Source organism: Notothenia rossii, assembly GCF_949606895.1.
Source record: "Notothenia rossii genome assembly, chromosome: 8".
NCBI lineage: Eukaryota > Metazoa > Chordata > Actinopteri > Perciformes > Nototheniidae > Notothenia > Notothenia rossii.
Window position 1 is genome coordinate 45621008 of NC_136906.1, and position 70667 is coordinate 45691674.

The following is a 70667-nucleotide window of genomic DNA, read 5'->3' on the forward strand; positions in this document are numbered from 1 at the left end:
ACTCAAGCAAGTGCTTACTGTGCATAAATAAACTGATGTAGTTGAAGCAGCCTTCATCGTCTCCCTCCTCGAGCTCAGACGGTTCCTGGCCTGGCACTGGACCCACTTCCTTGGCAATGTGGAGGAGTTCTTTCGCTGACAAGGAGAGTAGGCTTCTTCTGATGTCCCACACCAGACTTTTCCTTTGGCTCTCCGACATGACAGCAGCTCTTCCAATTCACTCACGATGGATCGCTCAGTTCAGCAACGGTTCCACGTCTGCTCCAGCTTACAGCTCTCTGCTCGCATCAGCTCTGGTATTGGTCCTAGAAGTCATTAATGGATCGGCTCCCGACCAGTAGGTGGCGCCGATCCCGGACGAGCCCCCAAGAACTGTTACGGGTCCCCAATATGAGGACCACAGTAACAGTGATGATACCTGTATGGTGCAGGTGAAACAGAAGTAATGAGGACACGTTGTGTTCGGTTTCCTTCCAGATTACTTCTGCGGTTGTTTTATTACACAAAATCATATAAAAATATTACTTATCTTATACATTTCAGTTTCGACTTACATTCCTTGATAACCATTCACATACCTTCACTCTGTCTGTATGTTATTCTTTTATGTGATAAACACATATTTCGAATTGAATTTCACATTCAATAACACTTGTTGTACCTTAAATACATTTGTATACAGTATTAACCTGTATTTAATACTACTCTTCTTTTTACTTTCACTTAAAAGTAGTATTTCATGACCCCTCTAACCTGTCATGTTGACTATTTACCTTCTGCCATTAATGGCAGGTCACTAAAATGCATTACTGAAACATATTTAAGTGTAACAAACAACCTTACTCTTTTATCAACAGTAACTAACTTATAACCCTTACAAAGTACATATTTATTACAAACTCACAATCACTATACATGCATGTAAATACTCAGTGTGTGGGAGCCTTCAGATATACTGACAAACTTGTTTCCTTACTGCGTCAGATCACGTTGTCCCCAAAATGGCGCCGTACCGGGGAAGCTAGGCTAATACACACACACTATATAACAGTTTTACACATGTAAACAGCGCTACAAAGTCTTCAACTGTTAGCGGGCCATTACATATTATCTTTGCAAACCTTATGGGGGATTCATTGTGATTTATGCACAGTTTACCAACCTGTATGGTGCAGGTGAAACAGAAGTAATGAGGACACGTTGTGTTCGGTTTCCTTCCAGATTACTTCTGAGGAAACCCCGGGAACGTCCGTCGCTTTAATCGGTACCCCGGAACCATTGAATCAAACACAAACGTTCCGCCTCACTACTCACTGCATCTATCAACCCCGTTAATGACATGAAAATAACAGATGTACAAAATAAATGCATGTTCTAACTCTAAATAATAATAATAATTATATTAATGTGGTCACACATCCCAGGGGTGCCACATAAGCAGGACGATTTTAAAACTCACTTAATTGGGTTCATTTAGAAATGGCTTCAGTTTATCATCATAACAGATTAAAAAGTTCAGATTCATTTTACAATAAATCAAGGAATGATGCACTTCTACAAACAAAAACAACATCATTAAAACATTTAAACCAGGGGTGGGGAACCTCCGGCCTCCGGGCCGTATACGGCCCGCGAGACCATTTGGTACGGCCCTCGAGGTAATTTATAAACACACGCAAAAAAGAAAAAAATTGAAGAAATATAGACCGCAAAAAAAGCGAGTGCCTGTTTTTCCTGGCCAAGATTAGGGTCCTTGAACACAACACCAGCCTAACGTGTCTGACAGGGGTGCAGTTTTGACAGAGAGCACCAGAAAGCCAGAACGCCGCTCCGGCACTTGAGAAATTGCAGTACCCATAAGGAGCCTACACATGCCGCAGTTGTTGCGTGGCTGTGTCTTTAGTTGAAAGCCCAGTGGGCGATCTGTTCATCTGTCATACTGATCATACAGTCAATAACTTTGTTGTTATTAGCATCTGGTTAGCTAGCTATGCTAACGAATATAAGAAGCTTTTTCTCCAACCAGTGAGGTAAAGGCACATCTTTATCATCATCTTTATTTATTTTATCTTTATTTATCTGTTGTTATTTTGTTTTACTTGCTTGTAAGCGCTTTGAGCACCAGGAAAAGCGCTTTATAAATGTAATGTATTATTATTATTATTATTATTATTATTGATATGATCATTATAGTTATAAAAAAATAAGAGAATAAAGTAAACAGGTATAAAATACTATATGACAGTAAAACAAAGTTGTTATTAATAAAGAAGAATACAGTTTAAAAGGGGAGTGATTTGTAAAATATCCATAAAGAAAAAAATAATCTGCTTACAGTTCTGTTTCATAAGGGTGTTGAGAGATGTATCCATAGATCTCTTCATGTTGCTCTCAAAGTGCACCAGATTGATGCTTTTAACTTCAACATTTAAAAACAAATCTTCCCGGGGAGCATGCCCCCCGGACCCCCCTAGAGGAGATGAGGACCCCCCCATTTAAATCATCGTGCATGCATGCGCGAGTCATGGTGAGATATCTGGATTAAGAGGTTGCTTTTTATTTGCACAGCATGAAACAAAGGCCAAATTAATGGACTGTTTTTTTTGTTTTTTTAAGCAGAGGTCAATAATTTGTACGGCCCTCGGAGGATGTTGAAAAAATTGAAATGGCCCTCGAGAGGAAAAAGGTTCCCCACCCCTAATTTAAACAAACTACTTAAAGTAGATGAACTACATTATTCAAAAGTTTCCAGTAACTTCTGATAATAACACAGGGGAAATAAACGAGGTATCTCTTTTCCTCTCTCTCTCTCCTGACAGCCCGTCAGTATCAGGGTTAGTCAAAAATGAATCCCTTGGCGGTTCTAGTGTTCATTTATCCCGTTTGTCTTCTCTTTGCTTAATCGATTAGAAACCAAGTCTAACATACGCTTGTAGTGACGAATGAAGTGGGATGTTGTGGTGGTCCTGTCACTGATCTTTATGCTGCAGACCCTGCATACTGCTGTTCTCTTCTTATTAGCGTCATCGACAAAATAATCATGGAATCCAAACTTAACTATTTTTGGAGTAAAGCTAGCCGCTGCCATGTTAACTGGCACTCCTGCCGTCTAGTGGGTTGCCAGGTTTGCGCGCATGGCGTTATAATCACGTTTTTCCAAAAAACTAAACGTAATATCCCACTACAAAAACAAACGCAAATATTTAATTTTAAACAGTCAAGTCCTTTCAAGCCATCTGTCTCAAGCTTAAGTCAAGTCTCAAGTCATGAATACCAAGTCAAAGTCAAGTATTTTATCAATGTTAGTCAAGCAAGTCTCAAGTCAAAAAATATGCGACTCGAGTCCCCACCTCTGGACTTTTCCCTACGTTCCTGTCCTCCCCATCAAAACTTGGGGGGGGTGATTGGGTCCATTTATTCCAAAGTCACAGCACATACAATCCGCACAATAAGCAAATAATGTAATAATAAGAATCTTGTAATGTTATATACAAATAGACTCCACAGTATTCATCTAAAGTTCGGTTCAGCTTCAACAACCCTCTTCAACCAGCGATACATCCAGATATCTTTTAACACAGTTCCTGTCACGTTACATGTAAGTTTCGTTTTTTGTTGTTATAGCACCTCCTAAAGGCAACAAGCGTGATTGCAGCCTTTTCATGCTATTTTTGGATGTAGATGTTTTCATTGGTCAGTAGATGTCACATTGCATGGTCACATGACTATGTTTTTCCAGCAGAACAGCTAGGCCCTTTCTCATTTCATCAAATCTCCCTCCCCGACTCCTCGACTCCTCGGTCCTCCGGTAGTGACCCGGAAATGAATTTCAGCGCACCATGTTGAAGGACATCTAATTTCTCTAAATGCACTTCGAGGACCGAGGATCGAGCGTCGAGGAGGCTCTCTGGAGGAGCTATAACCGAGGATACACTGATGGGTCCTCCACGGTCCTTCACGTCTCCTTCGTGCACACCTGCCAACCCTACAGATTTGGGCGGTAGTCTATCGCTTTTGACATGTTTCTACCTTCCCAAACTCTAGCAAATAAAAATGACTCTACATAGACACTGGACTCGACTTTTGGCGGACACCGTTTGCAACGTGTCTGTGATCCCATCATACAAACAGTCCTCTGTGTTTCTGAAAGAGAACGCACGTGCAGACCGGGGGTAACGCTGCATTTCACCCCCGGGGCTGATGGGTAATCACTCCCAAATGAGTTTAAGGGAACAGAGACGAGGCATTTGAGTACTGCAGGATTTCTCCGTTAGCATCAGTGTCTCGAAAACACATGTTGGCGACTGAAAGATATCCAGTGTTTGGTCTTTTCCTGAAGCATCCTTCACCTACAGTGTCTCAACTGAAAGAAGACCACAAACACACAAAAAATATAATACCATTTTGAGATTTGGGGATACTTTTTCTGACATTTTCAATACCAAACATGTCGTTAATGTCTCTGTTTAGTGAACTACAGAAATCTGAAAGCCTGTACATTATTTATATCACACTTTATCAGTAGAAAAATGCAGGAAATGAATTTTTTAATGCAGTATTTTCTGATTTATGGCACAACACCAAGATATTTCGCTCTGTGCAAATCTTTGACTCTAATATGTCAACAATTTGAAACAAGAATATGAACCTGGCTTTATCCAATGTTAACAAAAGAGTTCTACATCCTGACACATCCTTTATCTACTGTCTCAACTGAAAGAGGACTAGAAACACATTAAAAATATAATAAAATGTCGAGACTTTGGGATATTTATCTCCCATTCTTTTACTTTTCGGGCATTTTACAGACCAGACATGTCATTGATGTCACTGTTTACCAAACGACCACTTTTTCTGAAAAATGCATAAAATGATGCAAGATACAGTATGTTAAATACATGTTTTATACATGTAATTACTGGGGTTCCATTTATTCTGATTACCTAATTTGGTCGTGCACATTTGCCGCGCGCAAACCTACCTCTTTTGCATTTGGAAAGGTTGGCATGTAGGTTCGTGGATGCATTTCCGGGAACAGAGATGTTTCGAAGAGTCGTGACGCACGGCCGGACTTATCTCAGCCAATGACAGCTCTGCATGCATCCCCTGGATATTATTTTATTAACTGCTTTCATCGCGACGCGATGTTTACAGTGAGAAAAGCTGTGCAGAAAGCAGAGCAGTGTGTATAATATCACTCAGTATAACAGGCCTACTCTCTTTATTTGCTTTAGTTTAGTAGATATCTACAAACAAAGAGTCGATAGTTTTTCTAAAACCATTTAGTGCTTCACATAATAAAATACACAACGGCTGTAGCCTGTTTTAGGACCTTCAGGTGCGTGTGTGTGGTACAGTGTGTAGGTGTGTGTGGTCAACCCAGTCTCACGGCATTTCGTGCTCACCAACACGATTTTTAATCTATTGATTCGTGTTCACCAACACGATTTTCCCCTTTTTTTCGTGTTGCACGGCACGATTTTAAAAGCAATGTATTTCTATTGGTAGTCTTTCCCCTTTTTTTTTGTGTTGCACAGCACGATTTTAAAAGCAATGTATTTCTGTTGGTAGTCTCACGGCATTACGTGTTATAGGAAGACCGGAAGCTGTGTGGTTCATAAAAACATGTTCTTACTCAATATCAAGCCACGATTATTGCTTTTATTTAAAATCGTATCATTTCGGACTTTTGTTGCTGTCTGTGAGGAAAATAAATGGGGCTCATTTTTCCTTTTAATTTGTTATTCTTTATAAAATAGCACACTGTTATTTAGTCAACAATAACACACAATTATCCTTGTTTTTATTTATTTGTTTAATTCTCTAATCTCTGGCTTTTTTGCCGTCCTTCAGGAACTGAATTTCAAAATAAAAATAACCAGAAACAGACGTAGCCCTATAAGGGACATTTTGAGCATCATCGAGTTTAGGATGGCACACTACACTACCCATAATCCCCAGCTATCGTTTAGGACTACAGTACCCGTGATTAAACTTCAAGTCGGGATTGGATGTTGTGGATGTTGGAGTGGCAGTGCGCCAAGGTTACGGAATCGAAACTGGATCGAACGCCGCCCCCCCCCCAACAATTAGAAGTTGCCAGTATTAAAACCAATTATTAACCAATTAAAATGAACCGATTAAACATCTCTCTGACACAGTTTAAACGCATTTCAAGTGGAAGAATTGTTCGTGTCTCCTCTTCGTGTCTCGGGAAGCTGGAATATGTATTATTTTCAAAAAATAAAAATAAAAAAATATATTTTTTAACCATAACGGGTACTTTACACAACATTGAGTCAAACTTATCCTTGTTTTAATCCTTGTTTTATTTATGTTAAATTGTTGTTGTCGGTTAATTTTCCATTTTATTTATTTTGGTTTAAGATATTATTATTTTTTATTTATTATTATCATGTTAGATGTTTAAACTTTTCTGCATTTTATAATGCAATATATACTTTTTTTGTTTTTGTCCGTAGGCTACTTAGGTTATTAAAGTTATCGTGTCAAAATATAGGAAATGTATTAATATTTTATTGTATAATCGGTACAGGAAATTACATCATTCAGAGCACCACCTATTGGCCAAAGACGCTGCCACCGGCATTGCGATCCATCCTCTGACAAAGTAAGTTGGGTCACTAAAGTCTGATACATGTTTTGCTTAGATTTAATAATTGGGGCTTTCTTTTAAGCCTTTACTCGCATGGTTCATCATACATACTGAACTGTTCTAAGTCTGAGAAATGCTTTCGCCATAATCAGCAAAGCAACATTAATGTGAAATTATTCTTGCGGGCGGCTAGCTAGCTAGCTCACGTTCAACATAAGCTTAAACTAGTTTAGCTACATTTATATCAGCTCATAAGTGGTGTGTGAAAAATATTTGTCTTAATTACGGCTACATACGTCGGTGTTAAAGTGTGAGTTATATGTTATCTTAATCGCTTTTGTTTTACACATGACAGTACTAACGCTGGCCGACATTTTAATATATGTTTGGAGGGAGGGGCATAGTCCACGTCCATGTGCTTGTAACGCGTATGAAACAGCAAACACGTAAATGAACTCAGTCTGTCTAAAGTAGTTAAACCGTCACAATGTGCATTTAAAAAAAGCTAGTTTCACTACATAATTCACTTTTTCTGTTCTCTCCTGCAGCTCCCGTACCCACACCACAAACCCATACACTGATCTACACCATCATAAAACCAACGGCACTTTTAAGAGCCAAACTCAACCTATCTCCCTATCTCCCTATCTAGCTCTCTTATATCTATCATCTATTTCTTTATTCACCGTTCTATCTATGCTGTGTACTTCTCTACTTTCCTGTGTTTGTCAGTCTGTCTGTTTGTTTGTAATCCCGTGTTAATCATGCCAGGTGGGTCTACAAAAAAGACATGTCCCTTCTGTCAGAACATTTTATTTTGTGCACAGAAGATCTGTGGACATTGCCTTAAGGAGCAGCCAAAAAAGTCGCGCCTTGAGAAGAAGCTCAAGAGGTTTGATGAGAAGCGAGGGGGTTGGGTGTCAGGGCGGAAGAAGAACCACAACATTGCTTCCATCAAGGATGAAGCCATTGTCTTGGTATGTACACTTTTTACTGTATGTTAAGGCCCGGACACACCAAGCTGACACCAAAGAACTGACACAGACAGACCCTGACTGTTTGCCACTATATTGGGCCAGGATCAAGTTGAATGTTGTTTTTATATACATTTATTTCTTAATGATGTTTGTATCTTATTAACCAATATACACTTTGATATCAACTTCAAACATAGATATTATTGCAAAGGTATTATTTCATATTCTCTTTTCTTTCAATTTTAAAACTACTCTTATCTTAACTTTCACAGCCAAGGGACACTATTTTAATTTAACTACACATTTAAATAAACAGAGCACTTCCTTCACTTCCATGTTGTGTTCCATTCTTGCTTAGTACACACTTTTAGACCTTAAAGGTAGGGTATGTAAGTTTGAGAAACCGGCTCGAGATCGCTAGAATTTGAAAATACACAACCGGAGAAAATCTGCCACTTCCTTATAGAGCCCCTCCCCCAACACACACGAACGCGCACATGACCAATGAGGGCAAGAGATAAGTTTGTGCACAGATGGAAGGCTGACAGGCAGGTAGGCCATCCAGTTACTTTAGCCGGGTCGGCTCAGATGATTGGTCGTGCTTTTTACAGTATTACGGCTTCCAGAGATGACATTTTTGTATGGATTTTTTGTCAAAGCACTGAAGATATTCATTGCTATCGGGATGTTAAGAGCATTCCATGGAATATAACAAAAAGTGTATCTCGAGCCGGTTTTTCAAACTTACCTACCCCACCTTTAATAAGACTACATAATTGTATGTTACTACTCTATATTACTCTTACGACTGCAGCCACAACATACGGGAACGTTTTACATCGTAGCACGCAATTTCAATTTCAACAGTGTCAAGCTATGCTTGGATTGTGTTACATTTTTAATTATGCAATAGTCATTGTAAGTGTTAACTGTTAATTGTTGAGTGGTCATACATTTGTATCTTATTGTACTTTAACTTTAAGATTATCAGGGTTTGAACTGGGACTCAGGATACTGATTTATTTGTATTTTGTGTTTGTCTATAAAATATGTTCTGCTTCTACTGTGTAACCCTTCCTGGTAAATACATGATTCTGCAAAAGCTTAACTCAGCATCTAGGTTTATGAATGGCATACAACTAGATGCTGTCATCAGTAATGTTATAGTTGTAGTTATATAGTTGTTGTTGATGTTTCCTTTCCATTTCTTTAAACAGTAAATATATTATTTTGTCATTACAGCTTGAGAAACTCCATGCCATTGGCTTTAAACCAGTGCTGCTTCTTGGCAAGGAGACCAGGAAGAAGGACGTCAAATGTGAAATCCTAACCCCTCGCTGCACACTGACCGCCTATGCCCGGGATTACCTTGACAAGATAGGCACTTTTTATGATTACCTTTGTGAAGGTGAGATGCTTGCACTATATCTTCACAGTTCACAGTATCGTGTACACAAAATGTTTGTATCAATGGAGAGCTTAACATTTCCTTATAACCAACACAGTTATATGGAATGAGTTTGGATCAACTCATTTAATAAAGTCAGTTAAGTTAACAACAACTTACAGTGACTGTTTTCAATCCATCCAAATCTTGTGGGACAACAACTTGATCCAGTATTTATCCTTTGATACAGCCAGAAAGCAGTCATTCGAGCCATTTATTTGGGTTTGGCAAACTATATTTTTGTGAGACAACTAACACACATCCTTTCTACCTGTTAATTGTCACTATTTTTAGCTGCAAAGTATTACAAAAGTTGAAAGTAATAGCAAAATATTTAGGGATATGGACAACGTTTGACTGTTTATTATTTCAGCAAACTACATACAATAAATACATTTTTAAACACTGAGTATGTAGCCTAATGAGACATGGCTTACTCTGCAGAGGGGACTTGTGGACATTTAACTGTTATTTATCAGGAAATAGTTAGGCAAGTTTACGTGAATTTGAAAAACCATTTTGGGGTATTGTGCTACCACTTGCGCATTCATTGTATACAAATTGAAAGTTGTAAAGTTGTTAATGTCAAGGTAGTTAGGTTTGTTGACTGAAATGTATGTTTAGGCTTGAGCCATCCCTTAAGCAATTTCCTTTTAGCAAACCGTTCCTAAACGGTTTCCTTTATCAACGCCCAAAAGGGAGAAATATTTTGAGGTTAATGGTAAGAGCACAATACATGAAGACGATCCCAGTTGACCACATATTCAGTTTGGCAGTTCTGTATTAAGGTCATGTTTCTCGGGTTGTAAACAAAAGTAGTTATCCAGTGCATCCAGAGGTCCCTTTACATTACATTTATGCTTTTATCCAAAGCGACTTGCTACTTATTTGATTGCACTTATGCAAAACACGTTTGCGTCAGTCTCATAAATTCTGAACAAAATGTGTGGATGTAAATAATGTAAGGGAACATACATGCACACGTCTATATGTTGTCGACCGACAAATTGACATGTCACATCACATGGAATGTAGACACAAATCGGAAGAATAATTTCGCAAAAACAAAACCATAAATGGTTGACTGGATAAATACCATTATGAGGAAGAGACAGTCACGCTGAACCTCACACCCTATGACCCATCTGAACCAGAAAACAACTGGCAGGAGGCATGGACCACAGAGAGCCAGGTGCCAGAGACAAGCACCGTGCAGGTGGAGGTGCTGAAGACCCCCCCCCCCCCCCCCCCCCCCCCCCGTGAAGCAGTGCATCATCATAGAGGTGGGGCAGGAGGAGCAGCCCCAGCGGGATGATGTGAGACAGGCTACCACCACGGAGGGGCCAGGTAATAAAATAGATAGATAGAATGGGAGGGATGAAACCCTCTTTAATGGTCACACATGCAGAGCACACAGCACACACAGTGACATTTGTTCTCTGAGATTTGCAGCTTTTATATTTATAAAAGTCAAGAGTGTTTTCTGATATTTTCCTAAAAAGTTATTGTAGGTAACTTGTTGACAAGTCATGCTTCTACAATATCTCAAAACACCTAATTGCACTTCTTGCATTTTTGGGAATAATGATTGTTCCAATAGGTAAATAATAATGACAACAATAGCTTAATCTAAATAACATTTTCACCTACAACTTCATAAATATGAAAGGAAAATGGGATACTTGGGTATGTGTATATCCTTAGGTACTCGGATATAAATAAATATTAAACGTTTAGAAAAATACAGTCTTTCATTCCTGAACAGACATGTGGTTACTATATGGTTATACCTTTTTCACACAAAAATGCAAAGCAACAGCAGGCTTACTTTACATTTGATAAATCACAAAATAAAACTCCTATGTGATTTGGTTTACACACAGAAAGGGTCTTACATTGTAGCGTTGGGCAGTAGGTCGATTACATCAAAATGATTTGGCTCATGTCCATATATTGTACGAGAGGTTGATATCATTAATATTGTGGTCTACCTAAGCAATCCCTGACCATAGGGGTAAACTTCGAAGCAACTCATGCAACAACGTCATGCAGCATATTTAAACTTTATACTCAAGAACTGCATTTAGATACGACACTGTCCCATAATGAACATACGGGGAATAAACTTAGGTTTTTGAATCAAAGTTAAATTCATTTAACATAGCACAACATGTTAATATTTATCAAACGATTCCTTACACATAAAGTATGGAGTCAATTATATAGGCAAGACAACAAAACACCTAGACTTCATAGATCAACCTCAATTAAATCGCAATAACAAAAAAATATCTGTACCTAACACCTATTGCATCATGTGATGCTGCATTTGTGGGATGTATTTTGAAACTTGAGTTTAAGCTTAACTATGTGTACTGTATGTATATAGTAATATTTCTTCTTCAACCCACAGCTGTCAGGACAGGGTCCGTGAGGGACACAGTACTTGGTCCTAGACGCAAAAAAAAAAAGTCAGGTATATTAATAGTATTAAGTATTTTGACTGATTATAAACATTTGCATGAGTCGAATTGATTGGTATTCTAATAAATCTATCGACATGTACTTTAGCAAAGTGCATGTAAATGCAGTGATTGATGCTTCTTCAGTGAGTTAACAATTAGACCCTCCAGAAAAACGCGATTCTGCGATCGCAGAATTTACCGCATAATCAGCAAAATGGCGCAGATCTTTAAAAGGCCGCATATTTATCAAAAGGCCGCATAATCCCCGCATTTTTCCACACAAAGTTGAGGAAAAAAAAAGTTAACTCGTCTTGACGTGACGTCATCAGCTCGCGCATCACATAATGTAAACAACACTGTATAGAGTGAACGTGTGGAGCTCACACGATAGAGAAAACACCAAGATGAACAAATCTAATCCATCTCATTTACCTACGAACATTTCTACTAAAGACCGGGTAAAAAGTGGGGGGAAACTATTCTGCACCCCGTGCAACTGTGTGTTGGAGCATAAGAGAAAATCGACGGTGACGACCCACTTTGATTCATTCAAACATTCGAAAATGCTTTCTGCTGCTGCGGACAAGAAAGCCAAACAACGCACGTTCACCGAGGCATCAACCTGCAAAACCCTTTCGAGGGCTACAAGAAACGAACTGAGTAGCCTACAAGTTTGAAGCTGCTCAGATAACGAACGAGTAAATGAAAACAGAATGAGGCGGAGAAGTGTGTGTGGGGGGGGGGGGCGGTGTGAGATTAAAATAACCCAATTGCTTTTACAATAAATAAACATTGAATTTGTTTAATTGAAAAGTAAAAGGGTTTAACGTTAGTGGCAGGTTGTGTGTGAGAGAGAATAAATAAGAAAATATTTTAAAAAATTGTTATTATTTTTTCCCGCATATTTAGCATATTTCGCAACTTTCCGCATATTTCGCAACTTCCCGCAATTTCACCGCATAAAATCACATAAAAAACCCGCATTTTTAATCGCATAATCAAGGATTTTAGCCCGCATAATCAAGGAATTTAGCCTGCATAATCAAGGATTTTTGCCCGCGTTTTTCTGGAGGGTCTAAACAATGCTATATTGTGACTAATAACTATAACTGATACATTATCCAAAAATCCAAAGGGCTTTAATTGTCTAATTAGACTAAAATACATACAGTCATAGTTGATAAGGTGGTGATGAGAATGCTAGGCAGTAAAGGAAGCAGCAGTGCAGTATTTTCTTTGGTCATCTCAGGCTCAGCAGTGGTATGGCCATTCAAACAAGCATCCCATGTTAGGACTGAGAGCAGCTTGGTTCCATTTCAATGATGTATACAGTAACTTTTGACCAGTGATAACAGTGTGGTCTCTTTTCATCGTGCAAGTCTGGTTGCTACTTAAGTGTTCATAGTTGTATTTATTTTATTGCTAATATGACTAATACTGTATGTGGAACCTGCTTTGATGTTCACAGATTGCTCCTACCACACTCGCCTATAAACATTCCCCATCAGGAGTGTAATAAAAGAAAGAATGAGAAAGGTTAGACGGGAATAAAAGTAATGCATAGGGTGTGCTTTATGATTTACAAACTTCCAACACAATTGTTTGCTAAATAGCTAATATGCGTTTGGTCTTTCCGAAATTAGAGATTTGTTTTCTTCTCTTGATAGGGAAAAGCAGAAATGTTGGTGGAGTGGGAGCCCTGTCCAGTATGGTATATATCTTCCAGTTACTTGGCTTCATGTCATCTGATGTAGTCCCATGTTGGAGAACAAACACATTATATTTAACAAATGCAAAACATCCAAATCTACCACCAGTCCTCTTATATATTTCACTGCTGTTATTCTGAAGCAGCTGAAGTAGTGTAGGAACAAATGATTGTTTAACTTCATTGTTGTTAATGTTTTTGTTTGTTTTTATTGTTTGTTAGAACATTTGTTTTCATTTCTATGTTCACTTTTTCTAAATGGTAAATGAAACATTTACTTATATAAATTGAGTTTTAAGATGTTTGCTTCACACATGGTTTATGCTTTTCGGAAAGACGAAACCAGTCACTGTAACTAACATTATTCCATTCTGTTTTCAGTGGCAAGGATTGGGCTCATTCCTGGCAGCCGAAGAATTCTCCGGGATAATGCATACAAACAAAATCTGTTATTTGAACACCAGTTTTGTTTTTGCCGTTTGTTCTCTTGTTTATATGCTCCATTTGAGTCATATTTAATATGTTTCTATTAGAAATAAGATGAAAACCTCCACCAAAATGCATTTGACTTTTTAGGAAATTACAGTTGAAATACTACATGATTTCATTGTCAGTGATAGGAACACCATAACCTATTTTAAGCATATTCATGTGTGAAATCTGGTACTTTGCCATCCACTGCCTTATCTCATTTGTTTAACTTCCGAAGTATAACGCTTTGGAGGTAGGCTTGCATATAAAGCGTCTTTGGGTTTCAGAAAAGCGCTCTAAAAATAAAATGTATTATTATTATATCATTTAATTATAAGCCTAATTAAAATGATCCTGATCTGGATCACTGGTTTTGCTACTACATTTGAAAGCTTTTAGGGACAAATGCTTGAGATATTAAAATGGTAGTGATTGCTTTGAATTTTCTTTTTCACTTATTGAAAACCACAACTCGAGTATCAGGATGGTCTTTATCTGGAAAGTTATCCACATCTCATCACCACGTTGTCACGGCGACCCTTTGTCACGTCACAGATACGGTACCCGAACTCAGATCGCCACCCAAACGATACTGCCGTTGCTAAGGAGGCAAAAGTGCAAATTTGTATTTTATATTTTTTTAAACACAGGGTTTGGTTTCGGATCGCGCCGATTGACGGATTTCTGAAAGGGAATAGAGCCTATACGGCCGTCAACGCAAGACAAGTCGAACGACTCCACGCACACACGCCGGAAGAACTACAAATATGTCAGCTCTGTGTACTTCGTAACGATTGTTGGGCACGTATCTAATGGGAATTGTAGTTTGTAGCACTGCTCTCATATCATTTCAATGGGTTAACTTTCTATTCTTCTGTGTTTTTGTATGTTCTGAGCTGAAAGCAATTCTAGAACCCTGAAGGCAAGAGAGACTGAAAAGAGTCAAGGGAAGCTTATAAAAGTTAACAGCATTTAATTACACAAAAGATGCGGTGGTGTACAAAATGAAATGTGCGAGTAGAGGCGCTCTCCACATCCGACCGGTCAGTTCAGGTCAGGGGGTCGAAGAGATCAATTCTTGGCTTGCTCTTCCTGTTGTCATCTGAGGTCTTCTCCTATTGGCCGGCGTTGTCGGGGGGCGGGTCCAATGCAATTCCTGCCTTTTTCTGTAGCTAAATTGCATCATTCTGGCGTCTGTGGTTATTTAAACCTTCCCTGCTACACATTATTTAGCGTCAATAAATGAGTGCTAATCCCAGTGTGCTCAGTGTACAACATCACATGTCATTTCACCTTGGTTCAAGGTTTGAAATCGTATGATTCCGCCAGATGCTAAATGCTAACCGGAAGTGACGAATTTTCAGAATAAAAGTGTTAAGCTAATAGTGAGAACTTCCGGTTTTTCAGAATAAAACTGATTTAAATCAAATAGTGTATTTAATTCAAATTACGCCATATCAACATTGATTTTAATTTCTAACAATCCCTCCTTACATACCATTTAAGGTATGTAAATAATATTGAAATCAATGCGTTCTTCATCCGAACATTACATGGTACATAACTCATAAAAGTCAAAAATACAAATAAGAATACATATTCATCATAAATATAAAGTTTTTCATTTGTACATAACTTCTATCTTAAACCTTTAATGTCACTTCGCAAAATAGCAGCAATTAGCTTGGTATGGAAAATGTCTAACGCCCTCCTTTCACATCATAAATCATCTTCATACTGTATCTGGTGTAAAGGCACTTGTTCCTTTACAAAGTATAAGAAGGATTAAACCATCTAAAAATAGCTAAATATTACTCTTTATTTAAACAAGTCTAGCGCCATTCTATCGGTCTGTTTTTATCTAACTGTTTGTGTCATCCTTTTACTGTGTCTCTGGTGCAATTTACGAATCTCTGCTGGCTCCAGTAGATATAGTTCTCTCCATCCACATTCTTGTTGGTTCTGGGACAGAGGAATAATAATTCAGAACCTGCTGATATTTGAATCTTACTACTTGGCATATGTTACAAACAAAAAACATCTTCTTGATGAACTAAATAAAATCCTTGTAATCTTTCTCAAATCTAATATAACAATTAACTATTCCTGTTTGTGGTAAAAACACACTAACGTTATGTAATACAATTTCATTATGATTCAAAAACAACAAAAGTCATGATGATGTCAGAGTGAATGATTTCCTGAGTGTGTCTGTCCTGTAAGGTACGTCATTCTCTGCTTGGATCGTGTGCAGAAATCCCATCGATTGCACCTGGCAATACTGCTTCTACCCATCTATTATCAAGCTGAAAAATGAATACAGAAATCAAACATACTGTCATTAAATGTCTTTCTATTATGAATTTAAATGAAATGTATATCCCCATAATGATAATAATAACCTAAACAATAAAGTCTATGGCCTTTACTTCTTTTACCAGGCTAGTTACAAGATGTTGTCAAAATTAAATTCTGTCTCATTACATTACTATGTTTCTGCTTAACTGTAATATGTTCTTTCTACATTTCAAACCTCAGGTACTTTAATATCTGTTGAAATATTACAAAATTGTTTCATTATCACAGGTCAACTTTTTCGGTATTCCATTCTGGAATTAGATCTCTCACAGTAGCCCCTTGGCCACTGATTCTGCATCTGTGTTACCGGTTATAACTCAATCAATATTAGAAACATGTCAACATTCACCAAACAGTATATTATCCCTAGATATGGAGCAGGTTAATCCTAAAACTATCTTCAATGCTCAGTTTGAACGGAAAGTTTCTTTCAATCCTTAAAGAAAACATTTAAATTGTGAATTTTACATTTACATGTTGACATTATAAACTAGGGATGTAACGATACCAAAAACTCACGGTACGATAATATCGCGACAACAAGTCCACGGTACGGTATTTATCGCGATATTGAATAATAAAGGGAAGAAAAAAAAATTCATACATTTTTTTTTTCAATAAAACATTTTTTTACTCGGAAAATGTTTCTCTACTACATAATAAATCAGATTTTTACAGCCTTTTTGTAGGATAGCAGTATTTTAAAGTGTCAAAAACAAAGTGACAGTAACAGACTGGAACAAGAAAGTGTTTTTGTACCTACTGGTACTACCAAACAAAGTAAGCATTTTCTTTATGCCACTGCATCTCACAAATAAACAAGGACATTTAATAATCAGACCCTGCAATAAAATAAATCAAGTTTCACTTTAGTTTTTCAAGTAACTCAACTCAAACTCACTAGTCACTCACTCAGCATCATCAGACAGGTTTTTAGGAATATGAGAATGTCCACATTTCCAGGTATTTATAAGCTGGGATGTTTGAGCATTTACAATATCCCCTGCTCTGGAAATAACTCTCTCGCTTGGTACTGATGTTGCTGGGACATCAGTGGTCGCGTTAACCGAATATTTTATTTAACAATGAAGGAAAAATCTGAAAGCAGTCTGTCATTTTGACAGATTAGAACAAACTCGGAACAGCGCCAACGTTTCCCCGCAGCGAGGCTCTGGTGTTATGCCGTGTTATGCATGCCCTCCAACAGGAAATGATATAGTTCCCAAACCGTACTTTGCCGTACAGATCAATACATGTCTGGGAGGTTTTGCTTCACGCTGTGCGCGTCCCGCGAGGTGCATGCATGCACACACGACATAACACCGCCCCCCCCCCCGTTGACAGTTCACGAGCATGCTCTATCGTGAACTGTTCAGACCCGACGGGTAATAAGGGATTATGAAGGATATTTTACGATCCTGTCTGTCAAAATGACGGACAGCGAAAAAGTCTAACGCCAGGCTTATTGACAGGGCGAGATATAAATATACGGTTGGTACTTGTCAATGTCTCTAGGTGTGTAAATGTAGCCCTGTAAATACGATGTCCTTTTGTGTTATCTGTTGTTTTATTTTCATGTTGTAACCTACTTGCTGCCATGTTGGACAGGTCTCTCTTGAAAAAGAGATCGATGATCTCAATGGGACCACCTGGTTAAATAAAGGTTTTTTTTTAAAAAAAGTGTTTAAAAAAATATATAATTTAAAAAAAAAAATCGCGGTAGATTTTGTCAGTCTCACGACGGTATTATTTACCGCGATACCGCGATATTCGGTATATCGTTACATCCCTATTATACACACTCCCCCCTATTTACACATGAACTCATGTGTAACAAAATCCTGTAATAGGGAGGGGGAAAACACTTTCAGGTAAATATTGGTTAGGGACATAACGAACATTGTTTACAATTTTAGATCCATTATTATTATTTCCACAGTAAACACTTCAGTGAAAATAAGTGTTTCTCTCCGTCTTTCAGGCCCAAAAGAAACAAAATCTTCAGATTGAGTTTTACATTTGCAAACCGCCAACTCCTGTGGGAATAAAATATCATCAAGTAGATTAGAAACGGGTCACATGTCCGGTTTCCCCTTTTTATGGAATTTTTAGGAAACCTCTCGTTTCGCTTGGAGCTCCAAAATAATATGTTAGTCCAAAAACATGCTTGGTTAGTTATTGTTTTAGAATCATGCAGTTACACTGATCACATGCCGGCATTCATTCACACTCACACTATCTGGTTGTCAAGTCAGGTTTGGTTTGGTGACTGACCCCAGGGTCAGTCATTGACAGTGCTTTTGTCACACTGTCAGTCAGGGTCAAAGGTAATTTGGTCTCAGTCTTTTGGCCATGTCGTGCTCTGCAGAGTCTTTTCAGAGGTATTTCAGCATAGGCGGGTTCCCTTTATCTACAAAAATATGTCATATGTGGAGCGCCATTCCTTATTCATTCACGATTTCAACTATGATTTTCAAGATGGTTCTAACTTTCCTTTTGGACTTCTGCCTCCCATCTTTACTGAAACTTGGTACAAAACTCACTTCCTTATAGTACTACTACTACTGCAATTCATTTACACCTAATTATTATTACAATGTCTAATAGATCTAATTCAGAAACTTGTGTACATAACTATTATCTTGAGTCAAACCATTACTAGGATCTGTGTAGCTCTGCTATGTATTTCATCTATCTTCAATTCTGGTCCACTTAAAAAACAACGTTAAACTCTTTAGCAGTGTGTGGAACCTTGGGTGTCCGAACATGTAACAATTACTCCCTCCTTTATCAAGGATTTTAAAACAGAAGTCATTTCATATTTCCATCTGAAAGCCCTCCTATGGTAATAAGTATGCTACAATGGAGAAATCAACACTTCAGATTGGAATACTATATTTGGCTTGGCACGAGCTCTTCCTTTAACATGATCCATACAAATACAGATGTGTCTTATAGAGTGGTTCCTAAAACTATCCTTTTAATGGTGATCAATATTGTAACAAATGAGCTCACACGTGAATAAAAATCTCTAAAAGAATAATTTGTTAACATGATGAAAAGATTGAAGCATATGGTTCTACTCTGTACTCCACAACACCCACTGCTTAAAGTAGAGTGAATATTTCCATCATGTCTCCCTCAGTGTGATTTTCTCATTTTACTTTAATAGTTTCCTCTTTACTGCTATTTTTAATTTACAAATTGATTAATTCATGGTTAATAAATCTGTTTGTCTTTACGTATTTATCAAGTGAATTCAAGTTATTTAAATGTGGTCTCTTTTGTGAATAAGTGTGTTTATGTGTAAACTCACTCATTCCCATTCTCCTTTTCTCCTCCTCTGGTTGTCTCAAGCCGTGACCCCGGCCTCCTCACTTCTAATCGACCATGCCAACTCCTCTGATTCTGTCTTCTCTTCAGTCCATCAGCTCTTGAATCCATCCGCTGTAACTCTTTTAGGCAGCCTTTGGCCCAGTTACATCTGCAGCCCACATCATGCCACTGTTCTTGCACTGCTTTTTATATGTCATCTCCTCCTTTACAGTCTCTTCGCTGTTTATATGGAGGGCGGATTCTGCTCTCAAGTTTCACACTTTGCTCTTGCCAAATCTCGTGGCTCAGAACTTCATGCCCGGTCTGAGGGACTGATGAGAGTATCTCTGTATGTCAGCACGCCGTTTGGTTCTGGATGCCTCAGGTGGAGATAGTTCTGGCTGCAGTTCTGTTGTTGTTGTTGTTGTTGTTGTTGTTGTTGTTTCAGCTCTGGTTCTCTGTCTGTTTGATGGAGAAGGAGTAGTCTCCTGTTGGGTTAGGTCCTTTGTCTGCTTGGAGGGACGGGGTCGTAGCCTTTCTGACTCAGAGGGGGAGTCCAGGTCTCGGGACGCATTATCTATAAGAAATCTAGCACACTGAGGTTAAATAAATCGAACCCTTTCCACTCTGTCTCTTTCTAATCATACTATCCATCTTAGTTGTTAAATGCCATCTAAACAACACAATGAATGTCTACTAATGATATTACAAATACTCCCTCTAAAAATTGTTTCATCCATTGCTACATATTTACCCAACCTGACTCTTTCAGGAAACCATTTTCTTCCATAAATTGAAATACCTGTTTCAAGCATCACATATTTCACACACTAAGAAAGAACATCTCCATATTTTCTCCAATATTTTAAATCCCACTGTTACTTAGAACAATAGTAACCCTGCAGAGCACACTGATCAGATTACAGTAATGAAATTTGACTCAAGTGTAGGCCTATGTCTACTTTCCATTATACTTATTACTTTTAGTGAACATTTATTTATATTGTCTAAATTCCTTGTCTATGATGTGCAAACAGTTAGAGTATAAAAATGTGTTTTTCTCTATGTATTTACACTCCACGGATTCTTGAGTTTACTCATCTCCTGGTGCTGTCGTTGTAAAAATGTTCGATTCCTTATTGTTTTGAACCAGTTTTCCTGTTTTATTTTTGAACTCCTCTCAAATGTATCAACTAGTACTTCCGGTTCATAAACCTACTTCCTGTTTATTTCCCCAAAATAATAAAGTTCAAATGACTTTCTTTGAAAAGCATGAAAAACAAAACAACTCAATCTACTCTCAACGTTCATCTACACCATCCCTGTGTATTTAATCAGTAATTACCGGTTGTATCTTCACTCAAACTACTTCATCATCTAGTAATGCCAACTGGCTAGCTAACTAGCTTAGCAGTATAGCATAAACCTCATGTGACTGGGGGAAGGGGAACACTCAACATGTGCAGATTAAAACCACACTGCTTGACAATACAAAACAACACAATCTTCATTTATCTTAGCTCTAAATTCTTTCGATGCTGACCTTAAAAGCTGATCTCATACCAATCTTGTACACAATCGTTTCGGCTTAGAACATCGCACAAAAATATACTTTTCGGCTTAAAAACTCCACACAATATACTTTATTAAACCAGACTACGCCGGTTTAACACATCAAACATATAGACTAACATGAATGGACCCAGTCCAGTGTAAACCAGATCAAGTCTGGTACCTCCCCAGAAGGTCTTAATACTATGTAATATTCACATTAATCGGGCGGCGCCGAGGATACAACAGAGATGAATAGAAACACTATATACAATCTCCACACCACTCGCAATCACCACATTATCACCACAGATCAATCTACAGATCACTACCAACGCTTGCACCTAATGTAAGTTATTTAACTATACAGTTTTTGAATTGAACAGGTAACTGTCTCACCTTTCGTTTAGGCCCAGCCAAAAACTCCAGCAGTGAGTCTGTAGCCTGTCCTCCCTTTGTGCAGCCTGGTGTGATGCTAGTTAGCTTGCAGCCTTCCCCTCTACTCAGCTCTATCCTGCTTCAGGTCCACCCAGGGACGCCAAATTGAAAGCAATTCTAGAACCCTGAAGGCAAGAGAGACTGAAAAGAGTCAAGGGAAGCTTATAAAAGTTAACAGCATTTAATTACACAAAATATGCGGTGGTGTACAAAATGAAATGTGCGAGTGGAGGCGCTCTCCACATCCGACCGGTCAGTTCAGGTCAGGGGGTCGAAGAGATCAATTCTTGGCTTGCTCTTCCTGTTGTCATCTGAGGTCTTCTCCTATTGGCCGGCGTTGTCGGGGGGCGGGTCCAATGCAATTCCTGCCTTTTTCTGTAGCTAAATTGCATCATTCTGGCGTCTGTGGTTATTTAAACATTCCCTGCTACACATTATTCAGCGTCAATAAATGAGTGCTAATCCCAGTGTGCTCAGTGTACAACATCACATGTCATTTCACCTTGGTTCAAGGTTTGAAATCGTATGATTCCGCCAGATGCTAAATGCTAACCAGAAGTGATGAATTTTCAGAATAAAAGTGTTAAGCTAATAGTGAGAACTTCCGGTTTTTCAGAATAAAACTGATTTAAATCAAATAGTGTATTTAATTCAAATTACGCCATATCAACATTGATTTTAATTTCTAACAGGTGCCAACTCAACATACAATGTTGATGAAATGAATGAAATTTGGTGATGATTCATTGTTTTTGTGTTAATGTAATAGCAGTTAAAACAGGACCGGTCAAATTTGACCAAGAACACCAAAGTAAGGGGGGGAAACGAATACAATAGGAGGGTTTTAATGTAACAATTCCTTATGACATTGATGATATTTTAAATCAAAAAACATATTCCCTAAAATACGGAAGCTCTGGATGCCATACAAATGAATAGTTGATATTTTTTTAGGGCCACAACTTTGGCACTAGAGCACCTAGTGTTATCAAACGCATTTCAATGGTGAAACTATCCAAACATATTGCATATGACAACATTTTCCACTACGATGAAAGGCGTGTAAGCCAAAAAAAACTTATTCTGGTTCCATCATGGGTAACCCCACCCATCCTCTCCACCTGCAGCTGGACAGACAGATAACCCCGCCCCCCCCCCCCCCCCCCCCACCTGGACAGACAGGAGCTCCTTCACCAACAGACTGCTGCAGCTCTGCTGTCACAGGAACCGATACAGGAAAACATTCCTGCCCACTGCAATAACTCTGTACACAACACGTTCTCACTCCCAACCGGTCACATGTTGACGGACGGTCAACTCCTTGCAGTATCAATACTAATTCGGTTGACTTTTATATTTGATCCAATGGGTATAGAGCTCCTGCGGTCACGTGACTTTTGGTTATCAGCCACCATTTTGGCAGTAAACATGACGACCGGCGCCAGCGTTTTCCTACCGTGCGAGTATACATCTCATTTTAATTCAAGTGAAATTCGGCTTTATAGTACAAAATTAGAAAGATTAAATATAAGCGACCCATATAATGCACCCGGTGTGCTTTTCAAGAGCATAACCTCCTGCTCTGAAGACGATGTACCCGACTTGCGCTACGCGGACATCCACAGCTATCTTGTAAGCTTTCCATCAGTGTACTCAGGAGACTCCCTCAGAGCTTACAAAAGCTTGGAGGCTTACAAATGGTGTCAGTCCGGCTTCGTAAACAACATTCAACTGTGGAGTCTTACATCCAAAAACTTCGGCATCATCACTGCAAGGGTAAGTATTAAATTATTCCAGTTTGATAGGCAGTGTCACGTTAGCATTGTTTGTTTATTAGCTTGTCTAGCTACGGCAGTGTCACGTTAGCATGTTTGTTTATTAGCTTGGATAGCTACTGCAGTGCGTCTGAAACTAGTTTGTATTTTTGAACGTACTCAACCAAAGTGGCTGGCGTTTTTAACCTTTATTTATCTATTTTTGAATTTCATATATAGGTTAATCACTCCCAAAGGCTTAATGAAAGTCAACTAAAGCCATGGGTGGTGGTCAGGAACGACGGGGTTGTGCTGGGAGCCCACTGCAACTGCACAGCGGGACTCGGGGAGAGCTGCTCTCCCCGAGTCCCGAGGAATATTTTCAACACGGGTTTGTTTACCACTAGCTTGCTACAAGCTAACTGGCTAGGCTGCACCAGAGCCACACTTGTTGAGTTAAAAAGGGACATCACAGAGTCCGTTAGCTATAATAACTGGGTGCTAGATTCTACTTCGGTAAAAATTAAACTGACCAGAAACTTTTTGTAGCATTGTACTGTATTCCTTCACCCACCTGATATGAAGTGATCACTGCATAAGCGAAAGCAAACGGCCGGGGGGTCCCATCTTTCAGTCTTGTTCAGACGGCTCCTGGCTCTTTTAATCGCTGCGATCCACTTTTCCCTCCTCTCCGCGTCTTTTGGAATGCGATAATAAGATACACCTTTCTTCTTCCCACGCCTATTTGTGCAACCTGGTGCACAGCAGTTATCCACCATCCTCGACAGTCTGCCAGTGCCTGCCAATGAATGTACTGACGCGATTACTGCCAAAATGGCTGCCCCCTTCGTTTCTCATCACGTGACCAGCATATGTGACATCATCCGCAGGAACTCTATATTGGTATATTTACACCATAACGGTGCACAGCTGATAGAAAGGGAAACCTAGTGGTTAAAGCACGTTATTGAAATGTATTATTTTTATTATTAGATATTAATAGTAGACACAGACAGACAAACTAATAAGGCTTTATTTAAACATTAAAGAATACTTTAGGTTAAGGTCTTATTTTGAAAAAGAAAAAAGCTTTGGGGGTATAAATATTAAGCCTGACAAAGTACTAATATATTGCTTTCCTGCAATGTTAACTACTGTATGTTTAAGCACTTATTTTAACTGATATTATACATATGTATTATACTCTTATAAGATGTATGTAGGTAGTATAAGAAATGTGCAGAATATGACAGTTTAATGGTGGAGGTATACACACATATTGATAGATGTCTTGTAATGCACTGTTGAGGGACCTGCGACCCAATTTGTTCATCTCCGACCTTGTCAGGTATTGAACATTCAATAAATAAAGAACACAGAATTATTAAATATAAAACACAGAATTTGTGTGATTATACTAAATGATTTACAAATAAACACCATTGCATATTTACAACTGTTACACATGCTGATGTAACGCAAATGTTTCCAACTTGGGATCAATAAAGTATATGTTATCTTAAGATGATCGATGGCTACTGCCATATTTGCAAAATTTGCCTCTGAACCTTGGCAAGTGCATGTTTCAGGCTTATCAATTTACAACAGGAGGGGTCACAGACATAAGACGAACTGTTAAATAAAGCTCTTCTGACCTTAGCTGGCATGTGGGTATACCCACATGACATAAATAGATATAAATATAAAGTCAGTAAAGTATTTACATTTCTGATAGCACATCAAGTCTTGGCGGATATTCGTTGCTTGAGAGCAGCAGCAATCTGGGGAAATACAGAGAAACAAAAAAGAGGGGCAGATCAGAAACCAAATTTGAGGTTTTTGAATACAAAATGTATGTTTAGCATTAATGAATACAAAAGTAACAGCAACATGTCTAGGTTGAGGCTAAATCAACAAAGATACTGTACATTAATTCATAAGTAAATTACCTAAATTATGTTTCCTTCTTCATCTTCACTGGTGTCTGGACTGCTTAGGCCACTTTGACTTTCCTCTTCATGTTGAAGGAAACAAGCATCAGGACCTAAAGCAGTCTTGTACTGCTGCAGTACCACCTGCAACCTCTCCAACGCCTCAGCCTGCTTCCTTCTTAGGGTGCACCCAATTCCTCCATTCCCCTTGTCTACATCTGAAAATACACAAAATATTGTTATATGGACATACTATAAAGTAAGATTGCTTCACGAGGCCAGAGCACTTCAATGGAGTATATTCTCTCCCATGTACATATAAAGATGATTGTCACTGTCAAGGGACTTCATTATGTAAAATGGTCGGGTCGAATGGGCAAAGGCCATTATACTCCATCCAATTTCTGTGACCAAGAATGATTTGGGCTGACTTTTTTTCCTTTAAAACTCATACGTTACAAGGTAGGTTAAGTTTTGCTTTCAACTTACCTTCCTCAGCCACCTTATTTTTTAGAGCAACTGCCATGTTCTGCAACCATGTGCAATGCTGCGCCATCTCCCACAATAGGATTCCTTTCTCCTCTTGCAGTCTCTGTGTAAGCATGACTTGATCAAGTATCTTTTTCTTGGCTGTAAAGTTAGCTAAAATCCAATCACAGTTATGTATATACATGAATCACATTTTCTTTATAGCATAACAATATGTTTAAAACTCCAAACATGTACTTTCAAAATAATCAAATGTATACACAATAAGAAAACTTAAGATATACCCTTAAACTAAATGAACGTTCTAACACTCTACATGATATGTGCATAACTCAGCAAGGTATACCTTCATATAACAGAACTTCAAATGAATTATTATGAAATATCTGAAAACTGACCCATGCCATGAACTTCCCACGGCCACAGCGCAGACATGATGCTCCCTCCAGAGAGGGAATGCTCCACCGCAGCAACATCTATGCCTCTGGCAGAGTCGTGTACAGGCTGGTTGTACTTCAGTACCTCCTGATTAAGGCGCTTTTTGTCGTCTGCAAGCTTCCTTCGAAGTCGATGGCGGAGCTTGCTGCTGTCTGAAAAAGACATGAAGTCGTGGGATAGGGATATGTGACAAACTATATTTGCAAGTGCAAAAAATATATATAATTCAGTAGGTTGAATCTGCAACCTAAAACATTATATTGTTATACCATTCTGTCGGTAAAGGGATTGCTTCCGCTGCCTCACACTTAGGTAAAGCCCCTCAATGCTTTGCTGCAGTGCTGTTTGAAGGATGTCTTCAGAAGTACCCGATGTTTCTGATGTTCCTGTTGAAATAATATTGGCAGTAAAATGTACTGTTACACAACACGTAACGGTTTTGAGAAACAAAGTTGTACAACATATTTAACACATTTTAACACAAATTGATGGTACAATTATGGAAACTGGAACATATCAGAGATAAACATGGACACATAGTTGGCTTGCTATTGCTTGAAGATTATGTCCCTGTCTACTGAAATCCAGTGAGGGTCCCATTACGTGGCATGAAAAATCTGCCTTATTGCCTTAAAATTGGCTGCTCTTTAGGATCAAATCTGTAAATTCAAACAGTCAGGGACAATGATATGTAGCTGGTGTTATCTCGTCGTGCTTACCAGATCCCCATTCCTTCACGTCGGAAATCCACGTCGACACCATGTCATCTGAGACACAATGTAGCTCCGTCTTGAGTTCCTCAAGACTTGCAGTCTCTTCCAGGAGCCTCTTACTAGTCTGATAAACAGTAGACGATGGACATTTATCAAGATTAAAACTTGCTATGATTAACAACAAGCCATGTGCAAATGACAAAGGACACAACAACACCTTTAATAGGAGGCTCACCTTCACATATCTTGTGGAAAGTGCCTGATGAAGGGAGTCACCTTTTTTCCTGTTCCATTCCATTGCATGCACTGTGAGCATGTCCAGTCGTGATTTTGAAAGCAATAATGAGGTTATGATGTGTCATCTAAAAAAGTATGCAATAATAGGGCAAAACCTTCCACTCACCTGCTTGGGACATGTATTTTGTTGTCAGGGCACAACGGGACAAGCAGCTGTTGACCTGCTCCACCTCTTCCCCAGCGGTCATCCCTGCTCCCTCCTGGTTCTTCCCACTCCATATAATCTGATGGTAAAAGGTTGCTGGAATTGTTGTGCAAAGAGGCTACATACTAATATACTAAACAGTATAGCTTAGATATTTACTACTTCAGTTTTATAAATATAAAAAATATAAATGTACGTGATACAAAAATATTTCACATACCTCGCATTTGGTAGCATGGGCTCGAGCATGCATTACACTGAGGAATGGCTTCATGGTGGTCAGCTCCTGGAGAGCAGGAAGGACACTTGCAGCTTTCTCCATGTACGGCCAGTACTTGCAAGCCACATCCATGGCAAAGAACTTGGATTTGGCTGGCATGAGTTCCTTTTGAAGATACAGGGGGTAGGCGAATATCTCCCCCCTGTACATATTTAAGGCCTTCAAAAGAAACCCATGGCGACATACAGCCACCTCCATCCCTTCTTCATCCAGCTTCGAAGCCCTCCTTGACGTCTCCCTCGCTGCTGTCCACTGGGAGTCCCCACATGTGCCTCTTCCCTGGGTCTAAGACACACATTACATCATGACAAATCAGTTAAAAGCAATGGAATCACGATCTACACCATTTGTTCTAATTATCTGATTTTGGAGTAGATGGTAAGGAGAAGTAGCTGAATTTGAAGAAAGTCAGGATCGGATATACATGGCTATTTTTGTGATATACCTATAAGGTAAAATGACGAATAAAAACTTGCATTTTTCAGTGATCTCTGTATTTTGTCGACAAATGCAGCCACCGCGCTGTCTTCTGCTACAAAGAGCCCATTAAAAAAGGCGCTGCCATCAGAACTGAGGAAAAAAAGATTAGCAAATATATCCATGAAATATAAACAGTAATCAAAAAAGTTAAATAACAACATTGTAAAAACAGCACCTTCCACTTCGCCGAAAGCGATACAGCTTCCTGTTTCCATCGGCACAAACAGCCAACATCTCCGGCGTGCAGGCAGGGCAGATGAAAGGACCACCACAGCAGAGCTGGTCTTCCTCATACGAGGCATAGGAGAACTCCAGAAAGCTACGCTGCAGTGCATCTCCGTTGACAGGTCCAGACTGGAAGATAATTATATATATTGCTGTGATTTTGTCTATTTACGGAAATGTTATAATGTATACAGTAATATGGTAAAGAATATTTACACTTACTCTTCCTCCACACTTTGTGCGATGCTCCAGCAGCTTTGCAAAGGCCTGTCTGGAGAATCCCGGAGAGATGACCTTGAGCTCTTCAAAGGAGCTCAGGAGGTCCAAGGTGTAAAGTGTGGAAATACTGACCGAAGCTGGCCAGTATCCACTCTTAAGGAGGACTTTCAAGTCGGGGGTCCACTGCTGCTGGCAAGTTTGACAGACATATAGTGGCAGATGCAAGTCATAACGCCCTTGGAACAAGTAAATAAACATAATTAAGACACATTTTACAACAGTTCCATCTACAAATAGTCAAAGATGAACAGATAATACATGAAGGTTTTACTCCAAATGGAAGCACAATGCCTCAGCCCACAACAGTAAACATATAACAACAATTCAATAGAAATCCAAATATATATATACATATATATATATTTGATTACCATTGATGGTAATTAAAATCACTGGTTTGCCTGGTACCACAGTGAAGTTTGTGCCTTTACAGGAGCAGTTGGGTGCCTTCACAGTTGGCAATATGCAAGCTGTCAAAAAAAAAAGAAAAGCACTAATTACCATTATATGCTGGCCGAAGAGACATGTGAACATCAAAATGCAAGTTTGAGAGAGCATACCTTGGTCATGGGTGTCATATCCACCTTCCACTCTAACAACACACGTTGTTGGACTAATTGGTTTAAAAAAAACATTCACTAAACTGTCCCTGTTGTGGAGTGGCTGGTTCTTCTGATGAAGTGCATCACAGTCTCCACAGAACCACTCATCGGGGAGACACTCTCTACACCTTGGGAGGAAATACAAAATTATTCTAATATCCTAGAATGAATTCATTTTCATCTGGGTTTTCTCTAGGTATCCAGTTTTCTAACATCCCAAAAGTCATGCATGTTAGCTGAAATAGCAGGGCACTGAGCATTAATACTGAAAAATTACAATTAGGTAAAGTAATTTAAATAAAGGTAAATGTTTTCTCACCTAATAACAGCCGGCTCGTGGCAGAGGCCACACAGGGGATGACCAACAGTCTCTTTTTCTAGAAGGCATTGTAGGTGGTTTGGTCTCGCTTCTTTCCACCGCTCTGAGGCTTTCTGCTGCCGAAAAGACCAGGATGAGGCAGAGCTTTTTTGAGGCTCAGGAAGAGGACATGAGGAAAGAATGTCAGAGAGTCTCTCCATATTATTTTCTGTGAACAGAATGGGAAACTTTAACTGTAAATGACTATATTTAAGATGAACACTAAAAATCAAGGATCATTTCTTTGCTCAGTATGGAACTGGCCAATATCTTTACTGAATTACATTCCTCGTTCGAGTCCTGAACTGTCAGTTGTGTATAAGGTTATTTTCTCTCACTAACACAATTTATTTAAAAATTGATTTTAGTTTTAAACTTAAAGCCATTTTTGTGATTTACCAAATTCGTGTTGTGCTGAAGGTTCAGTACGCAGAACCTCCACACTGGAAGACTGGAAGCCCTCGGTCGGGGGGGATGTGACTGTAAAACATCACACAGAGGGTTAACAACAGATAACTGATGATTTGTATTATCTATCTATTGTTTAAAAGCTTGTGAAATTAAATAAAGCATAGTTCTTATGACACCACAGTGGGAATGTCTCCGGCTGTAGTGTCACTATGCGTTTATATATTGGAATTATTGTAGACCCTCAACAAGCAATTACTGTGTTTTAATTCGATTTTCCAACCATTTACTTACTCATAAAAATGTAAAATAATTGGGATTTCAACCTGTAGCTGAGCCTTGGCGTCGCCCTCCACGCCTCCCTCTCAGCTTGCCACGTCCTACACAGCCCCTTTTAGGGGACTGTAAGGTGTCTCCTACAGAGCGTGCCCGTTTCCTCTCCTCAGCTGCTTTCTGTGACCAAGTAACAACTCATGTAAGGTTGATGTTGCTGATAAACTGATACCATATGACAGTGGACAAATAAAAGTAAATTAATTCACTTGAAGAACATTTTTGCTTCAAGTTTTTCCTACCATATACACAGGGGCGGAGCTTCCTACAGGCAATATAGGCGGTTGCCTAGAGCGCCACCCAGAGGGGGGCGCCAAAAATTGCAACAAAAAAATTTTTTTTTTTTTTTTTTTTTTTTTGCTTTGCGCAGTTTTGGCGCCCCCCCTCTATATCTGCAACCATTATTCTTACATAAAAAAAAAATTCTAACATAAGGGAAAATGAGCCAAAAATCTAAAACGGTCGGTCGGAGAGCCTCGGCTTTAGGTGTTCACAGTCAGAACATGCTAGAGCGCTGTGCATTGATGGGTATCGGTCAAGTGTTTATCAAATTGAGCGTTGAGGAAAGAAAGACAAACGTTAGAGAACTATGAAGAGGCAAAAGCCATCTGGGGCGCAGTATAAAAACAGAAGAAAAGAAGAAGAAGAGAAACGTGCCAAGGTGAAAGGTATGCAATTTTGATTGTATTGTCAACATTAGCGAATGGATCATGTAATCTTGCTAGTTAGCTAAGCCAACGTTAGCTAGCCAGCGTTTGTTATTGCCATTCAGTCGAAACTGTCATAAGGCTATTTTCTTTGTGTCATGAAATAGAAATATTAGTAATAAAAACAATGTTAGTTTTGGTGTAGCGAGCTAGCCAGTGTGGTGGAATGTTAGTTAGTTGGTAACGTTAGCTAACGTTAAGTTTACCTCAGAAAGCACATTGACTATCCGAGTCAAACATTTGCCAAATTCAACCCTGTCATAATGTGCGCTAACGTTAGCTAACTAGCTCAGTGGTTCTCAACTCCAGTCCTGTTGAATGTTTTCGTTCCAACCCAGAACTAACACACCTGATTCAACTGTTCTAATAAGATAGGCATAGCTCTTGATTAGTTGAATCAGACCTGTCAGGCTGTCCTAATGCTTACTAACTAAATAATAGCTACATTTAACAAATGGAAATGATTCAATGTTGATAATACACATTTTGTTATATCATTTTAGATTCACTTTTAAAATATCTGGGACCATCTGCTGCATCAGTTGACAAGGAACCGCCATGCACCTCAGCTGTGCCGGCTTCCTCAGGTGAGTGCAATGTGTCAATAGATGTTCCTGATGATAAATAATTTAATGTGAAATCCAGTCAATATATTTGCTCTTGTGTGTTCTTTCTATATTTATAGACCTAGAACCACATGAAGGAACGTCAGAACAGCAAGCTGCTCATCCTGATGAGATGACCACTGATTCCACCCTGCCACTGACCACTGTGTCTGTTTGTTCTGGTGAGTACAATATGTCAATAGATGTTCCTGATGTGATGATAAATAATTGAATGTAAAAATGACTGTCGTGCCATTTCTAATCCAGCCAATATATTTGCTCTTGTGTGTTCTCTATATATGTATAGGCCCAGAACCACTGCAAGGAACGTCAGAACAGCCTGCTGCATCTCATCCTGATTGCACCACAGATTCCACCCATACACTCTTCTCAGGTGTGTGCCTTATGAATGTAAAGATGTTTAGCTATAAACCTAATTGTCCTCATGCTTTCAAATAATTGCTTTCTGTTTTTATTTACATTTTACACACTGTCCCAACCTTTTTGGAATTGGGGTTGTGTGTGTGTGTGTGTGTGTGTGTGTGTGTGTGTGTGTGTGTGTGTGTGTGTGTGTGTGTGTGTGTGTGTGTGTGTGTGTGTGTGTGTGTGTGTGTGTGTGTGTGTGTGTGAAGATATTGTGAATATGAGGTGAGAAAATGTGCTTCACATGCCCTCCAGATGCAGCAAAGACAGACGATCCACTACCAACCGATCCTGCTGACTGCCCTTCACATCTCACAGACACAATGAGGACAGAGTTTGTTCGGAGAGGACCATATCAGATAACACCTGATTTCATTTTCCCAAGGAGAGATGATGGGAGAAGTTGCCACCACCAGTACTTCAGCAGGACCTTAGTAAATGGAGAAAGGATCAAAAGAAGTTGGGTGACATATTCAAAAAAGAAGAACAGTCTTTTTTGTTTTTGTTGTCAACTTTTATCTCCAAAACAAATTAATTTAACAAATGCAGGACTGTCGGATTGGAAAAATGCAAGTGCTGCTTTGACCAGCCATGAAAATAGTCCGGAACACCTGAACAATTTGGCGTCATGGAAAGAATTGGCAGTTCGATTAAAACAAGGTACAACAATAGACAAACAAGAGCAGGCCCTCCTTGAGGCAGAGAAGAGTCGGTGGAGAGCAGTGCTGACACGACTGGTTGCTATTGTACAGTCTCTGGCAGGGCGAAATATGGCATTGAGAGGAAAGACAGAAATACTCTCCTTCAAATGGAAACTTTTTGAAAGAGGTTGAGCTTTTGGCGCAGTTTGACCCAGTGATGAAAGACCACATCCACAAGATTAAAAGTCAAACATCCCACCACAGCTACTTGGGCAAAACCATTCAGAATGAGTTGATTGAATGCATCAGTGGAAAGATTCTATCAACAATAGTGCAAGAAATAAAGAAATGCAAGTACTTTTCCCTCATTTTAGATTGCACCCCGGATGTTAGCCACACTGAACAGCTGTCAGTAGTCATCAGAATTGTGACACTGGAAGAAGACCCCCAGATTAAAGAGCACTTCATGGGATTCCTAGTAGCAGAGGAGTCCGCTGGTGAAAGTTTGTCCGCCCTGATTTTGAAGAGGCTGGAGGAGTTGCAGATTGCCTTTGATGACTGCAGAGGACAGTCATATGACAACGGCGCAAATATGAGAGGGAAGAACAAGGGAGTACAGGCCAGGCTACTGCAGTTGAACCCAAGAGCTTTGTTTGTGCCTTGTGGGGCACATACACTCAATTTGGTCATTGCTGATGCTGCCAAAAGCTCCAAAGATGCCATATCATTTTATGGCATTGTGCAGAAGCTATACTGCCTGTTTTCTGCCTCTACACAGAGATGGGCCATCCTCAAGAAACACGTCAACCTTTCACTCAAAATGTGGTCAGAAACCAGATGGGAGAGCAGAGTGAAAGCTGTGGAGCCTCTGCGATATGAAGCCGCAGCTGTGAGAGAGGCACTGCTTGAGGTGAGAAACCAGGCCAAAGACCCAATCATCAGGATTGAAGCCCAGTCTCTGGCAGAAGAAGTGGGGTCATTCCGCTTTTCACTGTGCACAGTGGTCTGGTATGACATGTTAAGTCAAATTCAGCAGGTGAGCAAAGTCCTGCAGTCCCAAACAATGCAAGTGGATGTAGCAGTAAGTCTACTGAAAAAGACTGAAAAAGCTCTCAAATCCTACAGAGCCACAGGCTTTGTGGCTTCACAAACATCAGCCAAGGACATGTGTGAAGACATGAATGTGGATGCAGTCCTTGTGCAAAAGCGGCTGAAGTCAACAAAGAGGCACTTCTCATATGAGTCTCCTGATGAGCCATTGAGGAATGCCTTGCAAAATCTGGAGGTAACGTTCTTTAACGTGGTGGTAGATGCTGCAGTGTCAGCACAAAAGGAGAGGTTTACCACTCTTGAACATGTGCAAGACAAGTTTGGCATTCTGTACAACTTCCCAGACCTGCCACACCAAGAGCTGATGAAGCAAGCAGAGGCACTTGCACACACCTTAAGCCATGGAGGGCAATCTGATTTGGATGGGAAGGAGCTGGCTCAGGAGTTGGAAAATGTACCTGACTTGCCATCAAAGAGCATGACAACTCTTGAGTTGTTGAAATTCATACATACAAAGCAGCTCACCGAAATATATCCCAACTTGTGTATTGCTCTGCGGATCAGTGCAACGCTACCAGTAACAGTAGCTTCAGCCGAGAGGAGTTTTTCCAAATTAAAACTCTTGAAAACATACCTGAGGTCCACCATGGCTCAAGAACGCCTCAGTGGTCTGGCTGTAATCAGTATTAACCATGAGGTTGGTGGTCAGATTTCATATGATGATGTGATTGATGACTTTGCAGCGAGGAAGGCCAGAAGGATTGCACTGTAAATGGAAACCAGTAGGAGCTAATATGTAGGCCAACCTTGTGTGATGATAGGGAGTGGAATGTAAATAGTCCTTGAGACAAAGTGAATTTGTAATTTTTATGTATTTGTTTGTTTATTTAGCATATTATATTTTGATTATTTGACATGTGTAACATATTTTACAATACATAATTTTCTTTTAAAGCAAATGTGCACGTTATTTTATTGTTTGTTATTGTTATTATTATTATTGTTTGTTAGCTAAGTTGTTTGTTTTAATTCTTTAGTGTGCACTTTACATTTCTTCTTAATTTTCTTTGAAAGCAAATTTGCACATTCTTTTATTGTTTGTTATTGATATTATTATTGTTTGTTAGCTAAGTTGTTTATTTGTTTTAATTCTTTAGTGTGCACTTTACATTTATTCTTAGCTCTTGTTCTTGCTTGTAATAAATAAAGCTGCAGTACTTTACTGTATAACTGTTAAGATGTTTTGATATTTTTTTGGGGGGGGGCTTAGTGGTGAAGCTCGCCTAGGGCACCAAATGTGCTAGGTCCGCCCCTGCATATACAACTAATGAAGTAAAACAAGTTGAACAAGTTTTATTTAGTAAGCCTCTGCCCCCCATGTTGTAATGATAAACCGTTTTGCAAAGGCCCTATACATTGATCCAAAATCCAGTTACTCTTGGCCTGTTCAGCATTTTTTGGATAACAGATAGTGCCAAATTCAAGTGGGAAATGAATGAGGTCATATGGGTTAAAACACCAACCTTAGCTTCAGCTAGCATGTGTTCATGCTTCAGCTCAAGAGCCATGCGTTTCCCTTCTTTGGATGTGGGATTATTGGGGTCTGGCCAGCCAGCCAGCCAGCCAGCCAGCCAGCTAGCCAGCCAGCCAGCCAGCCAGCCAGACAGACAGACAGACAGACAGACAGACAGACAGACAGACAGACAGACAGACACAACAGATATGCAACAGCTGCTGTATGAGACAAACAGAGATAGAGAGACAAATTGTAAGATTGAGATGGATAGATGAAGAAATAGATAATGAATGATAGAAAAAGATAGAGACAATAACTATAAGAAAGCTAGGTAAATAGACAGAGAGATAGGTTGAGTTTGGCTCTTAAAGGTGCCGTTGGTTTTATGATGGTGTAGATCAGTGTATGGGTTTGTGGTGTGGGTACGGGAGCTGCAGGACAGAACAGAAAAAGTGAATTATGTATTGAAACTAGCTTTTTTAAATGCACATTGTGACGGTTTAACTACTTTAGACAGACTGAGTTCATTTACGTGTTTCCTGTTTCATACGCGTAACAAGCACATGGACTATGCCCCTCCCCCCCAAACATATATTAAAATGTCGGCCAGCGTTAGTACTGTCATGTGTAAAACAAAAGCGATTAAGATAACGTATAACTCCGACGTATGTAGCCGTAATTAAGACAAATATTTTTCACACACCACTTATGAGCTGATATAAATGTAGCTAAACTAGTTTAAGCTTATGTTGAACGTGAGCTAGCTAGCTAGCTGCCTGCAAGAACAATTTCACATTAATGTTGCTTTGCTGATTATGGCGAAAGCATTTCTCAGACTTAGAACAGTTCAGTATGTATGATGAACCATGCGAGTAAAGGCTTAAAAAAAAGCCCCAATTATTCAATCTAAGCAAAACATGTATCAGACTTTAGTGACCGAACTTACTTTGTCAAAGGATGGATCGCAATGCCAATGGCAGCGTCTTTGGCCAATAGGTGGTGCTCTGAATGATGTAATTTCCTGTACCGATTATACAATAAAATATTAATACATTTCCTATATTTTGACACGATAACTCTTTAATAACTGTTAGAAATTAACATAACCTACGGACAAAAACAAAAAAGTAAGGGGAAATCGTGTTGGTGAACACGAATCAATAGATTAAAAATCGTGTTGGTGAACACGAAATGCCGTGAGACTGGGTTGGTGTGCTACAGTGTGTGCGTAGATGCAGCGGACAGACAGGTCTCAGTTGGTTTTGGTGTCCTCTGCTTACTTTTAATACTTGTAAATAAAACTTTTGGCCCGTAATTTATTTTCCTCATTGTAGCGACCAGAGAAGCAGGAAGGGCCCTCAGATTTTGAGATACCCCTACCCGAGGTCGAACAAATGACAACAATGTTTTTTCTTATCTTTAGGGTCTCCCATTAATGAAATTGATTGTTGTCAAATTTTATTTTGGGGGAAAAAATGTTTTTTGGGTTGTTCTTTAGAACTACCCCAATCCCTGAAAAGGAGCCAAATTAGACCAGGCCGAATGTGAGAAAGGTGACAAGAAAGCCCATAACTTGAGAATGACCTCTCTTATCCTCTTCAGATTTGCTGAGGTATGAACCAGGTGGCTGTCCTACATCACCAAATAGTCAGACAATTATGTAACTAAATAAATACTGAATTATAGTCCTGTAAACTTAGCTTTAGTTTAGACGGAAATTGTACTTTCGGTGATAGGAATAGGACTCAATCACTTTTCTCTCATTTATCAGAAAAACAGAAATCCCTAAAAAAAATACCATTACTGAATTGTCTACGGTGCTATTGAACACTAACCAGTGGTTGTATGAAAAATATCTGGTACAGTTCTATTGCAAATGAGATTTCTTTAGACATAGGCCTACCTCTTCTCTGATACAGTCACATTCCGAATTGGGGAGAAGTGGCACAATAGCTTATAAGTTAAGAATGCTTACTCTGATGGTCATTATATTTGGAGAGGGAAATACCAGGTGGCTGAACTACATCACCAAATAGTCAGAATAAGAGTAACCCAATACAATCAAGTGTATTAGTTCTAAATGGCAAGCCTCTAAAACATAGGTGTAAATAGTACAGGTTTTATTGAAACCTGAACCTTAATTCAAAGTACAGTATACAATTCATCAAATGATTCTGTGAGAGGTCAAGTATATAGATACTAGAATGGAATGTTAAATGTCAGGTTCCTCAGAAACATTAGGGGACACATGTTGACATTCTGCACAGGAGGTGCAGAACTCCGTACAGGGAAGGCCAACAGAGAGGCACTGGCACTTTCCACTCTCTCCACACTCTGCATCTTTGCAATACAAGTGAGTAATGTCTCTCACTTCTGTAGGTACTGGGGGTTTTGTAAATAGAACTGGTTGAATGGCCCCATCTCTGACAATCCACCCCTTGCCAACAGGACTCCATAACAAGGGTTTGGGTTTGGGCTGTGACACCATATCGCTGTCTGAAACATTGCTTTGTGTACATGTTGTTGAAATGCATCCTCTGTTGGCGGCAGATTTTCCGAGGCTGCATCTGTTGTTGATGCAATTATGAACCTCAGTTCATCCAAGTTTGTGCACATCAGTCCAATTTCCTTTTTCTTTTTTCCATATAGCAGAAGTGCAAATTCTCTTGCAACTGGCAAAGACTTCCAAGCTGGCAGAGAGTCCAAAAAGGGCCCGATCTTTGAGCTCGCTGAGATGGGTCTTGAGTTTGGTGAATGCTGTTGTCTTTCCTATTCTGTACAAACTACTTGTTGTGGCACAGCCAGTGAGTGCATGACATGCTGGTAGACAGTTAGACATGTAGTTGTCGCCCAGCTTCAGGACCATCTCCAACTAAACGGCCTCTTTGAGAAATTCTAGTCTGGTGTCCGTTCCGCCCACAGCACTGAACAGATTTGTATCAAAAGTATGGGATAGAGCTACTTAACATTCAGCCATGAGAGACAGGCATGCAGTGTCACTGCCTTGTCAAAAGCCTTCACCTCCGCCTACCTGTGTGAGTGCGGGTTTCCCCATTGACTTTGATCAAAAGCAAGTACCGGTCAAGAAGGGGCGGATCTACTGGGGTAAAAATAGCCTTGCCACCCCAGCTGCCACCCCAGTTGTCAGCTTTGTTTTGAAATAAAAGTTGTGGCTCATCGGACATTACTGAGAGAAAATCCCAAATGTCCGAGTGCAAGTGAATGCAGCACAAGACGCAAGCCTTGTAACCCCGGCCCTGGCGCGAGCGAGGAAATGTGATTGGCGGCGATTTCATTTGAACGGGACGGCACATTCGGACCTTTATATACAGTCTATGATTCGGACCCAAGTAGACGGAAGGAATTAGGTATCTACGGTCTACAATGACAGAGAAGAGACTGTCAAGTTTGGCTGTGCTCAGCATTGAATCAAAACGCACTAAAGCTTTAGATCTTAATACGTTTGTGAGGCGTTTTGCTGAGCAAGATGGTAATCGCCGCATTTAGCTGTTATAGGAATGCCAAGTTGATGCTCTGCTCACGGATGACTCGATGAGCATAGAAAACTGTTGATGATGACCTTACGTGTGTAAACATTTTTTTTTCTTTTTAGGGGTCTGCCCCTTTTAAGTCCTGAGAAAGTCAAATAAGACGGTGTGTAAAACTACTCTGCCCAGCCAAAAGAAAGTAACCACTTTGATTTAACTAGGCCAGTAGGCCAGGGCATTCCACTGGATAATAATACCCCTGCATTATAGCAACAATAATAATAATAATAGCAATAATAATTGGGAGAGGGGCGCGGCTGTTCTTATGTTCTCTGAGGGGAGGCTCACCTTCCCACACTTTGAAAACCCCTGATCTAGGGAACTGTGTACATTTGTTGTCATGTGACCATAAATTCAGGAAGCACCCATAATTTATATTTGGCTGTGATGAAGAGAAGCACATGGTCAAGTGGTAAATGTGTTTTTTTCACGAATGAACTTGTCAAAGTTAATGTTCAACTTATAATTACTGTTCTGTCAAAGCAAACGTGATTGTAAATTACATCCAATGAGCTACCTGTATACAACAAATGACCCCATGCAAATATATAGAACAGTATATGCAAATGTCTCTATAATCCATAATGCACTCCATATTGACATCACACAGGATCTAAACATAACCTTGTTATCATGCATTTCTGGATTAAACATAGAGAGAGGTCATCTCTCCAACATCTAAATATCCTTGGTTTTTCTTCCTGAATGTGAAACCCCCCTCCTCAGCGGCCCATTGGAGAGTAGAACAATATACAGTATGTAGGCTACTGCTACGGGTAAGGTTATTCATTCTGTACTTTCACAAAAACAGCCATCTCAGGGAAGAAGGACACTCAAATAATACAAAATGTATAATTCATAGTTTGAATGTTTTCAAAGCGTGCCTCCCTGTGACTGAACACAGCTGGTCTTCATCTCTCATTCTGGTGTGTAGCAGTAACTTGGAGGTTAGCCTTAGTGTGCCTTTACCCCACACGACCCTGACAAGAAATACATTGCTACTCCATCGACTCGCCTGGGAAGAAATGCAGTATAGCTGCAGACATACCACTAAATTACTGAGCAGTGTAAAGTTTTTTCACACAGTATTTTTGCAGGAGGCTAGCAGGGGCCCCATCCTGTAGCAACTGAGAAACAAAAGAGGAGCAGCAGGGGCCCAGGGGGGAAAGCTGGTTCCTCTGCAGCCTGAGGCAACAGCGCCGGGTCTGCAGGCCACTGGCACACCATCCACTGCTGTGTGTATTACATTTCATTACATAGCATTTAGCTCAGGCTTTTATCCAAAGTGACTTACAATGTATGTGTATGTGTGTCTGTCGGTGGGGTGATGACAAATCGGATTGTTTATCCCCACCGAGTGTGATTCAGACTTTTTCCCCCCTGTGGACGTTGATTACGCAGCAGCATGTTGCATGGTTGGAGGACATGTACTGTGCGTGTGTGTGTGTGTGTCCACAGCAGGAGAGAGGACAAGACACACAGTCCTCTGCTGGGAACACGTCCTGTTGATTTAAGACACAACGTTTGCAGATACTAAAACATTGCTTTAAAATAAACAGATACATAAGAGATATTTACAGTAATGTAAGTTCTTCTTCTCTGAGTCATAAACCAAGCCAATTTAAACATGGACATTATAGTTCCAAATGTAGATGCACCTATTCTTTCAAAGAGATGGCAGGATCTCCACTCCCTCGAGGATACACTTTTATAAACCATAAGGAAAAGGCACGACTAAAAAAACACTTAATGTCTAGCTTAATGACCACTTTAACTTTATTTTAATTATATGGTTTGTTCCCATAAGTGGTAGGTAATCATTGTCAGTTTACATGACTACTGTATATATTGTACTATTTCATATAATAATGACAATTAAAAGCACACATTATGTGACCAAGGTATAGCCTATTCCCGTTTTTTATTCAAACAACTCTGGATCCTGCACTTCCTATGATGCTTTCTGGTAAAGGTCCACATGTCTTTTTGTTGAGATAAACTGTAGATAATAATCTGTTTTGTGAAAACGAGAACGAGAATGTTGGTACTGCTCTGTGAATCCATGCTTTATTGTTGTGCTGGTGTTGTGTGCTTGTAACGTGACTTGTAATATGCGACTCGTCTGAATAAACTTGTTTGCAATCAGGCAAGTATAGTTGTCTTATTACACACACACACACACACACACACACACACACACACACACACACACACACACACACACACACACACACACACACACACACACACACACACACACACACACACACACACACACACACACACACACACACACACACACACACACACACACACACACACACACACACACACACACACACACACACAGGATTATTACTCGTGGAGTCAAACTAAATGTTGTGTGTATTGAGGGTTCTGATTATGTGTATCTCAGTGTTCATAGTGTGTGTTCCACAGTGTGCCTGCTCGTGTGTTCTCAGTTTTGAAGAGGGTTTCCTGTTCCCCTCAGCATACATTACACAGCTCTGCTCAGTTTGCACTATCTGTGACTGCTGACAGGGAGCTGCAGCAGAGCGTCAGCAGCACTTCCTGTCCTCACCTCTGCATGTGGAGGCTGCTTCCTGTTCCTCTCAATCCCTTCAGAAGAACAGCAGCCTGGGCTATCTGACTTTAGGGGGTTTTAGGTGGGCATTTATCTCCCTCTGGAGGGAACACAGGGATTTTAGCACAGACCATTTACATGCACAAAAACCTATAGAATATAGTACAGGAGAGGGAACATCCCAAAAAGCAAATATGTGTTGATGAATGTCTCAATTTAATGAGAACATAGGGTCCAGACAGACACAGATAGAGTTATGATTTAACTGTGAGTGGTGCTTTGTGTAATCCCTGTCACTAAATGCCTGAGATGTACAACGTGTTAGTGAGTCCTCTGAGTGTCAAGTCAACTGAGTTCAGATTTAGTGTGACTATAATGTATATCGAATCTCTACACATTGTGTAGGGACCAGAGGCAAAAGTGATTCGCGGGCGGAATTAAAAAAAAAAAAAATCTGGGTTCGGTTCTGGGTAAAACAAGGAAGATGCGGGTCGGGTCGCGGGTGTTGCATAATAAATATATTAAAATAATAATAATGTAATGTTTAAATCCTCAGACCTCTCCCCCGCGGGACCGCGCATGACCATAACCCAGTGGTTCTCAAACTTTTTCTGTCAGGCCTCCCCTTTGGAGAAAAAAAAAAGTCGGACCCCCCAACACAAATAGTCAGGCTCAGTGGCGGCGCCAGAGATTTATTTTGGGGGTGCTTTGGGGTAGCTTGACGTTTTATAGAGGGTGCTTAAACATTTAGGGTTTCCCATTAAGGTACCGGTCGCTACAGTGGAATGTTCTACTGCAACAATCCCCACGCAAATACACAGTGTACCCGGGACTGTTACAATGAAGGCTCGATAATCAGCTCACAGCATATAGGTGTAAGCAGGAGTAAAGTGCTATTTTTATAGGTGGGGAATGGACCTCAGATAGGGGGGTCCGGGGGCAAGCTCCCCCGGGAAGATGTATTTTTAAATATTGAAGTTAAAGGCATCAATCTGGTGCACTTTGAGAGCAAAATGAAGAGATCTATGGATACATCTCTCAACACCCATTTGAAACAGAACTGTAAACAGATTCCAGGGTTCTTACACCTTTTCCAAAGTCAAATTCAAGCACTTTTCAAGCATTTGCAAGGTGCATTTTCCAGCTTTTCAAGCATCTTTCAGCTGTTGTAAATTACATATTTATATACACATACTCAAATTATTATTTCCCTACCTCACATTAAATCAGATGTTCTTTATGCTATAAACAACCAAATGTGTGTTTCGTGATAGCCTTCTACACAAGGATGAACAATTAAAGAAAAGAAAACTAAGTTTAATATTTCAAAATTAGTGATCTGTACGTAGACTGGGCATCCCATATAACCTGGCTGAGCCAATATAAAACAATCAGCCAAATAACTTTTCAATACATTATTGATTACTATTTTTGAGGTACTTTTAGTTTGGCAGTAAACATAAGTCAGAGGTAAACGGTGTACTTTTGCTCCACTACATGTATTTAATACCTTTAGTTACTTCACAGATGTGGATGAATGATGTGAAATATAATCAAGTGTTAAATCAGACTTTAGTTCCACCTGGAGTAAATCCACAAGCTACCCTGCAGTATACAAAGTCATTCAAACCAGCTGCACCTTTACCAGCTTTGAGAACACTTTCATGATCAATCATTATAAAACATATCATACAGATGTAGCACTGAATTTCGGACTCCAGCTTACAGCTTCCTGCCTACTACCTGCCAAATACCAGTATAGAGGAATGTTAAGCCCTCCCACTATTTTCCAAGAGGGCGTTGGCAGATTTTCAATTTCAGGTTTTAACCAGGAGATGGCGCTTCATTCACAAATACAGAAAGACAAGTTTCATGGACTTTCAGTTGTGTTTTGAAGAGCATTTGAACACATCAATATTTTAGATCAACTAAAGTATATCTAATCTTGTAATTCAATGATATATAGTCTTTATATATTAAATAATCATAATGTAAATGTTTACATTACACTTCTTTATTTGTTATGCTCATACTTTAACCTTTACAATCGTTTGCTTTAATATGCAGTATATTTTTGTGTTTGCTTCCTCCTGCTCCCTTTCGGACACATACTGTATGATTTATTATTAATATGAAGATATTATTAAGATAAGATAAGATGTTACTTTATTGATTGAACATTTTAGTTTAGAATGTGCTGTCCCACGGTAATTCAGAAGGCTCACAGGTCACATTCCGACCATTATTTAAAACAATAGGTGCTTTCACACCGTCTACAGTTTGATTTGTTTGATGTGTCAGTTTTCGAATTACCCATTTACTTTCGGGGAGCCCTATTTTTCAGAGCACATCCTGCTACTAAATATGTCACACGCACGCTCTGTTGACTGGCGCAGCAGCGCGGATGCGATCAATTGCTATAAAAACACTCTTCTACTAATACAGACTGTGTCACTATGCCGGCGGATGTGGCCGTTGTTGAAGCCTCTTCAGGCTCCGCATCGGCAGGCCTCTCCCTCGGTGTGGAGCTGTCAAGCTCGACCCTAACGCGGCTTACAGCCGGCCAACTAAAAGTTGTTTTCCGTTCACGTTGTCATTTTTAGACTCCTTCACTTCTTTGCTTGTGAATCCAAAAGCTGTGACGCTTGGCTGTTTTCGTTTTGCCATATTTTTTTATTACATAGCCAGAGTTAAAAAAATATCAATATGAACATTTCAAATATCGCGCCGGCATCACCGCCATAACCATAGCAACGTAAGTAAGAATGCAGCGCCGCCACGTACAGATGGCAACACCCAGACATATTCACAAATATAAAACAAATATTCAGAAACTGTAATGAACAATAACTATTATTTATTTCAAGAACTGTTATTTACAGAAAGTCAACTTTTCTAATCTGTGTGACACAAATATGCACGATTGTTTTGGGCTCCCCCTATTTATCTCAAAGTCAACCTTTAGGAGCTCCCTCCCTCTTCGGGGGAGCCAAGCTCCCCTAGCTCCCCCCCATTTCGAACAGTGTCTGTGGCTGAATGGCCAGCGATTAGGTGCGGCGCATTTATCATAGGTGATCAGAGCTACTGCCTGCCGTCAGATTTCATTTAAAAAACAGATCTGATTTTAAGACTATTTCTGCGCTCATAAAGAATGATAAGAATAAGAATAATGCGTATTGAACTGGTTTAATTAATTAGTGAGTTTATTTAACACTAGAACCGCCAATCGGGTCAATTTGTGTGATGTGTGTTGTGTGTGTGCAATGTAACTTTTTTTCAATCAAATATTAAAGTCTCCCAGTCCGTGACTTTTCCTGAAAGTGTGTTATGTAGCACCCTATGTTGTTAAACATTGCATTCTAATAGCGGGATTTGACGGGTTTAGGTAGGCCTATACAAAAACCTCTGGCGGTTCTAGTGTTAAGTTAATTAGGTACAGTAGAAGCCCTTTTTTATCAGTAACGAATTTAGCAGTTGAACATAAAAGTCAACTAACTGAGGGTCACTTGCAATTACAGTGTTGTGTCTAACTGTAAGGTTGTCACTCAGAGTAACCTACCGTTAATTTAGCTGCTGGAGAAGAAAGATCAAGGGGGGAGGGGGGGAGAGAGCTGTGGTTAATGGGCCATTAGTTGTGTAAATACACAGCTGAGAGCTGCCGTTTCATTCAGACTGTTTAAAAAACTGTAACAACGGACTATTTTTCTTAGCGGATGCATGTCATTTTAAATCAATAAATACAACTATTTTTTAAATCAATACAACTATTTTTTAAATCAATAAAAACATTTTCTAAATTCATAAAAGCATTTCAATTAATATTGGGAGTCATGTCGTTACTTTGTTGAGAATGTGGCCGTGTAATAAGCGGGATAATTTGCAGCGACTTGTTCCTTATGGGGAAAATAACACCCGTCATGTGTGTGTAGAGGTGTGTGTGGTTAAAACACTTTCATGAAGTGAAGGAATTTCCTTCTATAAAACAGCTGTGGGCAGCAGTGAGTGTCACGGACATGAATTCATAGATCAAGGCAGACTGGTGCACACGCTCTCCTGTCCTGCCAGGCGACACGCCCGTTCTAAGCCGTGTCCCTCACTCACATCCCAAGCATCCCCGAAAAGTGTAATATCTCAGATGTTATGTTTCAGTTGTGCTCTGTCTATGTTCAGTGATGCAAACTTGTCACCTTTCGGCGAAATTCGCCGTTTTGAATCCAAAATAAGTCGTTTGTGTGATTCATGTAGATCTGCAATACACATTTTTTTGGGGTATGGGGGGGGGCTGGGACCCGGAGTAATCTGCGGCCGTGAGCTGTTATGTGCCATCATGACACGCATGGTGTTCTTTTTTATATATATTATAATGAAGTACGAGCTGTGTGCTCGAGTCTTCCTGCCTGTCGGCTCTGTTCATGGATGTATAATAAGGCTCTGCTGCTCCGAGATGATGGTCTAGCTTCAGCAGCTATATTACCTACGGGTGCGTTCGTTAATATTAACTGTGCGTCCGGAGTCACTGTGGCACAGACTGGACCGCTGGTGAACAGCTGTTAGAACGGGCCGTTCAGGTGTTCAGAGCAGAGCTCCCTGTCGGAGCGGCAGAGCGTGATGTGAATTGAAAAGTTTTTCTGCGGCAATATTATTTAAGGAATCGTTGAGCTAGCTAGCTAGCATACATTGTCACTATCTGCTAACGTTAGCTTTAGCCTTCTATTTCTAATAGTTTTTTTCATAGGCTATAAACAGAGGTGGTATAAGTATATATATATATATTGTACTTGAGTAAAAGTAGAAGTACTCAGATCTTGTACTTGAGTAAAAGTAGAAGTACTCAGGTCTTGTACTTGAGTAAAAGTAGAAGTACTCAGATCTTGTACTTGATTAAAAGTAGAAGCACACAGATCTTGTACTAGAGTAAAAGTAGAAGTACTCAAATATTGCACTTGAGTAAAAGTAGAAGCACACAGATCTTGTACTAGAGTAAAAGTAGAAGTACTCAAATCTTGTACTTGAGTAAGCACTCAGGTCTTGTAATTGAGTAAAAGTAGAAGCACACAGATCTCGTAGCGTAAAAGTAGAAGTACTCAGGTCTTGTACTTGAGTAAAAGTAGAAGTACTCAGATCTTGTAATTGAGTAAAAGTAATAGTCCCAGAGTGTAGGAATACTCTGTTACAGTAAAAGTCCTGCATTCAACATGTTCCTCAAGTAAAAGTAGAAAAGTATTATCATCAAAATATAGTGAAAGTAGCGACAGTAAAAGTAGTCATTGTGCAGATTGGTTCATTTCAGAATAATATATATGATATGTTTTATAATGATTGATCATGAAAGTGTTCTCAAAGCTGGTAAAGGTGCAGCTAGTTTGAATGACTTTGTATACTGCAGGGTAGCTTGTGGATTTACTCCAGGTGGACCTAAAGTCTGATTTAACACTTGATTATATTTCACTTAATTAATCCAGATCTGTGAAGTAACTAAAGGTATTAAATACATGTAGTGGAGTCAAAGTACACCATGTACCTCTGAACTGTAGTGGAGTAGAGGAACAAAGTAGCAAAACATTGACATACTTAAATAAAGTACAAGTATCTCAAAATTGTGCCCAAGTATAGTACTTGTTGAGTTTATGAACTTAGATACTTTACACCATGTGGCTATAAAGATAAAAATACTTAAGCCTTGCACAGAGGCACGAAAATACATTTTCAAAATGCTCAACAGTGCTGCCAAAATTATAAACTGACTGCTACACAATTTAAAATAAATGCTTTTATATATTTCTATTAGATGTGACTCTTTGGCGTTTTTGTTATTATTAACACTGCTGCTTTAGTTGTTCTGACTGCTAAAATCCTCTGTCATTCCGTGGGGTGGGGGAGCCGGGGGCTCGGATCCTTGTCACGTTTTTCATACCTGATGAGTTTGCATCCCTGTATGTTAAAAAGCCTCAGTCACCTTAATTCATGTAATAAAAACATCTCAGGTCAGTAACACTCAAAGCTAAATGTGCAATACCATGTTCAGCTATGTTACTATTTATAATGTTATTGTTGTTACATCAGAAGATGTAGGCTACATATTGGAATGATTTCTTAACTTACAGTAGGCTATTTTTTACAATGTGTGTTGGAAGGATTTATTAAATTACAATGAATATTGTCATTGTTGAAGGCTTTTAGAGAAGGGTGAACTATAAGCCTGAATTACATAACATGTTATACCTAAAAACATAAAAGCCACAATAAATAAATCACAATTATTGTAGTTATTTTTACCTCCCGTATTGCTTTCAACCCACCAGCTTTTATGGTGTTGTTACGTCACTAACTGTAAACTTGTCACATACAGTCTATGGTCACTCAGAGTAACCTACTGTTAATTTAGCTGCTGGAGAAGAAAGATCAGGGGGGGAAGGGGGGAGAGAGCTGTGGTTGATGGGCCATTAGTTGTGTAAATACACAGCTGAGAGCTGCCGTTTCATTCAGACTGTTTAAAAAATGGTAACAACGGACTATTTTTCTTAGCGGATGCATGTAAATTTAAATCAATCCATACAACTATTTTTTAAATCAATAAATATTTTTTCTAAATCCATAAAGGCATTTAAATTAATATTGGGAGTCATGTCGTTACTTTGTTGAGAATGTGGCCATGTAATAAGCGGGATAATTTACAGCGACTTGTTCCTTATGGGGAAAATAACACCCTTCATCCAGATGAGTATCCCTCCGCTACACTTTGGGATCCTGATCGACCGACGAAGCTCCATTAAAATATACATATTTTTGGTGAATTACTGAGTTTAGGCACGTTAATAACGTTTTAATGAAGTTGAATACAGTATATTCATATGTGTCAGTGATTTCATGTCAATTCGGCGAACATAAACATAAATGATCGTGGTGAAGATGATGATTAAATTAGGATTCAAAATCGAGAGCCGGGCTGCATTTCCTCCCGTGCGTTTTTTTCGAATAACAAAATTATTTTGTCAAATAACAACATGGTGATGTTTTGTAAATGATTACATGTCTCTTATTTAGCACAGTAGTATGATATCCGTGACATATGGATCTTAACAAAGTTCCGCTGTACATCCAGCATACTGTATCTCACTTTATTTCACATGAGCTCCAGTGTGGAACCCCACTGCACCCCCTGGTGGATCAATGATCCATTGCAGCTGGCTTCATTATAATTACATGTATCTATCACGGGGGCGGTCTCAAGTCAAGCTGGAGGTTTTCCCTTGAGCGAGGGCAGATAACGTACCAATCACGGCCCTCGCGTTTCAAACTGTCTGAAATGAATCGCTACATCTGTATATATTATTCTGAAATGGACCAATCTGCACAATCACTACTTTTACTGTTGCTACTGTGACGACCCCTGCTTCACTGCCTATGCTGGTGTGGGTGTGCCTTTGTGTGTGGGTGTGTGTGCTTCTCTCTCCCTGATTGTATCCAGGTGCAGCCTCTCTCCAGGTGCTCCCAATCTGATCAGTGCCTCCATAAAGGATCTAAGTAGGCTGCAGTGGCTCTCTCTCTGCCCGGGGAACGTAGGAGGAAGAGCAGCCCGGAACAGCTATCCTCCTGCATAGAGCTTGTTAACCCTGTTTGGTAGTGATGGGATAATGATACCTCAAGGAGTGTATTGACACACTATACAAACTGTGTCGGCACTGTATTGATACTGCGCCGGTCACCCAATAGTGCCCCCTGCAGTTGTTAGAAAATCATTGCAGGTAAAGAAATTCCTTGTTTGTGTAAATGCTAAACTGAGTTGTTATGTAAAATTGAGCAAATTTGAGTTACAATTCAGAGTTACAATTTGTGACTTATGTACACAATTTTGTTAACTTAACTGTTCAATCATATGAAATAAAATACTTGAGAAAATAAGTGATTTGTTTATGCATTTTTATTGAGGAGCAACAGCTTTTGTAGTGTCTTTGGCGATTTCTCCTCTTTGATACCAGTTCCCCCGCCTTAGAAAATACTTTCTCACACGGCACAGATGAACATGGTGAGCAGAGACATTTCAGTGCAAGTTCATGAAGGTGTGGATACGCTCTTTTGTTGCTCTTCCAATATTGCAATGGGTCTTGTTTTCTGGGTAAGTTGCTTTCTGACAGGTAGCGTTGGACTTCTAGTATTGAATCAGCTGTGGCATTAGAGGTCCTCTTGTTCTCCTCAACCTCCATGTCAAATGTTTCCCAGAGATTGTGCCCTAAAAAAAATATTATAATAATAATCACAAGTATATTATCACATGACAAAGTGCCACAGAAATATACAAATAAACAGAAAGAAATGTGTTTTCATACCTGAACTGGGTTCTGATCCATGTGAAGAGCTAGGCCCTTCTTCTGCTGGGTCAGGCTCTTGGCTCCTCATTTGGTCAGCACACTCCAACTTCAGTCTTTTGACAGCTTCAGTTGCCTTCAGTGAGCTGACGAATCCAATTGTTTTGAACCTAGGATCCAAAAGTGTTGCCAGTGTCATCACACTGAGTGATTCCATGCTAGAGATGCATTCTGTTAGCCGCTTTCTCAGATTTTCTGCAAGCTGTTTAGCAGCTGTTTTTCTCACCGTTGACGCTTGACGGTGAAGCTCAACGTGGACCATTTTCAGCATGGGAATAACCTTTGACCCAGAGACTCTTTTTTCCTCAGACAGTTCAGTTGTTGCTTGGTCAAAAGGAGCAAGCACCCTGAGCATCTCTTCAATGGTTTCACAGTCTTCCGTAGTCAGTGGAGTGATGTCCATTTTTAATGAGGCCAGTGACACCCAGACTTACTCCTTCTGCTCAGCCATTCTTTCAAACATGTGGTAGGTGCTGTTCCATCTTGTTGGCACCTCATTGATTAATTTATGGACCGGTGTTCCCAGCTGCTGCTGTATTTGAGTGAGCTTCTCTTTGGCAGTAGTGCTCGATCGAAAGTACGTCACTATTTGTCGTGTTTTGTTGCGTATTTCTGTAAGTGTTTCGACCTGATCACATGATTTCCTCACCATTAAATTCATGGTATGGGCTATACAAATGGTATGGCGTATTTGCAGCATCCGAGCACATGAAATCATGTATGCTGCTGCATCAGTGACAAGACACCTGACCTTTGCAGCTATGCCCCACTCCTCCATGAGGCTCTTTTTAACTGTGGCCATGTTTTCAGCAGTGTGTTTTTCAGGAAAATGCTGCACTCCCAAGACTGACGTATGGAGTTCATGGCTTTCTTTGTCCACATAGTGGCAAGTAACCGCTAGATATGCCTCCATATTCATGGATGTCCACATATCAGCTGTTAAAATAACAGCAACGGCGCTCTGGAGGTCCTTTTTTGTTTTCTCCTTTTCCTTCTCATACCTCTGGCTCACCAAATCCTTGATGGTCTGAAAATAACCATACAAATATTCTTATACAAAAATATAGTTATATAGTACAAAAACATAATAATAACCTTTCTTAAACATACCTTCCTGCTTGGTAGAACATACGAGGGTATGATGAGCTTCAAGAGCTCCCTGAATCCCTCATTTTCAACCAAGCTGAGTGGCTGACAGTCTTTGATGATCATGTTGACCACTGCCTCATCCACTGCTTGCTTAGGAACTGCAAGCCAAAAGGAAATATTTCGTTAAAAGCTTATTTAAGGTCTGTATTATTTTTTTTTACAAACAATGTTAATCTAGCAGAGAAATGCAATGGAGGAAAACTTCCCTGATCGGGAATTGAACCGAGGTCACTGGGGAGTGAGCTCTGAATCTTACCCACTAGACCACCAGGGCTGTAAAGTTAATAAGGAGAACATGTCAACATACCTGGGGTATTCTCACGGGTATCTGCTGATTCTTCATCGCCACCATGCCGAGCTCTATAATGCCTCAGCATTGATGAAGTGCTCTTATTGATGTAAGATAGCTCCGTAGAACAGAGCCGACACTTCACCTACAATGACATAAAAATTAAATTGATCAGAAAACTATTCAAACCACTTACCAGAACAGAGTAAAAACTAAGGTGGCGCACTGCATTCATTTGTCAAAGAAAAATGACAATGACATAGGGTATCTATCAGGATCTCGTAATAACAAGATAATATGAATAAAGCAACTGTAAGGCTATTTCACTGACTATCATATGTATCACAGGTGACGTTGTGACGACAAAGTGAATGCAATGCGCCACCCAAAAAACATATGGTATATAATGGAAAAACTAACAGTAAACAGTGCTCAAAGGAGAAAAAGATTTACCTTGTTTGGCGTCAGAAGATCAACATTATTCCACACTGGGGAAAACTTCCTTGAACGATCCATTATAACGCAACAGCAAAACTCCATCCAACAAACCCACGACATGTTGATGCAGTTTGATACCTTATAAACACACTTTGGCGCAACAAATTCAACCGATACACTTCCTGTATCGGTCACGTGATTAGTTCTTAAAGCAATACACGCACCAATACGGGGTTTCACTCTTGGGCTCTCGGCACAGTGCTGACGCACCAGTGTTGCTCGTCCCATCACTACTGTTTGGTGGTCGGTTGTTTTGGGGAGTGTGAATAAACTCCTATTTTTTCCATACTCACGTTGTCGTCTCATCGCTGCGTTTGTTATGGCTGAGAGCCAAGCCGTGACAGCTCGGGGCTCGTCCAAACCGGTAAGATAAGCTTGGGTGCGTGTGAGTTAGTTTGTTATTTTGTGTGGGGTTTCTCCTGATAGGTGGTAGCGACGGTTCCCTTGGGACCGTTGTGCGGGGTGTTAATGTTGTGGTGAAAGTGGCTGAAGCTTCGGTTTGGGGGCATGGCCGTGGTCGCAGTATTTTTGCTAGCTTGCTAGTCGCTTTGCTCGGCAAGCGGTCTTTAGTGCATAAGTACCCGCCGCAAGTAACCACATGAAGACCAGGGAGGAGATTAGTTAGCGGGTGTCGTAGTTTGTGGGGAAACTCCAATCAGTTTTTTTTTCTTTTCTCTCTTTTGTCTCACTGTAAGCTCGGTGTTGCGTTGTAGTATGGCGGAGGTAGACACGTTTATCAGTGCTCCCTCTCAGGAAGCCCTTGAAAATGTCTCAATGGAGCAGCTGCTCGTTATTGCAGAACATTTCTCGGTGGAAGTTGTTGGCGATAAGAGGCTAAAAAGCACTATAAAAACCTCTATTGTGTCGGTATTACGTGAAACGGGAGTGCTTCCGGAAGTTAAGGAGGGGGTGTTAAAACCTCTGTTGCAGGCTAGTTCACTGTCTTTTGAGCAGCAGAAGGAGATGTTGTTGTTGCAGCTGAGTAATGACAAAATGAGGTATGAGATGGAGTTTGAAAAGGAGATTGCAGTGGAGAGGATGCGGCAGGAGACTGAGAAAGCCAAACTTGATATGGAAGGGCAGCGTCTTTCCATGGGCAGAAGTAGTGCGGTGTTGGGTGAGCGGCACGGTGAACAGGTGCCCAGGTCTCCTCAGCGGTTCGATGCTAACAACTTGCGCTTGTGGCCGCAATTTAATGAAAGTGATCCTGACACTTTTTTTTTGCTTTTTGAACAGGGTGGCTAAAGCTAGGGATTGGCCGGATGCAGACTGTGCCCTGATGCTTCAGTGTGTACTCACAGGAAGAGCACAGTCCGCATATTCCGCGTTGTGTTCGGAGGATAGCTCTAGCTATGTTAAAATAAAATTGGCGGTGCTTAGAGCTTATGAACTTGTTCCAGAGGCTTATCGACAGCGTTTTAGGTCCTTGGAGAAAAAACAGGGTCAGACTTATGTGGAAATGGCGAGGGATTTGTCTGTTCATTTTAAACGTTGGTTAGCTGCTATGGATATCACTTTCTTTGACAATTTGGGTGAACTCATTATTTTGGAACAGTTCAAAAACATCCTTCCTGACAGCATTGCAACCTATATAATAGAACACAGGGTAACTTCGGCATCCGAGGCTGCAGTAGCAGCGGATGAGTTTGTGTTACTGCATAAGGGCAGGTTCGGAGGGCGTGCTGGAGATCTACCTGTGTTTGGGGGAAGTGGAAGGTCTGTTGATGTTGGGTCATTGGGGATGGATCTAAAGAAAGTGGCTTGGGAGAAATCTGAGGATACTTGTAACTATTGTCGTGAGAAAGGCCATTGGAAACCAGACTGTCCGGTGCTTAGAGCAAAATCCAAGGGAGGAAGATTTGTGAGTAAACCGGTTGCGTTCGCTGCTCCTGTGAGTAGCTGCTGTGTTGACGAGGTACTTACGGACCATTTATGTGGACCTGAGGTTCTGGCATCCTATGCTCCTTTTATAAGGGACGGCTTGGTGTCATTGGTGGGTAGCAATGTCAAAGTTCCAATTAACATTTTGAGGGATACAGGTGCATTTGAGTCCTTTATCGTTGACTCGGTTCTGCCTTTGTCTGAGGAAAGTGACACTTGTGACACGGTTCGGACTCGGGGGATGGGATTAACGGTTTTTCCTGTTCCTGTTCATAGGATGTATCTCGACTGTGACCTTGTTAAAGGGGATGTAGCTATTGGGGTACGTCCAGCTTTTCCAATCGAGGGGATACATTTCATTCTGGGTAACGATTTGGCAGGTGGTAAAGTCTGGGCTGATGGCCCTTCTGTGTTGTTAGTCACTGGTGGTCTGATTGAGTCAGCATCTGAGAAGCGCTCTACAGTGGTGCCAGACGTTACGGCCGCGTGTGTGATCACACGGGCTAGGGCCAAAAGGGATCAGGACTTGCTATCACATGGGAAGTCAACTGACACAGTGGAGGTTCCATCTTTGTCTGAGTTTTCGGTGTTACTTACACACCATGAGGTGGGAGAGGAGCAACGTCAGGATGCTTCGCTGAAAGGCCTTTTTGACTGTGCTGTGCCAGTGGAAGAGAGGGAAAACGTTTCAAGTGGATACATGTTGCATAATGACTTGTTGTTTAGGAGATGGAGGGCTGTTGATGGTGCAGGGACTGAGGTTTTCCAGCTGGTGGTGCCAACTAAGCTTCGTCCTCTTGTCCTGAAAGTCGCACATGATGAGTGTGGACACTTTGGGGTTCGGAAAACATATTGGAACCTCCTGAAACACTACTTCTGGCCACGTCTTAAGACAGATGTGTCGCAGTATATTAGAACGTGTCATGTGTGTCAGCTGACAGGGAAACTGAACCAGAAGATCAAACCAGCACCACTACAGCCGATACAAGTGGTAAGTGAACCATTTACACATCTCATTGTGGATTGTGTGGGCCCTTAACCATGTTCAAAGTCTGGTTGCAAATATCTGCTGACTGTGATGTGTCAAACCACTAGGTATCCAGCGGCTTATCCTTTGAGGTCGATTACAACTAAGGCTGTGGTTAGGGCCTTGTTGCAGTTTATCTCAATATTTGGTATTCTTAAGGTCGTTCAGAGTGATCAAGGCTCCAATTTTTCGTCTCACATGTTTGCTCAGGTGTTGAAGCTTTTGAAGATTAAGAAGAACCAGTCAACAGCTTACCACGCCCAAAGTCAGGGTGCTTTGGAAAGGTTTCACCAGACATTGAAATCCTTGTTACGTGCTTACTGTACTGAGCTAGATGGAGACTGGGAGGAAGGTCTTCCTTGGTTGATGTTGGCTGCAAGGGAGGCGGTACATGAAGGTACGGGGTTTAGCCCTAATGAGTTGGTTTTCGGACATATTGTACGGGGTCCCTTGGCAGTGCTGAAAGAGGGTTGTGTGGACACTGAGCCACCACGGAGCTTGGTGGATTATGTGAATGGCTTCAGACGTCGTTTGATTGTTGCTTTAAGTATGGCACGGGAAAAGTTGTCAGTGTCTCAAAGTAAAATGAAGGAGTTGTATGACCGTCGTTCGGCACAACAGGAGTTTAATCCAGGTGACCAGGTTCTATCACTTATGCCTATTGTTGGTTCCCCATTTCAGGCTAAATATTCAGGTCCGTACACTATCATTGAGAAAACTTCTGATTTAAATTATGTTGTGGCAACACCAGAATGAAGGAAGACTAAACGCCTCTGTCATGTAAATCTTCTGAAACCCTACCACAAGCGGGAGGTTAACACGGACACAGAGGTGGAGAAGGATGAGGTGCAGCCGGCTGTTGTGGTGACACATGGTTTGACGCATGAGGGAGATGTAGTGCCTGAACCTGATGAGTTTGCTCTGTGGTCATTTGAGAAATTCGGAATCGCTAGATAATTTAGACGGGTTGTTGTCTCATTTGGCGGAATCAAGACGTGAGGAACTCTCAGCATTGGTACACAAATATCTGTGTCTGTTTGGAGACACTCCGTCGCAAACTGACTGGGCTGAGCATGATATTGATGTTGGGGACGCTCAGCCGATTAAGCAACATTTTTATCGCATGCCACCAGTTAAGCGCAATCGGCTGGATGCAGAGATTAATTACATGTTGGAGAACAAAATTGCTGTCCCATCAGCATCTAGTTGGGCGTCTCCATGTATTTTGGAGCCAAAGCAGGATGGGACACCTAGATTCTGTACTGATCTAAGAAAAGTGAATGCGGTGACAAAATCTGACTCTTTTCCTTTGCCACGGATGGATGACTGTATAGACCAGGTGGGGTCCGCAAAGTATGTTAGCAGATTTGATTTGCTTAAAGGGTATTGGCAGATCCCCTTGTCCAAGCGGGCACAGGAAATAGCGGCATTTATCACACCATCTGGACTTTATTCATATAAGGTAATACCGTTTGGGTTAAAAAATGCTCCTGCTACATTCCAACGTTTGATGAATCGCGTGGTGTCGGGTTTAGAGGGTTGTACGGTGTATCTAGACGATTTGGTAATTTGCATTGACACTTGGACTGCTCATGTTCAGCGCATCGAGAGGTTGTTTGAACGGTTGACGGAGGCACATCTGACTATTAATTTGGCCAAATGTGCCTTTGCAAAGGCAACAGTGACATATCTTGGCCATGTGGTGGGTCAGGGTTGTGTGGCTCCAGTTCTGGCCAAGGTCAGAGCAATATCTGAATACCCACAGCCCACAACCAAAAAGGAACTCCAGAGATATTTGGGTATGGTGGGTTACTACAGGAGGTTCTGTGAACATTTTTCCACTACAGTGTTTCCTTTGACTGAACTTCTTAGGGCTAAGGTAAAATATACTTGGTCGGTCGACTGTCAGAGAGCGTTTGATAGGGTTAAGTCTCTGTTGTGTTCCTCTCAGGCGTTAGCGGCTCCATGTTTTGATCGTCCTTTTAGTCTCCAAGTAGATGCAAGCCAGGTGGGAGTCGGTGCGGTTCTGCTCCAGCTTGACAAGGGGGGGGGGGGGGGTGGAGAGACCCCGTCAGTTTCTTTTCAAAGAAACTTAACAGTTACCAATGGAATTATTCGGTGATTGAGAAGGAAGCGTTAGCACTCATTTGGGCGTTGCAGCATTTCACTGTATATGTGGGAGCAGGAGGACCAATTTTGGTTTACACAGATCACAATCTCCTGACCTTTTTGCATTCAATGAAGTGTCCTAACCAAATACTGACGAGGTGGTCTTTGTTTCTTCAGGCTTACAACCTTGATGTTAGGCACATTAGGGGGTCTGACAATGTTATTGCTGACGCGCTGTCACGAGCCCAATGGCACTAAGTATGGTTAGGTTTTACCTTAATTTATATATATTGACTGTCATACTGTGATAAATCTTTCTTGCTCTGCCCATTCTTTTTAAATAGTGCTTCTCAGATACTGGTGTTGCTAAAGGTGTGGCTGGGTGTTAAAGGAGAGGATTGCTGTGTGAAGGTGGTGTTTTGTTGTTTGTTTTTTCATTAGGGACCTGGGGGAGTGCCATATGTGGGGTTTTGTTTTCCATGACCTTTTGCTTTGGTTTGGGATGGGGTTGGTTGGTGGTGCCGGTGACCCTTGGGACACCGACTTTAAGGGGGGGGGGGGTGTGTGACGACCCCTGCTTCACTGCCTATGCTGGTGTGGGTGTGCCTTTGTGTGTGGGTGTATGTGCTTCTTTCTCCCTGATTGTATCCAGGTGCAGCCTCTCTCCAGGTGCTCCCAATCTGATCAGCGCCTCCATAAAGGATCTAAGTAGGCTGCAGTGGCTCTCTCTCTGCCCGGGGAACGTAGGAGGAAGAGCAGCCCGGAACAGCTATCCTCCTGCATAGAGCTTGTTAACCCTGTTTGGTGGTCGGTTGTTTTGGGGAGTGTGAATAAACTCCTCTTTTTTCCATACTCACGTCGTCGTCTCATCGCTGCGTTTGTTATGGCTGAGAGCCAAGCCGTGACACTACTTTCACTATATTTTGATGATAATAGTTTTCTACTTTTACTTGAGGAACATTTTGAATGCAGGACTTTTACTGTAACAGAGTATTCCTATACTCTGGTACTTCTACTTTTACTCAAGTACAAGATCAGAGTAGTTCTACTTTTACTCAAGAACAAGATCTGAGTACTTAATCCACCTCTGGCATTGTATTAGCCTGAATTGTAGCCTCAAAATCACGCCGAGCTGCATAAAAATAGACTCACAATGGTAACAAGTGGAAAATAATATTTATAAATGTGTACAATGATTTGTAGGTAATTTTGACTACTCAAGACACCTGACTTATACATCTTCAAAGGAAGACTGTGTTCATTCTACAATTACATGGGATTAAAGCAAAATGTAGTTTTACTTGTATAATACTTCAATTTTATATAAAAGACAGTTTGTTTTCATCTGTTTTCAAATAAAAAAAGTATTGGCTTTCAGAATATTAAACTTGTTTCGGCAAATTCAGATGATAAATACAACTTTGAAGCTTGTAAAGGCATAATTACAAGCAGAGAACGGACTAATGTAACATCACAGCAAGCATAACAACAGCCGGTGTTTCTTGTGAGTGTTTCCCCGATACACAAATGCAAAAATACACAAACACACTCACACTCGCGAGCTTCCCCCAGACCAGTAATACAAACGAAAATGTGTCTTCGGGTCAATGTGACTGATTTCGATAGAGCAAGTCACATTTGGTTTAGGCACAAAACATACTACCAGTAGAAATACATTGCTTTCAAAATCGCTCTGTGTCGAATCAATAGATTATATTTCGTGACTATAACACGAAATGCCGTGAGTGCTTCATCCTCTGAACACCACACGATGGCGACTGTAACGCACATAACATAGGTACGCTCCTCTGAAATGATTGGCCCCTGCAATTATTATTATCCCTCAATCGAGTTCGCTATTCAGCTCGCTAACGTTAGCATAAACAAACTTACACTGCAAAAAATGGCTGTGAAATCCACAGTTATTTACAGTGTTTGTGCACAGTAAATTACTGTATACCATTTTAAAGTATAATACCGTGTTTCCAACCAAAAATTACACCAACTCTGGAGTTACTGTAGAAATAGCAGTAGTAACGTCCCAACTGTATAAAATCACAGTAACCAACAATGTACTGTAGAAGATCACAGTAACCAACAATGTACTGTAGATATTCAGAGTAACCATCAGTGTACTGTCGATAATCACAGTAACCATCAATGTACTGTAGAACATCACAGTAACCTACAATGTAGGCCTACTGTAGATAATCACAGTAACCAACAATGTACTGTAGATATTCACAGTAACCAACAATGTACTCTAAATAATCACAGTAACCAACAATGTACTGTAGATATTCACAGTAACCAATAATGTACTGTAGATATTCACAGTAACCAACAATGTACTCTAAATAATCACAGTAACCAACAATGTACTGTAGATATTCACAGTAACCAATAATGTACTGTAGATATTCACAGTAACCAACAATGTACTCTAAATAATCACAGTAACCAACAATGTACTGTAGATATTCACAGTAACCAATAATGTACTTTAGATATTCACAGTAACCAACAATGTACTGTAGAAGGTCACAGTAACCAAAAAAGAAAGGACCAACCGAAAAACCCCATTTATAGCTAAAATAAACCAACATATTTTTCTTAATATATATCATCTTGATGCAGTGTAATTACGAGTTTGGCTAGATATTTTATATACTTAGTAGATATATATTATTTGTAAGACCCTATGTCTTTACAAACCGGAAGAACTACAAATGTGGTGCTGATTTATACAAATAATGTGTCTTTGCACCTTAAAAATGCAACACAGAGGAATAAAAATAGACAAAAGTAAGGTAATAATCATCACTTTTATTATTATTGTGGCGGCTCGAAAGTAGACTAGAATAGCCGATTGCAGCTGGGGGAGGTCTAAAAAAAGCTTGCCTGAAGTCAGACAGCTCGGAGTCAGCTTGACTCGATTTGCAATGGCGGAATTTGCGTTCTTCGTTGCAGATGAACAATTATTATATCACTACAAATGAATGACTGAAGTGTCTGTTCATTTTAAAACAAATCAATACAAACTTGAGCGCTTCAACACTTTATAACCGCTCTAAACAATGCGCAATGTGTGGGTTGTTGTCGTAGTTTGCGTTGTTGCTGTTGAGTTGTTGTTGGTATTGCATTTGAATTGTATCATTCATTATAGAGCAAGCCAGGAAGAAAGATAGGTCGTCCTGGCTCGTGAAACACTTCGAAATGTGGAGAAGTTGTAAAAACACTTCAATAGTTTAAGGAATAGATAGCCCAGTTGATGGATCCGGCGGCCAGCATGCGGAGATGTCCTCCACGCAGCTGGTTCAAAGCCCGGAATAGTTAAACTTTTAATCATTGCTTTTCAACTTTAATAACTGATAAAAGGCCCTCTCCGCCCAAAAAAATTTCCAGCACTCTCTAGTCTCTTCTCAATAACCCAATACACACAATTATCAATCTTTAATTGCAAATAGAACATGATATTCAGTCTTAGTGTGTGTGTGCATCGAATATTTTTCAAGGCAAAGATATGTTAAACCCACTGCAGCCTTGCACTTCGCCAGGAGAGGTCGCTGTAACTGAAGCTTCGAGAAATGAACCTATTTCCGACACAATTGTCCAAGTGGTTCGATGCTTCATTCAAAGCTTCATTTTGCCATCACTAGAGAATACCTCAAAGAAACATGGCATCAACTTAACACTTAGGTGTTAACTAGTGATGTTACGTATTGCGCCGAGGCTTCGGAGCGTGTGTCGAGTAATCCCCGAAGCTTTTTGTGAAGCATGTATCGAGGCTTGTATCGTTTTGGGCCAGTGACTTAATCGATGACAAACGAAGCCTCGCTGCCTGTCGATACCACGTGACTGCTTCAGGAAGCGATACAGATCGGTTGAATCGTTGAACCACAACGCTCATAATACCCATGGATGTATAATAAGAACCATATTACCCCTCCTGTACCCGGGCCCGCTGGTGACACGATGGAATTAAAAGAGCTCAGAACCTCCCTTATATAGAGGTCGGAACATGTCATAAGTGTAAATAGATACAAGCATAAATAAATGTAGGAATAAAAACATGAATAAATACAGGAATAAATATCTTACAGTGTTTTCAGGGAGATTCAGCGTGTGTGCTGTGGCTCAGCTGGAAAGCAGTTGACTCACGACCGTAGGGACCCTGGTTCAACGACTCGTCAATACGTCTTCTTTGTTGTTTATAAAAGCTACAGCTAAATGAGATAATGTAGCCTAGTTAATAAATGTATTCTTTGATATGGTTTAGCCTTTCTCAGGCTACAACATGGTTACGTTTATGAATATTATTAAGGAATACAAATCCCTCTTTGCAATGTCAGCCTCCTTAGGCACAATCAACTGGAATAAAAACAATATTGTTAACATGAACATCTGATTTTATGTTCGTTGTTCAGAGTTATTCTGAGGCTTTACTCATTGGGAACTCGGTATGAGATACAGCACACTGTTGAGATGTCCAATCTGCCTGTTTTACACACTTTGACCAACAGGGGGTTTGTGTTCAAATGAAGCCCATGATGAAGCCTCATGAGATGAACCCTTTTGCGAACCAATTGGCTGGAAAGCTGGAAAGCTGGAAAGCTTTAAAGCTTCATCTCGCCATCACTAGTGTTAACTCAACAAACTGACCTGCTACAATGAAAAACCAAGGAACCTGTATAGTGGCTTGGCCAAACCAAGTTGAAACCAAGGGATAATTAATAGTAACAGAATACACAAAGGACACTGACAAAACCCAAATTCCCCCTTTAACATGGAAGCAGGTGGTTCGTCCCAATTGCAACAAATCATTTTGTGAGTTAATTTATGTAACCCTAGCCAAAGTTTGACAGTCCGACGTCAGGCCGCTTAGTGAAAAAGCAAGTTAAGCTAACTGTACTCTGCAAGCTTATCAAAATGTCTTACACATGTAAGGTTTGTAAGTTCAGTAGCTACAGGGTCCATTCCTGCATGCATTTGGTTGTTTGTATTCAAAGTTTTTTCAAATGTTGTGTATTATCCAAGAATAGTGATAATGTATTTGCCAAATAGTGCCTTTTGTTGTAACTCGTCAAATGTGTTGGTTATGTTTATGTATTATGTCTGTCATTTCATGTTTAGTAAGGTTTTCATGTTTATTCACGTCATGACAGGTCTGTCTATTAATGTCATTCGTCTCTAGTTAAGTCCCCGTGTTTCATATCGTGTCTCCTTTTCCATTTCCTGTTTCATTTTCCCTCTTGTTTCTCATTTCAGGCCCTGTTACTTCATCCCTTTGTGTGTTTTCCCGCCATCGTCAGCGTCTGCCCCACCCCTGATTGTTTCCACCTGTTCCCACTCACGTCATGTTTAAATAGTCCCGTCTCCCCCCTGTCCTGTGTCAGTTCATGTTTGTTCCCACGTGTGGTCGTGCCAGGCCTCAGCAAAGAGAGGATCGTTTCCAGTCTTGTCAGGTTTTGTTAGTTTAAGTTTCATATTCTTTGTGTTTTGTTATCGCCACTGTTTTAAAAATGCAATCTCCATGTGTTTGGATATTAATATCGATTGTTTTATGGATGAAAATATTTAACCTTTAGCATAAGAAAATACATGGTCTTGATACCATTTAACAATTAAGAATACATTGTTAAAATGTATTGTTTGCTGTCTCCCTGCAGTTATTGGTGAGCTTTAAAATTGTGTCACAAATTTCTGGTAATCTGTAAATTACCAGCATGACATGAAGTATACTATAATAAATAGTTTTACAATACTGATACTGTAACTTAAAATTAAAGTTTATATTTGACAATTTAAACACTATTACCGTTAACAAAAATACAATACTTTTTAAATTGCAGTGTTTTATTTTATAGTTAAAATACTATTAACTTAAACAAAAATATAATGCTTGGAAATTACTGTTTTATTTTACAGCTATAATACTACTGCTGTAATAAAAAATAAAGTAATTCAATATTACTGTGTTTCATTTTACAGTTAAAAAACTATTACCGTTAACACAAATACAGTACTTGGAAGTTACTGTGTTTTATTTTACACTGTTACTGTAAATAAAAACTTGTAAATACTGTGATTACCTTTTCAGTAAAATGAACTACAGTAAGTAACTTGTCAAGTGTTGCCAGTTAAATACTGAAAAATGAGTAACAGTAAGTAACTTGTCAATTGCTGCCAGTTAAATACTGTGAATTTCACGGTACGTTTCTTACAGTGTAACATGCAACGTTAGCCTAATCTAAAATGCTCTACTACGGCGTACCTTTCATGTGGCTCGTCAGCGCAGACTCTTGCATCGTTATTTTTGCAAACTTTGGAGGAGGCTTCTCGTGGGCTTTACCCTCGTCTGAGCCATTGCTTGTATTTGTCTTCTGCTAGCCAACGCTCGTTGAAACTGCAACCTCAGTTTTATGTAAAAGCGAAGCAATTATTTTCTTTTAATCTAAAAAGCGAACTATTCAGTCAGACAGCAATTTATTGTAAAAGTAAAGCATTTACATTTTCAAGCACTTTATCTCAATTTCAAGCACCATTCCCAAAATTCAAGCACTTTCCCAACCTTGAAAACACCACGCCAAATTTCAAGCATTTTCAAGGATTTAAAAAGCACCCGTACGAACCCTGAGTGTTGCTGGTCGTACCATCGTTTCTGAGTCTTCTTGGAATCCATTAGATTGAGCCTGGCCTCCTCTCGGTACTGTTCCAACCGGTCCCTGATCTGGAGGACATACTGCAAAATACCCTGCCCTTCTGTCTTTTCGTCTGTTGCCTTTTCCTCCCAGCTACGTTTCAACAGATCCAAGGGCCCTTGGACTGGCCAGCCGTAGAGTAGCTCGAACGAGGAAAATCCGGTGGACGCTTGAGGCACTTCCCTGTAGGCAAAGAGTAGAAAGGGAAACCACTTATCCCAGTCTTTTCCAGTATCAGATACAAACTTCTTTAGCATCCTCTTGAGGGTTTGGTTAAACCTTTCAACAAGTCCATCAGTCTCTGGGTGGTAAGGAGTCGTCTTGATAGCTTTTATCCCCAACTCCTTATGCAGCTGACCCATCAGGCATGATGGTAAGTTGGTTCCCTGGTCCGTCAGAATTTCCTCAGGGAATCCTACACGAGACAGCTGGACAAGAGCACTGATCAACTTTGCGGTGGTTATAGACCGGAGAGGAAAAGCTTCAGGAAACAGAGTAGCATAGTCACATACCACAAGAATGTACTGGTATCCTGTTGAGCTTTTTTCCAGGGGCCCCACAATGTCCATGGCAATCTGCCTGAACGGGGTTGTTATCACCGGCATGGTTTGGAGGTGTGCTCGGTTTGATTTGCGGAGAGGACAAGTTTTCTGACACTCTGGGGATGTTTTACAATATTTCTGCACATCAGTGTACATTGAAGGCCAAAATAACCTAGATACAAGTCTGAGATATGTCTTATAGTGACCTAAATGTCCTGCCCATGGAAGTGTGTGTGCAAGGTGTAGTACCAGGGATCTGCAGCTACCTGGCACAGCTAATCTCCTGCGGTCTTGCTCTTCCCCCTCATAAAGCTGGTCATTGTGGAGAAAGTATGCTGCACCACCTACTTGAGCAGTTTGATTGGCTGAGTTTAATACCTTGGTTAGCACAGACTTTAACAAGGGTTCAGACTATTGCAATATGGTCATATTCTCTGGTATTTCCCACTTTACATTTGACAAAGCATTGCCAGGCATTTCATCAGGTACAGGTGACCAAGCGTGTTTCTCTAACCGCCGTTGCCGACGTGTTTTCCTTGGCCCTTTTGTTCCAGCACTGCACAGACTACCACATAAGTCTGGCAGAGGCTGGACACCAGGATTTGCTTGGGCTTTTGCCTGTGACCGTGTCACTACGAAACAAGAAACATGTATTTTCTGTCCTGACAAGGGTTCACAGACATGTTTAGTACTGCTAAGGAGGTCATATAGAATAGGCAAATCCCTCCCCAAAAGCATCTCCACAGGTAAACTTTCAATTACCCCCATGTTTAACAGATACCCTTGGCCTTCTACATCAACTGTAAGCTCTACCTGTGGTACTGGCTTGCAATCACCATGTACACATAAAACATCTGTCTGCTGGTTGTAGTCAATAGCACAAGGCACTGAATGACATGGAGCTTCCAGAGTCAAGGAGAGCAGTTATCGTTTTACCATTAACTTTTACCGGGATCACTTCCCCTCCTTCCCTGTCTTGACAGTCAATCTCCTCACCCTTTCTGGGCACATAACACAGTCCTGTCAGTTTTGGCTTCTTCAGGGGGCAATCTGACGCTTTGTGTCCCTGCTGCTGAAAATGATAACATACAAAAAATGTAGTCCCTGACTGAGCAGAGGGTCCCCTGTCATATGCCCCCCGGTTACCTTGACCAGTCTTTGGAAAGTTGTCCCTTTGGTGACTCCAGTCCCTGGCTTCCTCCCGCGTTGTTCGTGATGTCGCCCCCTTTCTAGCGTTCAGGAACTGCATGGCCAACTTGGATGCTGTAAGACCATCCTCAGGTCCATGTTCTTTTACCCACGTACGAGTATCTGGAGGAAGCACCTGCAGCAGCTGCTCCAGGATGATAGTCTCCCCCATCTGTTCTTTACTCTTCTGCTCCTGTCGCATCCAGCGACGATAGTGCCCTTTCAACCGGTGGTATGATTCTGTCGGTGTCTCCCCCGGTGGCGATGAGGTGGCCCGGAACCGCTGACGATAGGTCTCTGGAGAGATGTCAAATTTGACCAACAGCGCCTCCCTCAGATCTGGGTAGCAGTTGGACATGTCTTAATCCATCGCTGTGTAGGCCTCCAGGGCTTTGCCAGTTAGCAAAGGGACAAGTCGACAGGCCCATTCCTCCCTTGGCCACTGCCATGTCTTTGCCATGCGTTCGAAGCGTAGAAGGTAATTTTCAATGTGTTCACCATTTTGATACACTGGTATCTTTGGCTCCTTACGATGAACTGCCGCTATACCTCCAGAAGGATTACCAAATCTGTCAGGAGAAGACATCAATGAAGGCCCAACGTCAACGTGTGGACCCCCCCTGTGGCGATGTACAGGATGCTGGGAGGCCTCAACTGAGACCCGCAGGCCCCTGAGCTCCTCCTGTAGGATATCATCTCTCCTCTGCTGTACTGCTATGAAGTCCCTGAAGATATTTACCATGTCAGAGGTTGAGGGACCCATTCCTGGAGATGGCCCAGGTTGCCGCTGCTGGATTTTCGGTTTTGCCCCTTGGGTTTCAAAACCAATTGATATTCCTTCTTCCTCTGACATCACAGCTGTGTCCCATTCCTCATCCTTCTTCATAAAAGGTTTTCGCTCAGTGCGTAGTCCAGTTTGTTTTTTAACAACATGTCCATTTTTGCGACTGGCCATCCCACTTCTGACACCATATGTTACAAAAAGGTTCGATGAAAAAACTAGGAACTAAATAAGATGGCTAGAGTCACAAAAAATGTATCCTTAGGTGCTTTTATTGACAGCCAACATGTAAAAAACACAAAGTAACAAGGATTTTACAGGAAGAAAAGAAAAACCTCATATATACATACAGGTTGAGGACATATAACTGGTACCTCTCTGCTCTACAGCCACAGTCAGACTCCTCCAAAACACTAGTGGCCAGGGTTTTATACATGTTAAGCCCCTCCCCATAGGACAATCCACTATTTATACCCCTAACCAATGCCATTCTAATCTACAAACACATTCACAATGCAAGACAAATTACCCAAACACAACAAATCAAAATAGGTCAACATATTATATCTTTCTGACCACAGAAGCCCCAAACAATAACATTTTTACACTTGCAAGAAAAGTGCCACCCGTGGCCATGCACTACATGGTATGCTCCAATTGAGCACAGGTGTTCCCACTGATTGAGCCTCTACTTAAGGCTGCTTCTTTCTGTTGCTCTGTTTGGCCTTCACAACCTTGAAGGAGAGGGTAAGCAGGTTACTTGTAAAAGACTTCCAATAAATCTGTTTTGAACAAACAATGACTTGGGTTTTATTTTATCAATGTCCAGGTAAGTTATTAATGTGTTTCCCTCAGTGTGCCTTTTACCATGCCCCTATGCCAACTATGATGAAGGCTTCTTCTTCACACTGAGATTCCCTTTTTCTTTATGGATATTTTACAAATCACCCTTTTAAACTTTATTCTTGTTTTACTGTCATATAGTATTTCATACCTGTTCTCATTTATTCTCTTATTTGTTTATAACTATAATGATCATATAAACGTGTGCCTCGGAAATAATTGTTTACATTAATGGTGACCAAAACATTTGAGACCCACTGAGATAAAACTGAGAGAGTCCTTTAGTTCACTGAGTCTCTCAGTCTGACAGGAGAGGACTCACCCCCACTTTGTTGTTGAAAAAACTCCTTACATACGTTAGCGTAGCTCGCTAGCACCAGAAGCTAACAACAAAGATCTCCGGTACCGGTGCGCTCTCTCTCTCTCGCTCGCGCACACAAAATGGCTCGTTCAACACACACAGAGCCAAGCTTTAATGAAACACAGAGACCCAGACGTAATAGTACTGTACTGCATCATATTATTTTCGAATCAATAATTTTTTTAATTATGATTTTTTTATTTTATTTTATCTTTAAAAAAAAAAGAAGTATAACCATTTTTACTCCTGGTTTCTCGCGCCCCCCCTGGCATGCCTCTGCTCCCCCCATGGGGGACGCGCCCCCCACTTTGAGAACCACTGCCATAACCTCTGCACCTCGCAGGAGTGGGTCTTGAAAATCAGACCCATGCAGGACTCTGGTAGGGACACACCACTGCAGCTGGACCAATACATATTAGTGTTGTTTAGATCAAACAGATTGTTTTTCTAATATATCTGAAAACTTTCGACACAAAAGCCCTGTGCTAATGAGGTCTCATTGTTTTCCCTTTGACATTCCTGTTTTCTTCCGTCAGCCACAAGGACACAGTCTGGCATTCTGTACATGTTCTGTATGAGCATGTTCCGACTAACACCTGATCAAACTGGGTGAAAGAATATTAATTCATTAATCCCTTCTCACCTTATACCTCAAAGATCGCACCTACAGGGTTACTTGGAGAGGGTCGGAGTCCGACCCTTGTCAATTAACTACAGGGGTCCCTCAGGGCTCTGTTCTTGGTCCCCTCCTCTTCTCCTTGTACACAAACTCGCTCGGATCAGTCATTAGCCCGCTTGATTTTTCATACCACTGCTACGCTGACGACACCCAATTAATTCTGTCCTTTCCCCGCTCAGGGACCCAGGTCGTCGCACGCATCTCTGCTTGTCTAGCTGACATCTCTCAGTGGATGTCTGCTCACCACCTCAAGTTCAACCTTGACAAGACTGAACTGCTTTTCCTTCCGGGAAAATATTGTCCCACTCTTGACCTAACAATCAACATGGGCACCTCTATTGTTTCCCCGAATCAGACTGCAAGGAATCTAGGTGTGACCCTAGATAACAAACTGTCCTTCACTGCAAACATAGCTGCTACAACCCGCTGCTGCAGATACACTCTTTACAACATCAGGAGAATACGTCCCCAGCTGACCCAGAAAGCGACGAAGGTTCTGGTCCAGACTCTTGTCATCTCACGCCTAAACTACTGCAACTCCCTCCTGGCTGGTCTACCTGCATGTGCCATCCGACCTCTGCAGCTCATCCAGAATGCAGCGGCTCGTCTGGTCTTCAACCTTCCTAAATTCTCCCACACCACGCCGCTCCTCCGCTCCCTTCACTGGCTTCCGGTAACTGCTAGAATCCACTTCAAGACAATGGTACTTGCGTACCATGCTGCGAATGGATCTGGCCCTTCCTACATCTAGGACCTGGTTAAACCGTACACCCCAACATGTGCACTCCACTCTGCATCAGCCAAACAGCTCGTTGCACCCGCACTGCAAGGGGGACCCAAGTTCCCATCAGCAAAAACACGTGGGTTTGCTATCCTGGCTCCAAAATTGTGGTATGAGCTACCCATTGACATCAGGACAGCAGAAAGCTTAAACATCTTCCGGCGCAGACTGAAAACTCATCTCTTTCGACTCCACTTCAAGCGATAGAACTACAAAGCACTTAAATACAAATAAAGGACTGGCTTATCTAAAGCCAGTTGAGTAGCACTTTAAATGTTTTAGCTCTATGAAACCTGATACTTATATGATTCTGTTTTCTTCAAGTTTGTATTTTTTTTGGTCTAACGCACTTATTGTAAGTCGCTTTGGATAAAAGCGTCAGCTAAATGTAATGTAATGGAAACATGTCATTGGCTTTACTGATTATACAGGAGTAAATATATTTGAAGTATTGCACCATACTTATGTTAATCCGTCCCTATCTAGTGGACAATCTTTGCTACAGTCTAAAGGAGTTAAACCATTTAGCATATTGTCCTTGTTTTTGTCTTTTTACCAAAATGTAAAGCTTAATGACAACACAGCAGAGTAACTGTTATTTCAACCAACTGTAGGAGATGTGAAAGTTTCACATTTTGCCCTAGTATGTTCAACTGTAGCCAGTTAGCCAGTTAGCTAGCTAACTAGCGCTAACTAGGACTAGTTAACAAGATTAACCATGTTCGGCTTCACTCCGTTTTACGTTTTAGCAACAGGCGTCTCATCTGGCGCAGTGAAGCGAACATGGTTCATTTGCACATAATATTACCACCTACAGTCTATGATTACCACCTATGGCAATGTTTCCAAGTAGTATTAAACTTGGCTAAATTAGCTGCATTGGATAATCTTAGAAGAAGTCTGCGTATTGGACGATTGTCACGATTCTTGTGTTATGTCACGTTTTTAGTTTTGTATGTCTGGTAATGGGTGTTTTGCTGTTCTGTTCTCCCTGTCATGTTTTCCTCCTTGTATATTGTCTGTTCCTTCTCCCTGTGTTTTCCTCCCTGTTGTTAGTTTCCCTGGTGTGTCTAATTGTGTTTACCTGTACCCAAGCCCGGCTTAACCTGCCATCAGGCCCTGGGGCTGATAGTTTTTTTAGGCCCCCTATTTAAACAACAAGTCAAAGTCATTTATAGCCTCGGCAGGCTCTGTGATCGCACTTCTCCACTCTACTCTACACGCGCCTGGTCCTCTCCTCCATATGAGTGACGTATCGGGCCTCCCTCATGTATTTGTCCGGTTGCCGTTGGCTCCCCTCCACGTAGCAAGTCCTCGTCGTCCTCTCCATCTCCTCCAACAGATAATGTCCCTCCTGTCTGTTTTTCCTTTCCCGCTACTCCATCGCTATCAGAACCAGACGGCCTACTTGTCTCCGAGGCCGGCACCGCTACCGCTCGGTACAGAACTCATCTGTCCTTCCTCCTCATCCTGGCCTACAGGTTTAAAATAGCCTGTAAGCTTCGGCATTTTTTGTAATAGCTGCTTGTCTCGAAACTCCTTTTCCCTCAACAATTTCCTTTTCCGAGCGCCACTCAAACTTTTTCTTCACTCAATCACTCGCAATTTGAATAAGTCACATGTGAAACATATTCTCATACTGACGTGTGTGTGTTTGTGTATATTTGCGTTTGTGTGTATTGTGTTTGTTTCCCGGGGAAAACCCTCACGAGAAACACCGGCTGTTGTTATGCCTGCTGTGACGTTAAGTTACTCCGTTCTCCGCTTGTAATTATGCCGTTACAAACTTCAAAGTTGTATTTATCATCTGAGTTTGCCGAAACAAGTTTAATATTCTGAAAGCCAAGACTTTGTTTTTTTTAAATCAGATGAAGACAAACTGTAACGGACCTTGCTGTGTTATCTATGATTACTATACACCTTACATTCATAATTTCAGTGGAGGGAGGGGGGGCGGCGCTGTGGAACAGCAGAGTGGCGAGGGAGAGCTGTCGTCTTCCCTTTACAAACTTCAAAAATGTATTTATCGTGTGATTTTGGAAATGAAAGTTTCATATTCTGAAAGCCAAGACTTTGTTTATTTAACTTTTTTTTTTGAAAACACCCGAAATAAAAAATAAAAAAAATTGATTTTTTTTTTTTTTTTTTTTTTTAATTGGCTCATGATAGGCCCCCGATCTCCGTAGGCCCCTGGGCTTCAGCCCAGGTCAGCCCGTGCATTAAGGCGGCCCTGCCTGTACCCCTTGTGTGTCTCCTGTGCTCATCATCAGCAGCCCCGCCCCTGATTGTTTTCACCTGTGTCTTGTTGTCATGTGTTTAA

The 70667-nt window shown here is 40.6% G+C and overlaps 5 protein-coding genes and 1 long non-coding RNA gene across 13 annotated transcripts; 2 read left to right on the top strand and 4 right to left on the bottom strand.

Moving 5' to 3' along the window:
• Positions 1–6553: 6553 nt before the first annotated feature.
• LOC307014219 (uncharacterized protein) lies at positions 6554–14126 on the top strand. Of its 3 annotated transcripts, XM_079642052.1 has the most exons (8): positions 6554–6631; positions 7165–7593; positions 8836–9001; positions 10195–10387; positions 11454–11516; positions 12974–13041; positions 13173–13216; positions 13595–14126. In XM_079642052.1, exons 2-4 carry the CDS (start codon positions 7381–7383, stop codon positions 10353–10355), a joined length of 540 nt encoding a protein of 179 aa, XP_079498178.1. In that variant the 5' UTR covers positions 6554–6631; positions 7165–7380; the 3' UTR covers positions 10356–10387; positions 11454–11516; positions 12974–13041; positions 13173–13216; positions 13595–14126. The 3 variants fall into 3 exon arrangements, with proteins under 3 accessions (XP_079498178.1, XP_079498177.1, XP_079498179.1); XM_079642051.1 differs by having other exon boundaries at positions 11454–13041; XM_079642053.1 differs by lacking the exon at positions 11454–11516.
• Positions 14127–14632: 506 nt separating this feature from the next.
• LOC307014221 lies at positions 14633–21954 on the bottom strand. Of its 2 annotated transcripts, none has more exons than XR_013801201.1 (2): positions 21308–21954; positions 14633–19945 (listed from the first exon to the last, which is right to left on the bottom strand). It is a non-coding gene; the product is annotated as an uncharacterized lncRNA (long non-coding RNA). The 2 variants fall into 2 exon arrangements; XR_013801202.1 differs by having other exon boundaries at positions 14633–19953.
• Positions 21955–24119: 2165 nt separating this feature from the next.
• On the bottom strand, positions 24120–26900 carry LOC307014843 (uncharacterized protein). Its single transcript, XM_079643049.1, has 6 exons — positions 26678–26900; positions 26228–26344; positions 25919–26110; positions 25521–25623; positions 25050–25249; positions 24120–24881 (listed from the first exon to the last, which is right to left on the bottom strand). The coding sequence occupies exons 1-4, from the start codon at positions 26718–26720 to the stop codon at positions 25535–25537; spliced, it is 441 nt and encodes a 146-aa protein (XP_079499175.1). The 5' UTR covers positions 26721–26900; the 3' UTR covers positions 24120–24881; positions 25050–25249; positions 25521–25534.
• LOC307014840 (uncharacterized protein) lies at positions 26683–38763 on the bottom strand. The gene is made up of 14 exons (XM_079643040.1): positions 35028–38763; positions 30072–30198; positions 29737–29817; positions 29299–29506; positions 28938–29107; positions 28749–28847; positions 28321–28553; positions 28049–28227; positions 27870–27963; positions 27486–27678; positions 27334–27399; positions 27075–27192; positions 26907–26977; positions 26683–26795 (listed from the first exon to the last, which is right to left on the bottom strand). The coding sequence occupies exons 1-13, from the start codon at positions 35070–35072 to the stop codon at positions 26944–26946; spliced, it is 1647 nt and encodes a 548-aa protein (XP_079499166.1). The 5' UTR covers positions 35073–38763; the 3' UTR covers positions 26683–26795; positions 26907–26943.
• Positions 30462–34340, top strand: LOC307016957 (zinc finger MYM-type protein 1-like). Of its 4 annotated transcripts, XM_079646347.1 has the most exons (4): positions 30462–31372; positions 31471–31572; positions 31698–31784; positions 32069–34340. In XM_079646347.1, the coding sequence occupies exon 4, from the start codon at positions 32672–32674 to the stop codon at positions 34274–34276; it is 1605 nt and encodes a 534-aa protein (XP_079502473.1). In that variant the 5' UTR covers positions 30462–31372; positions 31471–31572; positions 31698–31784; positions 32069–32671; the 3' UTR covers positions 34277–34340. The 4 variants fall into 4 exon arrangements, with proteins under 4 accessions (XP_079502473.1, XP_079502474.1, XP_079502472.1 ...); XM_079646348.1 differs by having other exon boundaries at positions 30462–31572; positions 32023–34340; XM_079646346.1 differs by having other exon boundaries at positions 30462–31572.
• Positions 38764–49064: 10301 nt separating the features above from the next.
• On the bottom strand, positions 49065–56407 carry LOC307016684 (zinc finger BED domain-containing protein 4-like). Of its 2 annotated transcripts, XR_013801872.1 has the most exons (5): positions 51410–56407; positions 50975–51101; positions 50629–50765; positions 49480–50545; positions 49065–49382 (listed from the first exon to the last, which is right to left on the bottom strand). XR_013801872.1 is itself a non-coding variant. In XM_079645917.1 (4 exons), exons 1-4 carry the CDS (start codon positions 51758–51760, stop codon positions 49949–49951), a joined length of 1212 nt encoding a protein of 403 aa, XP_079502043.1. In that variant the 5' UTR covers positions 51761–56407; the 3' UTR covers positions 49389–49948. The 2 variants fall into 2 exon arrangements, 1 of the variants encoding a protein (XP_079502043.1); XM_079645917.1 differs by lacking the exon at positions 49065–49382 and having other exon boundaries at positions 49389–50545.
• Positions 56408–70667: the final 14260 nt, after the last annotated feature.

Excerpts from the sequence above, each read along its gene's own strand:
- LOC307014840 (XM_079643040.1), bottom strand. The coding sequence starts at position 35,072 with ATGGCTCTTGAGCTGAAGCATGAACACATGCTAGCTGAAGCTAAG. Across the intron at positions 29,108-29,298 it reads CACGAGCCGGCTGTTATTAG|GTGTAGAGAGTGTCTCCCCG; the intron begins GTGAGAAAACAT and ends TTTCCTCCCAAG. Across the intron at positions 27,964-28,048 it reads CGCTTTCGGCGAAGTGGAAG|TTCTGATGGCAGCGCCTTTT; the intron begins GTGCTGTTTTTA and ends TTTTTTCCTCAG.
- LOC307014843 (XM_079643049.1), bottom strand. The coding sequence starts at position 26,720 with ATGGTGTCGACGTGGATTTCCGACGTGAAGGAATGGGGATCTG. Across the intron at positions 26,111-26,227 it reads ATCCCTTTACCGACAGAATG|ACAGCAGCAAGCTCCGCCAT; the intron begins GTATAACAATAT and ends TGTCTTTTTCAG. Across the intron at positions 25,624-25,918 it reads GTGGGAAGTTCATGGCATGG|AGACTGCAAGAGGAGAAAGG; the intron begins GTCAGTTTTCAG and ends ATGCTTACACAG.
- LOC307016957 (XM_079646345.1), top strand. The coding sequence starts at position 32,672 with ATGAAAGACCACATCCACAAGATTAAAAGTCAAACATCCCACCACAGC.
- LOC307016684 (XM_079645917.1), bottom strand. The coding sequence starts at position 51,760 with ATGAGACGACAACGTGAGTATGGAAAAAATAGGAGTTTATTCACACTC. Across the intron at positions 51,102-51,409 it reads ATCTTCTGACGCCAAACAAG|GTGAAGTGTCGGCTCTGTTC; the intron begins GTAAATCTTTTT and ends ATGTCATTGTAG. Across the intron at positions 50,766-50,974 it reads TACCCGTGAGAATACCCCAG|TTCCTAAGCAAGCAGTGGAT; the intron begins GTATGTTGACAT and ends TTTGGCTTGCAG.
- LOC307014219 (XM_079642051.1), top strand. The coding sequence starts at position 7,381 with ATGCCAGGTGGGTCTACAAAAAAGACATGTCCCTTCTGTCAGAACATT. Across the intron at positions 7,594-8,835 it reads AGGATGAAGCCATTGTCTTG|CTTGAGAAACTCCATGCCAT; the intron begins GTATGTACACTT and ends TTGTCATTACAG. Across the intron at positions 9,002-10,194 it reads TTATGATTACCTTTGTGAAG|AAAACAACTGGCAGGAGGCA; the intron begins GTGAGATGCTTG and ends CATCTGAACCAG.